We start from the raw sequence: 67,018 nt of genomic DNA, 5'->3' as shown, positions 1-67,018 counted from the left end.
TTCTCAGGCTTGGAAATGCCATTTTCTGCACAGAAATACTGACTAAAAATTGTCCTTTACCTTGTCTTAGAGAGATAAAATGATATCATCCAAACATGACTTGTGGCATGGATAAAGGAGGGAGAAATGCCACATGTGAAGGTATTATGCTGAATTAGATTTGGCTTCTTTCTACTGGGCGCTCAAAGGACTTATGCATTGAACAAAATGCTGAAAGAGGTCTTCTGTTGGGATGTCGGGACAGTAAATGTGACAGGAGTCAAGTTATGACCATGTTTGCTTTGTTCTATTGCTGCTGTTTTGACTCCCTCCATTCTTCAAAGCTGTTAGTGCAGAACTTGTTTTATTTGCTACCATAGGTGTAACTTACTGTCAGCACCTGCATTTAGGAATCATGCATCCAGAGTAATCTGAGTAAAATATGTATTGGTGCTAATATGCTGAAAAATGGGAAGAAACACAACATGATAGGCAACAGCAGGTCTGTAGGATCCAACACGCCAACATTTCAACAGTTCAAGCAATGCCACAAGCAGTAGTAGTTCCCTTTGCTGAGGTCCAGAGTGCAATGTCGTCCGTCCTGTTGCTTTGCTAGCTGTAGTTCTGACATCAGGATGTGTCTAAAAAAACAAAAAGAAATGCAATAGCATTGTTTTGGGCTGGATGAACTCTGAAGCGGAAGGCCAAGGTGATTAAGGCAAATAAACTCTGAGACTGTGTTTATTAGCCAGGAAGTGGTTATTACCAAATTGGCAGGAAATGCTCTGGAGGCCAATGTACCAAGTCCAGCATAGCTGTATGTATCAGTCATCTTTCCTCAGTGTTGTTGAAATCTTGGAATAACAATGGAAACGGCATTAACTTTTGTTTGAGAACAGACAATTTCATTTTCTTCAGCCACTGCTGCAACTAAATCCACCTTTATTTACAGAGAGGTTGTCTAGTTTCTCTACTCCAGATATTTTGGTGAAGACAGTGCTCATGAAACAGGACCGGCCACCACTGTTGCAGAGGGTGTTTGGAGAGATGGCAGCTGCACTGTATGATACTGTGAAAGGGCAAGAGCAAGCAGGGAGAGGCAGGATGCAGCACGAGGAGCACCAGAGGGATCCCTTCAGCAGCTGTCATTGCTGGAGGCAGCTTCTCATGAAATGCCATGACACTCTTCAGGGAGAAGTGGGATCCCAGGGGCAGGATGGGATCCCACCCTGGGATCCACGTTCTATTCATGAAGCAGTTTTGGCAAAATGTTCCCTCCCATGGTGGTAGCAGCCATGCAAGCTTCCCAGCTGATCAACGGCATCCTTGACTGGAGGAATCTCTGCTGGAAACCACAGCACAGCTCAGCATCCCTGACCTGTTTAACTCAGGACCGTATCCAGACACTGCTAGTAAACTACCTGGGCTACCTGAAGCTGCCTAAGAGAACACCAGCTGCCTATGTTTGAATCCCATCCTTCCTTCCTTTCCTCATGTTTTCTTTCCATGTAAGGCATTGCTGTACTTACTCCAGGGGTGCGATATATTTGCAATGGTGGAGAGAGGCGGAACAGCCGCTCTAGCACAACCAAAGGCAAAAGGAAAATTGTCTCCTCCTGTCTGAACTGAGCAATGCCCCTGTGCACACTCCTCCTCATCTGATGCAGGTGAGCTGCTCCCCAACATCAGTCTGTTCTAACTGTGACATGACCACAGATGGAAAAGGAGTTGGCTGGGGACAATCACCCCTAAACTGGTGTCCAAACGGGGAAAGAGCAGGGTAGGGCTGGCCCATCAAGCAGTAGTCCCCAGAGCAATGCAGTGATTCATCCAGTTTGTCTGGCATGAAGATAAGATGCTTGGGGAGGAGTGGCTGGAGAGTTGCTCGGTGGAAAAGGACCTGGGGGTGCTGGTTGACAGCCAGCTGAACATGAGCCGGCAGTGTGCCCACGTGGCCAAGAAGGCCAACAGCGTCCTGGCCTGTATCAGAAATAGTGTGGCCAGCAGGAGTAGGGAAGTGATTGTGCCCCTGTACTTGGCACTGGTGAGGCCGCACCTTGAATACTGTGTTCAGTGTTGGGCCTCTCACTACAAGAAGGACATTGAGGTGCTGGAGCGTGTCCAGAGAAGGGCAACGAAGCTGGTGAGGGGTCTGGAGCACAAGTCTTATGAGGAGCGGCTGAGGGAAGTGGGGTTGTTTAGTCTGGAGAAGAGGAGGCTGAGGGGAGACCTTATCGCTCTCTACAACTACCTGAAAGGGGGTTGTGGCGAGGTGGGTGTTGGTCTCTTCTCCCAACTAACTAGTGATAGGACAAGAGGAAATGGCCTCAAGTTGTGCCAGGGAAGGTTTAGATTGGATATTAGGATATTATTTAGCAGGATATTAGGAAAAATTTCTTCACCGAGAGGGTGGCCAGGCATTGGAACAGGCTGCCCAGGGAGGTGGTGGAGTCGCCGTCTCTGGAAATGTTCAAAAAACATGTGGATGTGGTGCTTCAGGACATGGTTTATGGGACATGGTGGCGCTGGATTAATGGTTGGACTTGATGATCTTGAAGGTCCTTTCCAACCTTAGTAATTCTGTGATTCCTTCCAGGTGTCTTTTTCCTTCTTTTTTTGTACTGGAACTATTCTTCAGATATTTTGCTGTTGCCAGTTATGTGAAGCAGAAGATTACCTTACAGTCAATTCTGTGAATGGATGCTTTTCTGAAAAGTGAGTATTAAAAAAACAGGTAAGTAAGTGCCACCTGTTAGACATCAATATTAATTAAGCTGTAAGTAATGATCCAGCCTACAGTGAAAACAAAATATGAGTGTATAATGTAGTTCAAATTCAAGGCTTTATTAGCATAAACTAAGAAATTAAAGTGTGCTGGTTTTGTCTGGGATAGAGTTAATTTTCTTCATAGCACCTAGTATGGGGCTGTGCTTTCGATTTGTGCTGAAACAGTGTTGATAACACAGGAATGTTTTCCTTATTGCTGAGCAGTGCTTACACAGAGTCAAGGCCTTTTCTCCTTCTCACACCACCCCACCAGCCAGGAGGCTGGGGGTGCACGGGAAGCTGGGAGGGGACACAGCTGGGACAGCTGATCCCAACTGACCAAAGGGATATTCCATACCATACGATGTCATGCTCAGCATATAAAGCTGGGGGAAGAAGAAGGAAGGGGGGTACTTCAGAATTCAGAGTTATGGCATTTGTCTTCCCAAGTCACCATTATGCATGATGGAGCCCTGCTTTCCTGGAGACGGCTGAACGCCTGCGTGCTGATGGGGGGTGGTGAATGAATTCCTTGTTTTGCTTTGCTTGTGTGTGCAACTTTTAAACAGTTTAAATGTGTTTAATGTGCATAACCTATTAAACTGTCTTTATCTCAACCCACAAGTCTTATCTTTTTTTCTGATTATCATCTCCCCCATCCCACCAGGGGGTAGCAAGCAAATGACTGTGTGGTGTTTAGCTGCCTGCTGGATTAAACCACAACCTAAAGCAAAAAAGAACTCTTCTTATTGTTTTTTTTAATATTTGGAAAATTCCAGAAAACAACCAGTTTACTGCTGTTTACAACATAGTGTAATTTTGTTTTAAGCACCTATTGAAGTGACAGTCATCTTGACTTGCTTCAAAGGAAGCCGAGCTGCACAAGTCCTTGCACGTTGGCCCAAATCACAGAATCACAGAATCACAGACTCACTAAGGTTGGAAAGGACCTTCAAGATCATCAAGTCCAACCATTAATCCAGTGCCACCATGTTCCCTAAACCATGTCTTGAAGAGCCACATCCACACGTTTTTTGAACACTTCCAGAGATGGCGACTCCACCACCTCCCTGGGCAGCCTGTTCCAATGCCTGACCACCCTCTCAGTGAAGAAATTTTTCCTAATATCCAATCTAAACCTGGTGCAACTTGAGGACATTTTCTCTCGTCCTATTGCTGGTTACTTGGGAGAAGAGATATATAAATAAATATATATATATAAAATATATATATATAAAAATACACAGCAGTGGAGCATCTTCATCACAGTTTCGAAGGTAGTTCAGGTCTGACACCACTATGTCCTCTTCCTCGATTGGCCGTGCACAGCCTGTGATACTCTGCTCCCACATGAAGATGGTAATCCAGTTTGCAGTCGCCTGTATTTAGCAGATTTGTTGTAGTCTTGTTTTAGCATTTCTGTGGAGTTGTCATAACTATGGTATTTACTTCAAAAAGTATTCTCAAACACCATTTTTAAAACTGTCAGGCAATTAAATTTAAAACCTGAGAATTTTCTAAAATCTACATGAAAAAGATAAAATCCATTTTTCCTTGCAGTCCAGCTCGGCCTGTTGCTGGGTCCTGACTGTTACTTGGCCGTGTTTGCAGGCCCTTGCCCGGTCTGCGTTTACTGGAAACAGTTATCACACAGACATCTTCATTTTTGTGTTCCTAAAACACTAGCAGTAACACAGAAAGGTCAGGGGAGACTCACATTATTCTTTTTAACCTAATGGCATCTCCTTATGGACTGTTTTAAAATGACTGTATGAGTGTCTTACCACAAGATGGCCCCTACCCACTGCAGCTTGCACACGTTTGACCGCTGCATGGCAGCGCGTGGAAGTGCTGATCGTTGGCTTCTGTTTCTTACATGGTCCAGGAATTATCATTATTATTACATGTTATTCTACAAAATGCTTTCCCAACCTATGAAGCCTGTGGGAAGTGGCTCCACAGTGACTACCCTAAACGCCAAGTACTCTCTGCCCAGTTCGTGAAGTGACAAACATCATGAACATCAATCCTTTACGCAGTTAACTTGGTTGTAGTTACGTGAAGACTGGATGATGTCTAAAGCGATCAGATTTAGGATGAGATTTTAGCACCGCATCAGCAAGTCCCTCAAAGGCAGTGGCTGGGCTGTTCTGTGAGGAGGTGGTCCAGAAGCACGCTGTCGAGCGGCAGGGACAAGGCCCACATGGGACGCTTGTCCTGAGAAATTAAAATACATTTCCAGAGCATCTTTCTTCTCCTTGGCTGCTGGAGTGGGAACATTTAGATCAGCAGTTATTAAGGTTAGTGCTTAGTCTAGCGAGATCATGGGGTGCCCTCAGCTCTCATTAGCGTCAGTGGTCGCTGAGGACATCCAGACCTCAGCCTTAAAGATTGCAGAGAGTAGATCAACAAAAAGGGACATCAGTGCTTGAACTTGTGGTCTCACTTATCTTCTATAGCCTAAAATTACATAGCCAGGTGCCATAAATAATTTTCAGAGTGAGCCAAGTATCTTATTAGAAGCTTATAATAAATACAGTCCTTTGTTGAGGGAGCGACCTGTGGCAGCCAAGTCTGATACAGAGAAAAAGAACAACACTTATGACACCGTATGGTACCTCTGGTCAGAGATCTGCACCTGTTCATGGACAGTAGACACCCAAAGCCCAGCTTCCTCACCTGTGAACGAAGAGGAAGCTGCTTTCGCTTGAGCATAGTCAATGGCCTCATGGCTGGAGGTGGGAGAGGGGCTCTTGTTGGATCTCTGCCTCTTCTGGAACCAGCAGTTTCTCCTACCCCTCTTGTGACAGCCCATCTCCAAGACTACTGGTTGTCATACCATGGAAGCTCTCTTGATTTCACGTTGAAGGAGTCTTACTGTGTACAAATAGCAATATTCAAGCTAGAGAGGGACCAACTCTATTTCCACTCAGTAAGACAGTCCTTTAAAAGATGAATACACACACTTACCAAAAATCTCTTGCAAAAATCCCTTATAAATTTGTACAGATTGTACAGTAATATCTGCCTTACATACAGGAGAAAGAAACTGAAAAATCTTGCTCTGAAAGCAGTGACTTCACTCTACATCCCACTCCAGTACCCTAATGAGCAAGACACATTTAGGCACCTTCTGCCTTAGAGATACCCAGAACATGTCTAACAAAATGGGCCTCGGTGGTCAGGTAAGCACTCCCTTGTCTAGGTTGAGAATCTCATTTTGTGCCAACCTGGCATCAGCTTGAAGAAGGACCCTCAGCAGCTTGTAAGGAGTGGGGCAAGGTTTGGTGTTGGAATTCAGGGACTCCATGGGATTTGGAATTAGGAGGGGCTTTTGTGATATCTCTACAGCAACCTGAGAGTGGCAAGAGCTCTCTAAATGATGGAAAGAAGCAACTAAGAAATCAGATGCATGTGAGCACCTTTTAGGAACTGAGTTTCATCTCCTTTCAAAGATGTGACACATGAGAAATCCATCTTTCAAGCCACTGCTCAGGAGCCTGTTAGGGAGAGCCGTGATGGAGAAGGGAAAATAATCCTAGTGACAAGCCTTTGCATCTCTTCTGCTTAACCTCGGTGATAAAAGTGAAGCCAAAGACAAAGGCAGACTGGAGGGATCATACAACAACACATTTTCTGAACCTGCGTCTCCCCTCTTTTCACTTTTTGTCCACTGACAGCAAGTGTGAAAGAGGAAGCAAAGCATGTCACCCGGGGACAGGCCTTTTCCCAAAACAGATTCCATGCTGGCCACCTCTTGCTGCTTCTCACGGGGGCTGATCAGCTATAGCTGCCCCGTGCAGGGACTCAAAGGGAAGTGCTTCACATTTGACTCATATCCCAGGATTTAAAAATAAACTAGAAGCTGATTTGCAAAGGCACAGGTGTTCTTTAATGTCTTTTCCCTGGGCTTTAAACATCCTTCTCTGCCTCTACATTTCTACTGCTTCTGTCCTGGGACGTTTACCAGTATCTGCTCTGGCAGATTCTGGTATCCCCCTTGTGACCACTTAACTGCTGTTATTCGCTTTAAAAATAAATACAGACCCTAGGGGAAAGAAACTTAATAGAAGCACAATGTGTTCATGTTAATATAGGTACATGTTAACTCTGGGCTTCCCAGTGCAAGAGAAAGCCATCTGAAAATCAGGCTACGGAGGCTGGATAAACCTATTCTCCTTGGTATTCTGTAAGCAATTAAAACTCATGCCAAGATATGAGTTTGTGATCCACAGTGTCCTGTAGCAGGGAGTTGTTCAGTGCCCCCAGGAACCGTGGAAGAACGGGGAGACGCAGAAACCCTCACTGACTGCAGAAGTCCTTCATAGGGAAGCCACTGTTAATTGTGAAGGAAGGCACAAACAGCATGTGGAATTTGGGGCATTAGGATATTGTGCTGTGTACAAAACCGTTCCACCACTGTGCTCCCAACGCTGAGATAATTCAGTATCTGTTGGTAGTGGAGTAGCTCGACAGAGATGAGCAGTAATTATCGTCCCCAAAAGAGGGCAGCAGTTAAACTTCTATGGCCTATTTCATGTTATATTAAAAAATGGTTTATAGCGATGACAAATGTTGTTTCAAGTAGCTCAATAACTGGGAACTGTGCCAGAGCCTGACAGTAGAAGCTGTTATTTTATTGATATTTCTCAAAAGGAAGTCAAGCCTGATTATGTATGTTGACACTCAGAAAATGCAAAGTAACATTTAAATTCATAATAAAGGGATGAGGAAGCTTTATGCAAGAGCGAGGACGTTAATCATTTAATTTAAGTCAGTCATTTAGCTGCAAAGTGAATTTCAATGTATTAGAAGAGAGCAGGAAAAAAGAGAGATCTGCAATCTGATTTGGAAAGTTGCCTTTGTGTCCCCTGAATTGCAGCTGCTGTCACCGGGGCTGGCTGCGCTGCACTGCACCACGACTCTTCCTTAGCAGGGAACCACAGAGTTACTTCTAGGCCCTCTGATCATCATTCTTTTCTTCTTGCTGTGTACAGCTCTGCTTCGTTTTCCCTGCTGGTTCTCAGCTGCTAGAAAAGAGGATTTTTCTTTACAGATGATAAACTGTTTTCCATCTTATTTATTGGTGCTTTTTTCTGCTGCTGAGACTTCCCCCCTCTGGCCAGGGGAGCCTCCAGCAGGTCCTGGCCATCCCAGAGCCACAGGCTCCTCCTGGTCGGAAAGGGCCCCGCAGGTCTCTAGTCCAACCTCCTGTGCTGAACTCAAACCAGGCAGCGTAAGGTCACCTCAAGGTGTCTTAGAGCTGAGGTAGTGCAGGAACCAAAGCAGGAATGTGCTGGAAGCAATTTACTCTGCTTTGGCAAAACCACTTATTAAATCAGCTGATTCCCGAACCAGCTGTTAAAAATCCCTCCAAGCAATCTCCACACCAAGCAATTACAATTTTTCAGTTTGCCACCAGGTTTCTCACCCTATGTAGGAGATTCTGAAATAGGCTCAGTTTAATAGAGACCAAACCCAAGAGTAAATCACTGCAGACACAGAGGCCCTTGCAATCACGGTCGCTCAGCAGACTGCCTCCAGTATGTTGCCTCCAACCTGCTTGAGGTTCTTCATTTTACTGTGACTTTCAGTAATTAGGCTTCAAGGTCACAACTGTATTAATACAGCCAACTGCAAGACTGTTAGGAACACGGAATTGGCTTTGGCTAGGGAGCTACATATGGCAGGGATTGCTCTTGGTTGTCATGACTATGTGGACTTCGTTTGCAATCAAGGAACACCAGGAGGCCCCTCTGTCAAACAGCAGCAGCCTGTGGGGACAGGGACGATGGAAGCCCCCCCCGAACATTGTTTCCTGCGGGCATCATGTGCCAATCTCAGCCTGACATCTGCCGGGCACTTGATGTGCTGTGCTCGCCTGTGACAGCGGGGACTTAAGCTTGGCTGTCATCCATGGATGGCTGCATGCCCCCCATACTGTGTCCTTCTGTAATGGTGAGGTGACAAATCTCCTGGGCCCATTGGTACCACGTGCCTTCAGGAGTGGTGCTCGGTCCCTGGCCCACTTCCGTCGGGGCAGGTATAGCCCAGACAGAAGTCATGCCCTTGCAACGTGCTCGCTCCTTCCAGCTGCCCGTGGCCTTAGGTCAGTATGCCTTAAACTTGCCAGCCCTGAAATGCTTTCACACCACAATGCCTTGTCGTCTATACTGCTTTTTACCTTCCCCTGGGAGGGCTGCAAAGCAGATCTGGGCCATGGTTCATTTTGAAAACAGCAATAACAAAATGTTCCTGCGTTGCTGCAAACACGCAGCCACTTGGGACACCGATTCCAGTGACCACCATTACCCCGAGCTGAATCACAGCAAAAAACCCCACTTACAAATCAGCCCACCGCAGCATTTCGATAAACTAAAGCAAACCGTGTGCGCAGCGGCGTCAATCCCTCAGCGACGGGCCTGGGTAAATAAGCTCTTGCTTGTCTCGTGTTGGCGCTTCACGCAGCCACGCTTCCCAGCGGTCGGCTCGGCCACGGGTATCGGCTGCTGCGGTGCGAGCCCAGCAGCTGGGCTGACCCCCCTCCCGGCAGGGTGCTGCCGCGGCGCTGCTGCGCGCGCGCGCCCGGGCTGTCCCCCCAGCACGAAGGACGGTGCAGACGCCGGCCCAGCGCGTCACAACCTCGGTACCGCTTCTGCCGCGACCCCCATTCCGAGCCCTGGTGGGGACATGGATTACGTTTAAAAAGAGGGCAAGATGACTGACGGCATCAGAGTTACGTGCGAGATGAGGTTGCCAATTAAATTAATTTTAATTCCAGATATTACTCAGATTTGTTTGACCTCTTTTGCTATTTTTAGAGCTAGTTTAAATTGGCAGGTCCTGTTATGTGGGAAATTGAATTAAAAAAAAAAAAATCCTTTAGGCCTAAATTGGAACACACAGTTGGAAATTTTCAAGAAATTATATTTCCAAAATCTGTTCTGGAAACATCAAAATGACCTAGTCACAGCAGTTCATTTTTATTTTTATAATTGTTATCTGTTATATACAATACAAGCCCTCGGCCCTTTTATTCCATTTTTTATTTTTTTGGAAATGAACTATTTTTATCATTTTTTTTGAAGTATGATTGTAAAGGCACCAGTAAGTTCCCCCCCAAAATACTTCCACTTTGTCAAACCAATATTTTCCTATGAGAAGCGTTTTCTTTGGGAAAAAAGCCCACTATGGATTCGAATTCGCCTCTTTCTGCCCAGTGACTTGGTCTTCAACGACACAGATAGAATTCCCTGAGGGAAACAGCCTGTCCCCACCCGATCCTTGGGCACGGAAAGATGGCTTTCTGCTGGGAGATAACTTGTGTTTAGATAATCCCTCCAGTATTAAGCATTTGGGGGGCAGAGCACTGACTTGTGTCGGTGTTACAGCCCTAGGGCACAGCCGGGACAAGGCACCCGTTGGGAAGCTGAACACAGCAAAGGCCTTCCTCCTCCCCGTGGTGACACACCACGCGCGGCCCGCAAGGCCTGCAGCAGCAGATCGCCGTCGCCCTGCCAGTGCTCTGCCAGTCGTCTGGCACTGCCATCCGCAAAATGGCGTCCGGCCTCTGGCATCACGCCATTCACCGCTGTGCTGCGTGGGGGCACATTTTCTGAAAAGGATCCCTTCTGGGTGAGGCTTGTGCTCCGGCTGTGCATGGCTCCGTTCGGCGGTGGGCAAAGGCTGGGGACGGAGCCGAGATGAGACGTGCACCACCTCGTCTCAACAGCTTCGTATCCTTCGCCCAGCCCTTTAGCCGTGCTTCTTTCAAGGTCTTTTGCCGGGACGCTGCCTCTCTCTGCACTCCTACAGCTACGGTACGATGCTCGGTGGCGACACGAGGCTTCTGTGCAGTGCCAGGATGCCAGGAAGGGCAACAGCCATGCAATCCCCACTGCCAGGCTTCCCTGAAGGGCTTGGGGAGCGGCAGATCTGGCTGGCGACAGCCATCACCTCCTGCTCCGCTCAGCCGCAGCCCCTCGTGCTAGAGGAGGACGTACCATCCCCGGAGGCTCTCGCTGGACAAAGCGCTGGCCGGCCAGAGCCAGCGCTGGCCGCAGCCCCACGCCGAGTGGGAGGTCGGCCTGCGGATCTCCAGAGGTCCCTTCCAGCCGGCATTTCTATGGTCCTATTGTTTATTCACCCCTGGCCTCATCCGAAGCAAATGCAGCTGTAAAGCCAGCCTAGATATCCGCTGCTGTTTCTGCCACTCCCCGCTCAGTTTTGGGTATCCGCGGTCTCCCCGGATTCCACCCAAGGGAGTTCCTCCTTTAGAAAAAAGTTCCTCCTTCTGTTGTTATGTTTCATCATAACATCAGGTAGAACCACACTCTGCACAGAGGCATTTGAAGCTGTTATCCTGTAAATCAGTCCCGAATTTTGACCTTTCTTGTCTGTTAGATTTCATGTCTAGAAAACCAAACCAAGAAACCTTTTACCAATCCCCCAATGTTGAGCTAAAACCAAGCACTGTAAATAGTTGGTGAACTGTGTATATATATATGTATATAGTCATTGGACAACCGAGCCTTTCGTAAGAATTTTCTCATGAACGTTTGCCCTTGTGATGAGGACCCAGTAGCAAAGTTAGACACATAAAAGTAAACGTGTGTTCCTTTCTTTCCTTTTTGATGGTTGTCTTATTCAGCACAATCAGGTATCTTTTTTGTCAAACTACCTACTCTGAAATTGTTGTCAGACCAAGGAAAGCCACAGGCAGTTATTAAGCCGAGCTTACTGTTGCTATTAAGGCCAAGAATGACCAACGCTATGGAAAGCAATTATCAAAAAGACACAATAACTCATCAGACCATAAGGCTACCACAACGAGAGGCTGAGCTACTGCCCCCCAGGAGTGGTGATTGAATTTTCAGGCTTTGCATTACTTAAAGAGATCCCATCAGACTTGCCAGGTTACTGCATGACCTGCAGATCCTTCTCCTTTCTAGCCCAGTTTCCCCTCTGGCCACAGAAAGCTATCAGTGCTCCCTTTGGAAAGGAGCAGAGTTGTGCAGCCAACTGTTGCCCTGAAAAAAGAAAAGGAAAAAAAACTCCACACCCGTAGCTGCCCAACAGCATAAAAGTATGAAAAAAAGAAAAGCTATTACTTATGACAAGTGTATTTACGGGGTGGCTGATGCAGCCTTCAGAAGCACAGCCAGGAGTTTAGGGGAAAAACGTACCGTGTGTGACGAGCACTTCATGGCACATGGCGAGCTCCTTTGTGGCACTTGGCTGGGCAAACCAGCAGCATCGCAGGGATCTGTTGCTCCGCTCTCCTTTAAAGCAGCCCAGGACGGAGGTGGTGTGGGAGCCGGGCGGCAATGCAGCCTCTTTCTTCCCCGTGCAGCGTGACCCAACGCTGCGGGTCTGGCTCGCTGCACGTCCACGTGCGCGGGCTCCTGCCTGCCCAGCAGGCTCTCCCAGGAGGGCGTGTGCTGCGTGCTCCCAAAAAGTGTAGGACAAAAGGGAGGTGCCGACAGAAACGTTCTCCTCAGCACACGCACCCCACGTGGTAACCGCTGCATGCTGCAGCAAGGCTGGGACATCTTTCAACTCTTTTTCCTTCCACGAAGCCGCCCCTCATGGTCTCACACGATCAGCTATTTCCCCTCACCCACCTGTACCCCTCCCACATTCATTCAGTTCCCCCTTTTCTTACCACAGCCAAGGGGGCCAAGTGCCTGGGGCTTTCCTGGCCCTTGGGGATCCCAGGACCAGGAGATGAGGTGTGCCTTACACCCTGCTATTTTTTGAGTCCCACTGAAGTTTAAGAAATCCTCAAGATGTCACAAGGCCTGCTTCATGAAGCCCATTTTCTTCACCATCTAAAAATTAACAGATGCAGACACAGGTATTTTTCACCTCGCCGAACTGAAGGCACCTTCCAAACCATGAGAGCTGACGAGTCAGGGCATCCGTCAGTCCACTTGAATTTAAATTGTCCACATCACCAGGCCCCGTTTCTTTTGCAGGGCTTGGAGCTACTGGTGCATGTGCAGGAGGTGACCACAGCTTTATGGATCAGATCCTCCGTTTATTTTGACAGGAATGAGCCCAGGACCCTGCACCGAGCGCCGCTCACTGCTCGTTTCACTGCTCAGAACAGAAACCAGAGGAAGGCACAACTTCCGTGTCCTTGCTGGAGCAGATTTCTTTGCCAGGAAAAACGTTTTTACACTTTTTTGGGGTGTGTTTTAATGGTTGCTATTTCTACATTATCTATTCCTGAGATTATTTCCTGTGGGAAAGATTTAATATTTTTTATTCCAATAATTTTAGTAACAGTTGCCATTTTCTGCCAATGTTTCTGCATTTTGGGATAGAACCAAATTGTATGTTCTAAATTCCTCTTCTCATTACAGTTTCTCTAGGAAAGCTTTAAGGCCGTTATTTCATACCTCTAAAATCACAGGGAAAAGAAGAGAATTTTCTTACATTTATGAGACTGATTTTCCATCAAGTTCCAGCCCATCGCCTGCTTCCTGCAGTTAACCTCCTGCTTCGATTTCCATTTAAAAGCCAATTAGCTTTCATGTTATTCCAGCTAGGTACCTGCCTCTAACTTTTACTGCTCGTTCCTTTGCATCCAACTAAGGAATAATTTGCTTATCAGGAATTGTTGCTGCTTCTTGGCAAATCTGGCTGCACTGAAGGACACAGGTATGAAAGGTGGCAGAGGCCCTTTCTGTTCCTGGGCCACTGGCACCCTTCCATTATAAAGCTTCCACTCTAGAAACAACAACTACTTACATTTTTGCAGCAATTATTTAGACCTTTGTACACACGATAAGTGGTATTACTGTCTTTGCTGAAACCCTCACCGAAATCAGCAGCAGGTTCAACCTTGATTAGCAAAGTTAGGATTGCATCTCACCCGTGCCCTTAACCAAGAACACAACTTCGGAATTAATAAACTTCTTTCTTACACTCAGTCAGCAATAAATACATCTGAGGGGTTTTTGGTTGTTTATTTTTAAAGGAAGATTTTTTAAAAAGCAAACATTGAATTGATATAACTTCTTAAAAGAAGGTATTAGATGCTTTTTGCAGGAACTTCAGCAGAACCGAGAATGCTTAGAGCCAGTCCCAATATATGGCATATTTTTTCTTCTCCAAATTTCGTAACATTTATTCCAAGTTTCTGTTTACCCCTGCAATGTCTAAGAAAGATGCAAGCCTTCTAGAGACAGCACCTGGTAAGTTGGAAAAATTTGTTTTCCAAAGCAGTTCTTTAGGTGAAATGGGAGCTGGCTCCTGTTCCCTGCAGCACAGATTTTAAATGAGCAATATATTCACTGTGGAAGCACTCGTTTCCTTCTGGGCCAGCTTCTCTTGTTCCGCTTTGTTGCAAAGATTCTGTGTTTTGCAGGTGAATTATTTGCATTATAGAAATACATCAGAGGCGACAGCCAGAGGGGACAAGCCCACCGGTTGTGGTCGCCCTGGCGGAGCCATTACTGCGGAGAAAGTGACGGTGCTGAATTTTATGCCACCTGCTGACCTGGTCCCAGGAAAGCAAGTTGCACCTGGGAATCCTGCCCCTTCTTCTCGAGGGCCATGAGGACAGAAGAAATGGTCTCAATGTACCCAAAGACCCCACTTCAAATGCTGCAGGAGAGGCGAGATTTGGAGCTCATGTTTATTACTCAAACCCTTCACTAACATTACAAAAACAAATCCATTAAAAATTCTGCCTTAAAATAGGCAGAAATTATCCTTTTCAAAAACACATAACGCATCTTAGATTTTGATTCAGATTTTTAATAAATTGTGCCAGTAGAAGCTTTCAAAGGCAATGATATATCAATAAATAACAGTTAAACTGAGTTCCTGAGAAAGAACCTACCACATGAAAGAATGTCAGATAGATGTAAATAACAAAAAATGGCATTACTATATAAAAAAGCAGTAATACTGAATCTTACATGAACTGTCACAACACAAGCACTGCATACCTCAGAACATTCCTTTCATACAAATGTAAACAAATACACAATCATTTTTGTTTAGTTTAGGCTGATGAATTTATATGTTGTTGCTTAGATATCTAAACAATGGATAGGATAGGATATGCTAAAACATTAAGGAATAATATGTGGAATAAAATACGGAAAAAATAATGAAGCTCCAGATTTAAAAATAAAATAAAGCAAAAACACATTAAAGGAGTGTTTTCCTCAAATGTTATTATGTCAATCACTTTAAATAGGACTGTTACACTAATCTGAATTAAGGATTTTTGTGTGTGTTTACTTATTTAGTTATATATAATATATATGCAAATATGTATGGCTTAATTATCTTTAGTATTCTGATATCACCTTGAATAATTCTCACTTATACATAGAAGAAAAATGCGCATTTTAACATAGTTAAGAATTGATATTTCAAAGTATGCCTATAATTTGACAGAAATGCAGGACTATGGTGCTCCATCACAGCAACATTTTTATCTATAGACAACAGGGCAGAACGACCTATGAGCAATGCCAACGTTTTCAGATGTCAGTGCCTAAAACATTAGGATCCTAAACGGATACACAGCCAGTCATGTCCAGGGATCTGACGTCTGGAAAAGCCGCGTACCTCCAGGTTCCGTAGACGCCTGTGGAGCTGCACACGCTCAACGTCAGCCTCATCGCAACGAGGATCTCAATGTGTTACGTTAGACATTCTGTTTTGAAGATGCTGAGCTACAGATGGTAGTACTGGTGCTCTGCATTACTGCTAGGATGAAACAGCGGACACTGTGCTGCATGCTACGTGAATAAGCCTGAGATAGACTGTTGCCACTAATCAGCTTTGTAATAATGGTCTTGCTATTGATCCGTTGTGGGGAAACGTGTGTGCCGATGATATGTGTTTACTGATCTATTACATCAGACCACAAAATCACTATTCAGTTAGAACCGTTGCAATCTCTTTTACAAAATTAATTTTGGATACAATCATAAGAGGAAACCACCCACACAATACATTACCAACACACGGTTTAAAATGGTCTAATTTTAGACCCTTAGTAAAAGTGGATCCACAGGACCTGCCTGTGAATGGCAAGAAAAGGCCATTTCAAATAGAAAAGCACTGCTCATGCAACATTCTTCACACACTAGACAACGAATTCACACCCAAATTGTCACTTGCTCACACTTTCTATTACACTCCAATAAGCAGAAGGAAATAAAGCAGCTTTAAGGTTATGTCACAATTTTGAAATGTGGAAAATACATATAATAAACAAAAATCACGGTGCGAATACATCAGTAAATTTAGAAAATTAAGAGCAGGTTTTTTTTTCATTTTTCTTCTTTTTTTCTTTCTTACATTATTGCACAGAGACCTTTCATCACATGTTCTTCAGCTTTTTGCATCTTCCTAAATGTGAAATAAGTGCTATGGATAAAATAAAAATGTAGAAAAGAAGAACAGCAGCATGATTTGTCAAAGTTAATCCCTATAATTTAGTAAGAAAAAAACCCCTGCTATAAACAAAATATAAGTGCTCTTTATTCATTTTAAAAAATAATGCTGACGGTTGCAGAAGTCTGTAAATGTTAATCTGAGTAGGGGGATGCTGACCTCAAATAAAAATAGGCCTAGAAATGACAGACTGCTGGCCTTGCGGATTTTGATGAAGACCAGGATTTCAAGTGTAATTATCAACAAAGCTATTTACAGTAAAACTGACCTGAACTTTCAAGAGTGCCATTTTCAGGACCTGGCCCTGCAAGATTCCGACTCCCCAGGCCGATTCCAGCCTCAGCTGAGTTACACCTGAACAAGCACTGCAGGATCAGCTCCTAAAGGATCAGTTAAAGGCCCTACTGGATTTGAGATAGTCTTATCTGGAGTTGTCTGTACAATAATTTACACATATACAGGCTGACAAGCTCCAGTCTGATCCACTATACCTTTGTCTTCTACATCAGATTTCTCAGACTGGCCAACTTCCATTCCAGAAGGTTTGGGATACCTGAAAGGATACCCGTTGTCATCGAAGAACCTTCGGAAAGTAAACTCGTAAAAAGCATGTTCTGTGTGTTTACTATTAGAAGAGGCTAGTGGATCCCATGTCCTGGTGCTGTCACCGCTAGCATCGTTCCAAGGGCTTTCTTCTTCAACCGGATCAAAATTTGAAGTGTCCATTGGATGGCTGATCTTTGGGACATAGGGAGCTGGCTGCCTACGGATATCGGTAGAGAAGTCCATGGAGTGAAAGAAAGAATGGGCCTTAATGTCATCTGCTCCATTTCTTCCAAGCCTGTCCTCAGCAGCACAGCAGAGCTTTGTGATGAGATCAGTTGCCTCAGGGCTCAGCTTGATCTGTGAAGGAATGTGCAGTGTGCTTTCCCAATTTATCACCTGGAGGTAAGAAGGGTATTAGACAACTTCTAATCCTGGAAACAAAATCCTTCTGATTGTCAGCTGTACAGAAGTATATGCATAACCAGTCAATTCACAGTCTGTATAGTTATTTTAGAGGTTCAAGAACCCAATGATTAGACTGCATCGGCTGTTAATAATTACTTTAATGAATCAAGAAACATTGTCAGACAGCAGATAAAAGGAGCAATTCCATTTAAGAAAAAGGCAAATTCCTTCCTGAATGCTCCCATAGTCCGATTTGAGAACATACTCAGTTTACACATGACTTCATGGAATGACTTCAAGGAATCAATTCATTTTGTCTCCAAAATGTAAACTAGGAAAAGTGGTCATAAGATACACCATTTCTAATAAACAACTACTCACTGTTTGACTTTGAAACACTTGCATTGCCAACTGTAAGGATTTGTCCCTGCATAGAACTATTTAAAAAATAGGCTTTTGTAATCACTGCTCCTTTCTCTAGTAAAACAATAGGGGATAGTCTGTGCGTGGAGGAGAAGAGAAGGAAAAATGTTAACATTTTGCTACCTCAGATTGGAATTTTGCTTCAACTTACCTTCAGTTGGGTTTCTGTGGGTGTAGGAGCCAGAAAAGGAGGCTGTCCCACTAACATCTCAAAGAGGATCACACCAACACTCCACCAGTCACAGAGCTGAGTGTATCCTGAAAGGCAAGTCAAAAGGTTGCCCTCCACCAACCAAGGAGAATGTGTACAGATACTTGCAATTAAGCAACAAAACATACAGACAGATTTCTGTCTTTTCTCAGACAAACAATTTGTGACCTAAAAACAAAGGACTCCAATCCACCTTGATCATAAAGTCGCTTCTCCTTGCTGACCTGAATTCTATGGCTGTCAGTAAAGATTTAATCCTGTTGTCTGGGCATCTTTCTGAATAAATTTAATTCTCAACATAAGCAAGTGGTGAAATCAAGAAATAAGTTTTTTTTTTTTCATGCCCTGTCCCAGAACTACATCACAGCACAAACTGGACCTCAAAAGAGTAACAAAAAGGTTTAGTGACTGATGTCCTCCCCTAGGTTCAGTAGAGGTGACACCATGAATTTGAAAAGTTGCTGAAAGACATAGCCTGGCTCTAGAGACAGAAGAAAGCCACAGATCACTTTCTGAGCAAGTTCCAAGCAGAGGAACAACTTCAATCATTTAATTGCTGTGACAAGACAAATAAGGTACAAGTTTGAGATCTCTGAAAAAGGAATGGAGGATTTGAACACTGATTTCAATGGTGGTTTGTGTCATTGGATAATGTAAGGTCCAGTGTGAAATCTCTCAACTTGAAGATTAGGCTTAGGATCTGACTTGGAGACAACGTTGAACATCTAATCTCCTTACTACAGTGACCATGTCTGTTCTGCATGGATGGCCACCAAATACTGTCTAAATTCCTTAAGCCAAGCTTTTGAATGCAGGGTGTCCACTGTAAATTCTGGAAGACTTTTTGTTGAGTTTCCCCAAGATTCTGGGAATCTGGAGGACATATTTCCACAAGTTTACACCAGTGATCCAGAACTGTCAGCTGGCTATATAAACTATGTAAACTTGCTAGCGGTCATAGTCATACCCCGTGAGTACAGATAATCTGATTTATACTTGAAAAATATCACTGCCAACATCATCTGACATGTTTATTAGCAGTCTCATTCAAAGGCCCCAGAGTGTAGATGTACACAGACACACAAAGCATGACCACCATCAATGTCAGCAGTGTGATGCCAAACAGTGGAACATGTAGAGAAATCTGTTGTCCTTAATCTGAGCTAAGTGTTTGTGGCCTTCAGAATGACAATCTTCAAAGCAGCAAGCTTATTTAAGGCAAAAAATTAAAAAAGTGTATCAAAGCATCGATGTTCACTTAAACAGGAGAAAAATACAGGTTATCTACCTTTACGAAGCAGGACTTCAGGAGCAATATAATTAGGGGTTCCAACTAACGAGTGGGCTAGACATCTCTGATGCTGCTTCTTAGCTCTCTGTTCCAATGTCTTCAGCCTATCTCCACATCTACAATTGGACACATCATCCCAAAGATCACTGGGCTCCATGCTGTCTTGTCTGATATGGCTCCCTTTCAAATGGGAGAGAAAGTTTACATTCACAGTCATAAAACACAACACACAAAGAGAAAAGTATTTGTCTAGATCTAGTTGTGCCATCTTCCACTCTCACTGAAGAACAGCATTTAAACTTTAAACCCACGGCACTTCCTTCTGCCCTGCCCTTCACAATTGGTTTTTCATAGCCAGCAAGATGTCTGTCTCAGTGTAAGGAAGGATGCTCCCATATGGGAGATACGGAACAATGGTATATTTAGATTAGCTAAATGCCAACAGACACCAATACTCCTCAATGGCACACACAGGAGGTGTGCGGACTACTTTAAATCTGTGATTAAATTATTTCACCACCAAAAGAGACCCTCCAAACAAGTATAAACTGAAAAACTGTTGCTACTGCAGTGGTCAGCCAGATTACTGATAGGAATTTAAACAGTATTGGAAACAAAGGACCGGAAACAAACTAACTGAATGAGTTAGTGCGAGACAGGAGCATCATATTGCCATTGACGCTTTGTCAATGTCCACACCACTTTCTTCTGTGTTGGCATTTATGCCAAGAGGTACCTGTTTGTTTCAAAATAAATAATGCAATAACATCACAAATAAAGCCTAAGAACACTACCTTTCTGATAGTATTTTGAATTGTGAGTCCACCTGAATCCAGTACACAGTCCAAAGTCAGTCAGTTTGATATGCCCATCAAGGTCTATCAGAATGTTGTCAGGCTTGATGTCTCGGTGAATAAATCCCATTTTGTGCACACTCTCTATCGCCAAAGTGAGCTCTGCAATATAAAATCTAGCCAGACGCTCTGGAAAGACCTCCATTCGAATCAGTAGACTCATCATATCCCCGCCAGGGATGTAGTCCATCACAAAGTACAAGTTCTCTTTATCTTGGAAGGAATAATAGAGTTTAACCACCCACTCATTGTCTGCCTCAGCAAGTATGTCCCTCTCCGCTTTGACATGAGCCACCTGGTTCCTGTTTAGCACATCTTTCTTTCGCAGAGTCTTCATGGCATACAGGGCATGGGTATCCACTTTGCAGGCCAGGCATACTTCTCCAAATGCACCAATACCCAGAGTCTTGATTTTCACAAACATAGATTTGTCCATTTTAGCTCTTTTAAGTCTGTTGTAGTTGGACTCCTTCTGGTAGAGAATTTTCCTCATTTGTTCCTGTTCTGCTTCACAAAGGCCAGCCTTTACAAAGGAAAGCAAACCACAAGAGCTAGTACTGTTACATTCATAGCAAGAGAACAATAAACTAGCATTCCCAAAACACATTTCTCAGAAAAATTAACCAAGAACCAGAAAAGATGCATTCATGAGAGATATACTCTCTTGTCTGTCTGTTGAGGTATTTCTGAAATACTGGCAAATTCACCGTGCCCTAACTTGTTATGGGAATTTGCCATATCTGAGATTGGTCTGCCTTCCTCATTTGACTGAATGAAGAGGCATGGGGCAATACTGTCAGAGAGGGGAACAGAACAAATCTGATTTGGGGATTTGGTTTACACCTTTCAAATGTGCACTTTTGCCACTGCATTCCACTATATGTATGCTCACTGCAGTACACCTTAACTTAAACCGAAACTTAAACCTACGTGCAGCAGTCCGCTTTGTTCATGAATGGTTCTCCAGGGCAACTCACATTAACAGTTCCTACCTTGAGTGCTGTTCAACTGTTGGGTTTTGACCTACACATTCCCAAGTGCCTTGGGAGCCTTCTTCTTTAGAAACTATTTTTCTTCCTCTGCCACATACATCCTCTGCTTTCGAAGTCTGTAAATCTCCTGACCACCTGTTCTATAAACTTCGCCCCTTTCCCTTCCAAAATACGTGCATATAACCCTCAGCTCTGGCCTCCCCTCAGCCACTGCAGCCCAGACCCTGGTGCTATTTCCCCTCTAACTGTATTATTTCCCCTCTGCACCTAAGCTGTAAAAAAGCTGGCTTGTCCACCTCCTGTCCCCAGAGAGCCTCCAACTAACTGCAAGCAACACTTCACATGGTGGCAGGTAGAGACCTCCTGAGAAAGGGAGAAGCAGCAGTATCCAACCAGACTTTCCTCACCCTTCAAGACAGAGCCTGCACACTGCCAAGACTGCCAACTTCAGTGCCTGTCCCTCTCCAAGAGCCACTGGTGGCCTCCACCAGCAGAAACCCCTGGGCTGATCCCCAGGATCCTCTGACAACTCATCCTCTGCAGCATGCCTCTTTCTTTCTGCATACCCCATTTCCAGAATCCTAAATTAGCTGGCAACCAAAGCATTCAGAAAGGAATCACAGAATCCCTAGGTTGGAAAGGACCTTCAAGATCATCAAGTCCAACCATTAATCCAGCGCCACCACGTCCCATAAACCATGTCCTGAAGTGCCACATCCACACGTTTTTTGAACACTTCCAGAGATGGCGACTCCACCACTTCCCTGGGCAGTCTGTTCCAATGCCTGACCACCCTCTCAGTGAAGAAATTTTTCCTAATATCCAATCAAGGAAGATTAGTGCCTGGTGGGAAGGGGCAATAGAGAGGAGGGTGGATGGAGTTGAAGCTGCCTGATTAGCAGGCTAGACACGCAAGCATAAGCCCATGGGGCCGCTGCTTAGATTGATTTAATTTCACATCTGTAGTCTATGTCTTTAAAGATGAATGTGGGCAGCCAGACTATGCAGTGAGATCCCCAGAGTATAAAAATGAATAAATAAAAATGAAATCTGTATGAATAAAGGATGGAGGTCTGCAGAAACTTGCAGAACAGGTAGGATGAATTGTCAGACTGAAGGCAACAGTCAAATCAAAACAAGTAATACTGTTTTTAAAATGTAAGGCAAATACCTCAATCCATAATAAAGCAAGTGTTTGTTGTTTTAAGGTAAAATAATTAGTGTGTTGTGTTCTTGGTTAATTCCAGAATAATATGATATCCAGATAGCCAAAATCTCCTGAGTTCATAGTATATTATTCCAGCCAGTGATGAGGTTGCTAGGGGAAGGAGTTGTTTTTGTTTATAGATGAATTATCTCTGAGTTATGAAGTGAGGGAAAGCTGAAGAGTCAGAAGAGAAGCACTAAGGCAATTAGCTGATGTCTTATTTCTTTAGAGTTCATTCCTTATCTCAAACTCAGGAAAATATCCACTAAATCCAAGCGATGCAACACAATCTGTACTTGCAGTGAGGACAAACTATTAACTGTCACTAAAACGACGACCTTTCAAGAGATTTTAGAAATACATTCATTTAATTTTAACCTCAACAAACAAACCACTGAGTTTCCTGGAGCAATGTGAGCATGAAATTAACCGACTCTGGAAATTGACTCTGCTAGGAAAGATCAGGTAGTTAATTATTAGCCATTATGTGTTAATAACAGCTTTCCTTAGCGTTTATCCTTACATACAAAAGTAGACTAGTCATATTCTAGTCGTGCCTGGGGAAAAAAAAACCTCTTCCACATTTAAAAATTAAAACCAAAACTGCCAGAGCAACCATCAGAACTTGGCAGCTTTGTTTGAAAGCCCTATGAGTGAATCAGCTTAGGTTTGAGAGCTACAATTAGGCATGAAAGAGGCACTCTCGTTCAAAAAGTGCACCTCCCTGAGGCCTGCTTCTAGAAAAAGTTCCAGCAAGGGTCCCAAGATCAGTCCAAGCTGGGCAAGATATGATTACTTGCACAGTATTATTACTTACATGTATTCAACAGACAATTCCCAGTCAAGTATTACGTATTCTTCTGAAAATATGGCACAGTGAATACACTGCCAAGTCGAACCATGGCTTTGGTGAATGACTGGCTACCATGGAACAAGGGAGGAAGAACTGGAGCAAAGAGAAAACTTTTTTCAGAGTTTTGCAAGAGTTGCCAAAATATTGCCAGGGTTATCTCAGCCTCAAACCTGGCTTCTGAGTTCTCCACTAAACCAAATACTTTCCTACTGGAGGGGGAGGGGGTTTGCTTCATTTTACTTTTCTAGTATGAAGATATATTCTTTCACATCTCAGGTTTTCAAACAGCCTCCCAGACCTGCCTCCAGGCTTCTAAGTGAAAATCGACTGGTATAGGGAGGTGTTGGATACCTACCACTTCCAGTGGAGTCTGCCTTTATAAATTTTTTGAATTATTTAAAATAGTAATAATCAATTTGACCCCATTAGCTTTTATTATAACAAAACAAGGAGAATTACTTTAGCCATTTCTTGCTCCAATTGTAATCTTCTGTTAATTTTCTGCTGGTAGGTCTTTATGACATTTTCTACATGTTGCTCCATATAGAACTTGAAGGCAAAAGGTGAGTAGCTCTTTATTCGGGATTCTCGCTTTTCCTCATCTTTGCCATTTTTTCGCACAGGCACCGGAGATGTCTGAATTTGCTTTTTATCCTTGCTTGGTTTTTCAGCTTTAGTGTTCTTGCTGCTTTTGTCATTTCGCTCACTGTTCTCTTCCACCTTATTGCACGTTGAATTGGGGACTACACGGAGGGTCTGCTCTACACCCATGCATAAGCAGTTGATATCAAACTGCTCAGAGCTACCAGGCAGTAACAAATGTTTCGGATACGGTGGTGGTGGACACCGCAGTTCCTGGTTACTATAATCCACATCTAGCTGATAGGCATTAGATGCTCCAACAGGTGGCACATGCTGCTCAATGATCTCCAAGCCATCCACAGCCGATGCCTGTGCAGGTAACCAACCAGGATGGGAAGGTCCCACTGCAGTCTGAGGCTCAGGTCTCATCACTCGCATGCTCTTCACTGGCTGGAGAATATGTGCAGATGTGACTGCTGTGATCGTATTTGGAGATGAAATGGAAGGATCAGGTTTTCCCGAAGGAACCTGTCTTATAGACACTGTCACTTGTGGCTGTTGCTGGTGGTTGTTAAAGGAGTTTGTTCTGCTTGGCACTGTGGCATCAGGTCTGAAGGATACATGTTGCCGTGGAGATGTTTCTATTCCTGGATTTTGTAAAGAATCTCGGCGTGACGGTGTTGCTGCCTGCCACTGCTGAACTTGAGGATTATTCATGTCATAGAGGTCCATGTTTAGGCTATTTCTAGATGGAGTTAATAGATTTTGTGGTGGACTGTCTGAAAAATCATTAGCAAAGGCTGGACCTCTGGATATCACATGCATTTGATGAGAAGAAGGACTTGTCTGTTTGTGATGAGAATGTGATATATACAGGCTTGCTGGTGCCTGCTGAAATGCATGACCAGAATTATTCTGAACAACCGCCCCTTTACTTGGGATATTGGCGTATCCTCCCTCCTGCTGCATCTTGTTTTGGAAGGATGGACTCCGCTGAACACCATACCCCATCGGCTCCCCCTGTACCATCATGTGCTGCCTACTGTAATGTTGGCTGTTGGAGCCATGGGATGCCTGCAGCTGCAAAGCTTGACTGCTGTGATTAGCCACTGGATAATTAATCACAGAAGATTCGATATTTGCAGGGTATGTTTTCTGCTGATGGCTTGTGGGTGTGCTGTGAGTGCCTACTCCAGAGGGCCGCTGTACAGGAGCATTCATAGCTGTAGACTGTGAAGCAGAGATTAAATAGTCCATGTATGGCCTTGGAACTTCAGTAAGCATATTTGCACCTTCTGCTCCAAAACTTGTCCCTTCATAGGCTGCATTACTGATCTGATGGTAGGACGGAAAAGATTCGTTTGATCCTTCGAAGCTTGGCCTGCGGGTTACATTATTTGGCACAATACCCTTTCCTTTATAAAAAGAACACAAAAGAATGTTAGGAAACAATTCAGATGAACCAATTACTTTGCATTACTCATCCATCTATACATACAGACATACACACACATGCACACACACACACTGCGTAGGGAGTATGTGTTATAAAAACACCTTCCAAAATCTAAATTAAGCACTCTGAACATTTAAAGTTATAGGTGCCAAGTATTACTACTGATAACAAGCTACTGGCCCACAACACTGCTCATGCCAGGAATCATCAGGGAGTTCTACCAAATCATGAAAATAGAAGCACAAATTCCTTAACTATGAAATCATCATATTACATTACAGCCTGGTTTTTAAAGCTGGACCAGTATTACCAGTCATTATTCACAGATAGGAGGAAGCTACAGAGCAGGGAGTTAAGTACAGCACCAACATGAGAAAAAAAGCTCCCGGAAGCACTGTCAACACAACTTAAAAGTCAACATTACTATAAGCTACTAAGTCATCCCATAGTCCACATCTTCTGTACAGTGAGCTCACTGCTCATGCTGGGGATTTGTTTACATCTCTCTGTTCCATCGTTCTCCTCAAAAATCCTTGTTTCCCTCTCCTTCATTTGCAACAAAGGCATCACGCAGTTTGTTCTGTATTCCTTCCTACGTGCTGGAGACAGAGTATCCCCTCATATTACTCAATCTTCCACCTGTTTGGAAGGCAAACCTTTCAGGGTGTCAACATGTTAATCTTAGCTTGAAGAATGTGCAGAGACAAGATAGCAGCATTCCTACGCTGCAAGTATCAATGGCACTTTTCATCAGTTCTTTGATCTGAGGACAAATTGCAGGTGTATAAAGCACTGGCTATGCTAAAAAGACAAGGGGAGACTGTGCTGTCACTTGCTCTTTTGTTCCCCCTCTGGTTCTTTAGTTTTCACAAATCACAGGACTTCACCTGTATATGCCTGAACAATTTCCTTTTAAAATCCTGACTTCACAAGGTCCACAAGAATAGTCATATTGCGCTAACAGGCTTGAGCATTGGATTGCAAGCTTTCCCAATTATCTGTATTACAGCAGAGCCCATCTGGGCCAGATGCAGCACATTGACTCCTCATCTGCAGAAGCTATGCTAAGGCACATGGAGGACAGGGAGGTGATTCGAGACAGCCAGCATGGCTTCACCAAAGACAAGTCCTGTCCGACCAACCTAGCAGCCTTCTAGGATGGAGTGACCACATCAGTGGACAAGGGAAGAGCTATCGATTTCATCTATCTGGACTTCTGTAAGGCCTTTGACATGGTCCCCCAACAACATCCTTCTCTCTAAATTGGAGAGATATGGATATGATGGGTGGACTGTTGGGTGGATGAGAAATTGGTTGGATGGTCACATCCAGAGGGCAGTGGTCAACAGCTCAACGTCCAGATGGAGATCGGTGGTGGTGACGAGTGGTGCCCGTCAGGAGTCTGTGTTGGGACCAGGACTGTTTAGTATCTTCATCAATGACATAGACAGTGGGATTGAGGGCACTCTTGGCAAGTCCGCAGACGACGCCAAGCTGAGTGGTGCATTGACATCTCAGAGGAGAAGAACTCGGGGTGTTGGTTGATGAGAAGCTCAACATGACCCGGCAGTGTGCACTTGCAGCCCAGAAGGCCAACCATATTGTAGGCTGCATCCAAAGCAGTGTGGTCAGGAGGTTGAGGGAGGTGATTTTGCCCCTCTACTCCGCTCTGGGGAGACTCCACTTGCAGTACTGCGTCCAGCTCTGGAGCCCTCAGCACAGAAAAGATATGGACCTGCTGGACTGCATCCAGAGGAGGGCCACAAAAATGGTCAGAGGGATGGAACAGCTCTCCTGTGAGGACAGGCTGAGACAGTTGGGCTTGTTCAGCCTGCAGAAGAGAAGGCTCTGGGGGAGACCTTATGCAGTCTTCCAGTACTTGAAGAGGGCTTAGAAGAAAGATGGGGGCAGACTGTTTCGCAGGGCCTGTTGCGATAAGACAAGGGGTAACAGTTTTAAACTGAAAGAGATTTAGACAGGATATACGGAAGAAATTTTTCCCAATGAGGGTGATGAACCACTGGCACAGGTTGCCCAGAGAGGTGATAGACACCCCATCCCTGGAAACATTCAAGGTCAGGTTGGCTGGGGCTCTGAGCAACCTGACCTAGTTGAAGATGTCCCTGCTCATTGCAGGGGGGTGGACTAGGTGACCTTTAAAGGTCCTTTCCAACCCAAACTCTTGTATGATTCTATGATACACACAAGCCCTGCTCTACACAGTCACATAAGGACGTACATGTTATTAAGACAGGTCCATGCACTATCTCTCCACACTGAAGAGGCTGCCCCCATACTAAATTACACTTTCATAAACAATGCAATGTTTTGAAATTGAATCAATCTGGACAAATAATCAGCCCCTTAAAGTGAAATCTATAATCGGCAACTCCTTTTCCTATGATAACACAAGGCCATGTTTACTGAGGTTGTACTTATAACAGCATTCCCTGATAGCTCATCTCTTGGGACACAGTGAGATGCACTGATGAGGCTGTTGCAATCCAAAGCATCCTAGGAAGTGGCTACTGTGGCCTGGAGGTGGGAGGCAGCCATAAGACCCAATTGTTATCTCTGTCAGTAGGATTCAGGCTGAGCCTCTGGGATAAACTGATTTTCTTTTTCCCTATCAGAGACCATGAAGGAAAGTAGCTGCAATAATTGTCCTCCTTTGGGACACATACTTCAGTTGTACAAGGAATCTTGCTGATGTGAAGAGAGATATGACATCCACCTCCTAGATTTCTATGGCAGTAAGTCTGTTCTGGTCTGACAGAGGAATATTTGGATTTGTGAAGATACCAAACGTGGTAGTTGCAGATTTTTTTTTTTTTTTTTTCACACATTCCTATCCAACACAGTAACTGTTATGACTGTCTCTTGCCTGTGAAAGTTTTAGATCAGAGTGTATTCTTAAGATTGATCAACTATACTCATGGGATCATCTGTTTTTATACATAGCGCTCTCTCCCACAGCAGTATCTGCTAAGTTTTAGTGGAGTCTTGCCAGTATGCTGAAGCTCTTGTTAGCTTTACTACTGAAGTTAAAGCAAGACAAAAATTATTAATTTGAAAATCTATTTCCATACATATGGAACTCAAAAAACAGAAGATGGAAATTCTCAAACTGCAAATGAAAAGCTCCCAAGTAGCATTACATGCTTCCTAATCAGCTAGAGGAGATCTGTGCTATCCTAGCACAAACAATACCATACCAAACAAATGAGTATGATTTTGTGGCACCTCAGGCAGGCAAGCATCAATTTAAGTTTTGCATTCTGTGTACCCTAAAAGTAAAGGCGGATCTTCAGCTTAAAAGGTTAAGTATTCAAAACAGCTGCATGCAATGGAATGTTAAGCAAGCAAAACTAAATGAAAATGAAAGACAACTGAGTAATTAAAATGGTAGCCTGGAAAGATTTTGTAACCCTTTCAGAGGAAATGTATGCTTTTTTACAACTGGTGTGTTCTTTCACTTTAAGGAATACAACCTTTTTAATATAAAGCAAAAAACAGTTCAGTAATTCTGTCAAAGTTATTTAAAATCCTGCTTAAGGCTCAGTTGAGGCCACATTTGTGCATGTATTAGGACTGAGCTCTCCAAATAGCAAACTGACCAGTACTACTTTGTCTGTCAGGTGGTCATCCTGCAGGGTAACATTCCACGAACTATTTTCTTAGGGTTTTCCAGAATTTACCCAAATAATAAAACAGGAAGTCTAAGACTGATAGAAAGGGCAGAACTATGCACCCTTTTTTAACACATCTGAAGAACCATTCCTGAGAGTGACCACCTGGAAAATGAGGTCCTTTCCCTTTTCCACCTTCCCTCTATGTGGCTACCCACAGGAAAGAAGTGGCTTTACTGAAGACCTCCTTCCTGCCTAGGGATTTCTCTTTGTAAACTGCATGGGCTTTCTCTTCCTCAGCTTTCCTTATCTCTGGACATGCCTCTCTATCAACTACCCCAGATCTAACACCCTTCCTAACACAGATTTTCAATTTTGCCACTGACACAAGAGAAGTTCCTTGTCCAACAAAATAGGCCCCTCACAATGGCTCTCCAATCTGCTCAACCCTTCGCCCACTAACCCCTCTGCAGCATGTAACACTGTGTGATTACACAGGTTCAGCCAGTCAGAGGAGGGTTATTTGTCTGCTTGGCCAGTTTTTGAAACTGAAAGAAAACAAAACTAACAAACTATCCAAATCAGAGCCTATCCTGATCACAGATCAAATGCATTCTGCAGTGCTGTAAGTGCTAATATCTGAATGGAAACAACTCTTGCAAGGCCTTTTGTCAGCTGTGGTCTGGTGTTAGCTGCTGAGGCATATGCAGGGCCCAAATCCTCACATTTGCTAATTTACATGAAACAGAGCTGAAGCAGACTAGCAGGGATGAGTGGAAAAGCTGTTATCCTGGCCCAAGCTCTTTCTGCAGTGTACTTACAAGGATGTTAACATGAGTGAATTCTTAGGAAGAGAGCTATCTCACAACTCCATGGCAATTATGTGCAAGCTTTTACTTTGTGGTAAACTTGAGATGATTGAGGTGATTTGCACTGAAGGATAAATAGCTTTGTGTTTAAGAAGGTGGACTACGAATGTGCTCTTGCAAAGCACTAGTTGTGTTCAGCTTCCAGCCCAGCTCACTTTGCAGGGCCGTGTTCATGTCCCCTACAAGAGTACTATTGAAACTGCCATGTCACTACTTCTCACCTGCAACGACCGTACTTTCAAAAAATAGCTTATTGCAAGAAAGTAAACACAATTTTTTTAAAAGTTCATGCTTACCTGGTGAGGTCTGCTTAATTACACGTACTATCTGTTCATTTCTAGGATCCAAGTAGCTCATCTTACTGATATACTCCAGAGCTGCTTCAATACTTCTGCTACCCGTCTGCTTCAGTGCTCGGACAGCCATCTCCTGTATAAAGCAAACAAGAATTGAATCATATTGAGACAAAACCCAAGCACTGTACTGCAGGCTAGAAAGCAGAAAGCATTCTTACATTTATAGAAGCATTTTATAATTCACACCAGATCACAGCTGCCTGAAGCCAAATGGACTCGTATTTTGAAAACATTTGCATGCCTTATACAACTCAAAAATTAAAAGAAGAAAATAACAAAAAACCACAACCTACCTGGACTCTGCCAATTAAAGAAGCATCAAACAGAAATGTGTACTTTAAGATTCCTTAAAATAAACTTTGAGTCAGATCTGGAAAGGCAGCATAGCTTGACATAGGATGGAATAGAACGAAATAATTAGCTTTTGATATTTGAGAGCATGTTTCTTAGTCACACCTGAACACAGTAAAAGCTTTAAGTTTTCACAAGATGCCACAAGAAACTAATTAGGCAGGAGCTGATTTCTGCTGAGCAAATCCTGGCCCAACTAGAGTCAATGGGAAAGACAGACTGCTGTTTTCAGTACAGCTGGGGCATCATTCACTATCTGTTTGGAAAATGATTAGGCACACCGAACTGCCATTTCACATTATTAGTCTTTTTAGCTGTATTTTATTGGGCACACATCCATCACTCAGAAGTTAATGCTGCTGCCAGACACACAACCTGAAAACTAAAACTGGGGCAAATATGAATATTGTAGTTAAACTACTCTAAACTACACAACAGCAAGTCACACTCTCCTGTAGTTTGTGCATACTTTTACTTACAGCTCAGGTATATAGAATACTTTTCAACAATGACTCTAGCCTCTGGTTGCAAAGTAAAATTCACAAATCCTCACAAGGCTACATAGTCTTTTCTGAAATGATTAAGAAACTGAAATCCAGAGCTTTAATGTTGAATTCAACTCACTGAACTTTACCCAACAAAAAGTTAGATACTTAGTCAACAGTAGTTGCTGAGGTCCTTTCTATACTCACCTCCAAAAGGCAATTCATAGAAAAGATATAACAGGAGATAAACTAACCTTTGGTGACAGAAGAGTAGAGGACTAATTTGAACTGGACTTATAGCTTTTAGATGTCTAAAGTTGGATGAAATTAATGTCACCACCAAGGACTTGCCTGCAAATGTCAGTATCCTATTATCTTGCCACTTTACTGCCATTTTTTAAGGGAATTCTGTCATCGCAACCTGCCCACTGAGCGCTGAATCAGATAGAGTTTGTGCCTTCTTGGACTGGCTCACCGACTGCAGATGTGATGGCTGGGTTGGCACAAGCACACCGCTCTCCCACGGGGCAGTTCTGCGCGCTGGCTAACAGCCAGGTAGCCGCAGCACGTATGCCCCTTTCCCGTATCATCTGGAGCAAAAAGCAACTTTGCTTGACTGAACATACTTGCTAATGGTTTACTTAGCAAGGGAGGAACACTCAGATGATGTTCCTAATTCACTATTTCACACTTAGCACAGAGCCACACGCTGGCACTTGGCATTTTGCTTCGCTTAGCTCAGTCCCCTCCTACTCCCCCCAAAATGGCAGCATTTTCTCCATTACTCAGAGGTTCTGCTTGGGGAATAGCTATAGCAAGTTTGAATATTTTTCATGCAATTTATGACTTATAATTCATAGAAAGGCAGTAGTTGGTTTCACATTTCCTATAGCTGAAATATTTCACTGGCATCAACACATTACTAAGGGCAATTTTAAATCAACAGAGAACTATTATGTATGAAGGAAAGAATTTCCCACAATGTTTTTTTCCTCTCTTTCTTTTTTCTTCTTCTGGATACATTTCTAAAGTATTAACAAATTCACATCCTAGCGCTCAGCATTCTCATCATCCAGGGACTCTGGGCTTTACAGCCCTGTTCCACATGGCTGCTAACACACTCTGCCCATTTACACCAGCTGGATCTAGCCTTAGATCACAAGTCTTAAAGTTTCCTAAGTCAAATGTGCTCCATACACACATTTGGGCTGGCTTGGATGTTGGGATTTTTTTTGGTTTTGTCTGCAATGGAGTACCAAGAGAATAAATTCTTGGTAAACAATTATCTCAATGATTAATAAAACAGCCCATATAATCAATTTCTCACTCTCTTAGCTGTGTTGGCTGTATACAATTCAAAGAGGGTATAATAGGTTAGGCTTTTATCACCAGCATAGTGATATAAACTCTGAAAACAATCCTTTTCCCCCCTGTCCTCCCCATACTGTGGCACTACCGTTCTCCTCTTTTGCCTATGTCAGAAAAGCAGAGTAAAGATGACACTGGTCCACTCAGAGCTGCATGTTCTACCTTCAGCAGGTATGTTAGAGGATTCATATTTAAACTTTAGTGGGGATAATGGGAAGGGTAAAGTCCAACATTCACTATGGACTGTAGAATAACCTACCAGGGCCAGCAACAGCTTGGGACCGGCAGATGTGTCACTGGCAATCTCACCCCCGCAAGCCCACAGTGCAGCAGCCGCCCTGTGCTCCAGCTCACCATCTCTCATCTTTCATTAGGTCAGCTCCCACCCTTCAAAGGGTTTCCTCATTACATACCCTGTTTGCTTAGCATTTTACATTACTGCTGGAAAAAATGAAGTAAGTTTTTTTGTGGTTCAAAAGAACACCTGCGATTCCCCTGTACACCATCCCATAGCTTTGGCCCTTTCCCCTGTAGCTAATCACGAGACACTAATAACCCCAGTTTTCTGATGCTGGTTCTCAAAAGCCTCACATCATCTCCAAGCAAATGGAGAGTGACCAACAAAAATTCAACATTCCACATACAAAAGGAAAGTGTTTTTCTCAGATGCAGATCACATAAAATTCTCCACGCAGCAGACAAAGCCCTCTGGGGGCATGTGATACTCCAGGAGAGTGGAGGGCAACAAGAAGCTCCGGTACTGTTATAGCTGGCTTTTGGCCTCCTCTGCATTGTTTTTCCCACCTCCATCCTCCATGCCCACAGCTCTCTCCTCTCTGGCAGCCACATGAAGAGGGCTCTGCTCATTGCAGCACCTTTTCAGTAGGGATGGGGGACAAGCTGATGCATGGCTGAGGCTCACAGAGGGTGAGCTGGCTAATGGGGCATGGTGGCCCTCTCCTCCCTATGCGCAACAGTGATGAGCTCTGTTGAGCGAGGGAGCGTGGCTGGGACAAGGCAGCGAAGGGCTGGCCTCCAGGAGCCTGCTGCAGGGGAAGCTGGCTCTCTGCTGGTGGCAGGGGCCAGAGCCCCCGGCTGCATTTGCTGGAAATCAAGGTAAGACCTGTTCTGAAGGATGGGAAGAAGGGCAGAAGATGGATTAAGCAGTGTCAGTAATTACTCTTGTTGGAGAGCACAGGCTTAGGTGAGATGGAAGGCGTTTGAGAACCAGCAGAATAGCTCAAGAGGAAGGAAAGATATCAATGCCAAAATCTTGCAAACTGATACTGTAGACAGTAGAAGGGCTGACGAAACAAGAGGACAGACACTGAGCAAAGATACGAGTGCACAGCTACACTGACACAGATAGAGCTGTCTTGAGTATATGCCACTTTAAGGTAAGTATGTTTTAGAAAAAGAAGGAAAAAACAGACCAGAAATGACACATGAAAAAAAATCGCATTCGGAGCTGTATCCAACGCCAAAACATTCAAGTAGGCACAGGATCAAATCCAGCTCCCACTGAGGTCAACAACGATTTCCATTAACTGCAAAGTACACTGCATCAGGCCCTCTGCTTTGGAGCGTTTCCCTTTCACCCGGCCAAACGCTGTCAGCCGCAGTATGGTTTGAGAAACCTGGCCGCTGGCTGCGTTCTACTAACCCCACAGCCAGCTGTCAGGCTGCAAGGAGAAACACAAGCCACTGGCAGCGCGCACAGAAACCACAAGGGAACAGAGCAGTCCCGGCCTCAACTCATTCTTCGCATTCTGTGTATTCCCTTCCGAGGATTCAAACATCTCTCCGTGCAGGGCTTTTATGCACCTTTTTGCTTCCACGCATCACTAGCTGTTGAAAAATTAAACCAGTAAAAGTAAAGGTGAAAAGCTACAAGAGGAAAATTTGCTTTTACAATTAAAGCTAATAATTTTGTAATTAATGCTACAGCTGCAATATTAAAATGAGGTTTCAGTGGTCAGCTGTGGTTCTGGACAGATCTAATGGAAAACCAAAGTCAGGCCACGAACAACAAAGCAGATTGAGGCAACTCTGCAGGATCCCAAGTTTGTGGGTTCATAGAGAAAAATGGGGAAGGGGGTGTTTCCCAGGTAGTTCCTACAGTGGGCTACCCAAACCAGACAGATGCATGGTCAACATGCTCTCCATTATTTCTGCTGGTAAGAAGGCAGCTTTCCAAGAGATTTCAAGATTTTGCTAGAAGGAAGGCCACCTTTGAGCTCAGATGCTCAACAGGGAAAATCCTTGTTTGATGGTAAACAGATATCTGGATGTGTGTATATACAGACTTCATCTCTTTCTGTGCTCTGTAAGCAATGTGAAAGGCTTTCCCCATTTTACCCTCCCGCCTGGCTGTACTCCACCAGCACTGGCAGAGGCTCGCGTTCTTGCTGTACTACAGGGTTGTCCAGCAACATTTTTCATTCAGAAAGCTCTCGTTGCCAAGATGTATTTATCATCCAAGTGAAGATTGCACAAGAGGTTACAATAAGTAAGACTTTTTCCCAAGAACATTGTGTCTGAAGGAGACAATAGGTCCTCCAAGATTTGGCAAGGGTAATTAATTGCTAACAGTAACAAAAATTAATTACTTGCTTTCCATTCACAAAGAAGGATGGGCAACAGATGCAGGAAACAGATACAGGTTCTCTGCGGAAGGGGAAAAAACTAAAGCTCTTGCCAGAAGAGATGATCCAGAATTGATTACGAAGCTTTCTGTGATAGCCCACCATTGTAGGAATTTTCATTCATGATTTTAAACATGCAAAACCTAAGAAATGCAGGAAACAATGTGTACAACATGCTCTGTCAGGATTCCTACAGCCCCACAGAACAGAGAACCTTATTTTGTAATATTCTCTATGTGTAATTATTCTCTAGTTGGACGCTTCATCCAATTTTGTACTCTACTTTTGTTTTACCCATTTTCAGGTTGCTAACAGGGGCTAAATTTTGCCCACAAATTCCCATGCCTACCTATAATCCTGATTACAATATTCTAGCCACATAATTAAGCTACCCTGAGAAACATTAGCGCTTTTCAATTTTAGTGTATCAAAAATCAGGAGGAAATCAGCACTGGCAGAGGCCTACTGAGCGCCCACTTGTTTGCTGCAGGATCACTTAGTCCATTCATACACCACGTAACCCATTCTGAAAGTAATGGAGATCTGCCCCAAGGCTAGGTAAGACTTTTTTGCGCCCACTGCCTCTGTTACAAAGCTCCCTCAAAGCTATAATGCATTGGTGGCGATAAACCTCCCTCTTACTTTCAGCCTATATTACGCAGGGTCAATTTACTCCCTCTGCCTTTAGTTTTGATTATCTTTTAACTTCAGAAGCTCTGCTGTTATCTACAGAGAGTAAACCCCCTTCATCCTGAAGGATGCTTGCAGCTTGGCCTCCTGGGCTAAACAAACCACATTCTTTTAGTTTTCTCTTGTACAACGGGCTATTCATTTTCTTTATTGCTGTAGTAGCCCATCTATCACAGAATCATAGAATGGTTTGGGTTGGAAGGGACCTTTACAGGTCATCTAGTCCAATCTCCCTGCAAGGAGCAGGGACATCTTCAACTAGAGCAGGTTCCTCAGAGCCCTGTTCAACCTGACCTTGAATGTTTCCAGGGATGGGGCATCTACCACCTCTCTGGGCAACCTGTGCCAGTGGTTCACCACCCTCACTGGGAAAAATTTCTTCCGTATATCCTGTCTAAATCCACCCTCTTTCAGTTTAAAACTGTTACCCCTTGTCTTATCGCAACAGGCCCTGCAAAACAGTCTGTTCCCGTCTTTCTTCTAAGCCCTCTTCAAGTACTGGAAGGCTGCATAAGGTCTCCCCCAGAGCCTTCTCTTCTGCAGGCTGAACAAGCCCAACTGTCTCAGCCTGTCCTCACAGGAGAGCTGTTCCATCCCTCTGACCATTTTTGTGGCCCTCCTCTGGATGCAGTCCAGCAGGTCCATATCTTTTCTGTGCTGAGGGCTCCAGAGCTGGACGCAGTGCTGCAAGTGGAGTCTCCCCAGAGCGGAGTAGAGGGGCAGAATCACCTCCCTCGACCTGCCAGCCACACTGCTTTGGATGCAGCCTACAATATGGTTGGCCTTCTGGGCTGCAAGTGCACACTGCCGGGTCATGTTGAGCTCATCAACCCACACCGCCAAGCCCTTCTCGGCAGGGCTGCTAGCAATCCCTTCATCCCCCAGCCTCTATTTGTGCTTGGTATTGCCCTGACCCATGTGCAGGACCTTGCAACATGGCCTCGTTGAACTTCATGAGGTTCACACAGGCCCACCTCTCAAGCCTATCAAGGTCCCTCTGGATGGCATCCCTTCCCTCCAGTGTGTCCACTGCACCACTCAGCTTGGTATCATCTGAAAACTTGCTGAGGGTGCACTCGATCCCACTGTACATGTCACCGAAAAAGATGTTAAACAAGAACAAGAAAGATCAAACTGGGACATGGTTTTGATACGAGCTGCACACACCATTCTTGATGACATGCAAGCAGTGGTGGAAATGTTATCCTTGTGATAAAGTAATTCCTTTTCTTTGTTGACTTCAGCAGAGGAAGTTTGGGTTTTTAGCTTTAACCCCAGCCTTTAGTGCTTGCTTGCAGCATTTCTACCCGTTTTGTTCCTGAGTTTATTTTCAGTTCCAGTAGCACTCTGGCCATTAAGGTCATCCATTATTTTGTTCGTATGCTCCAGCCCTGCTTTGCACTGACTGTGCGTTCCCACTTCATGTTGTGAGAGTGCTTCCTTTTTTTTTAATACCAGACTTAGTAATGGAAAAAGTATGCAGAAGGGACACCCTGTAGTAAATAAAGTTGAGAAAGAATATGGTACAGAAAAAATATGGATAGATGATGAAATGTAAGACTCACTAAGTTAAATCACACCGACATGAAAAAAATAACTGAACTGTAAATTAGGAATGGGGAATTACAGGTAAGGAACAACTTTAACCAGAAGGTTTTTATATAACACTTCCAAGGGCTATTTGAAGAACTAACAAAGGAAGTATGCAAAAAGATAGAGGGAGGATTTTGGAAATGATACAATGCTCTAGTATTGCATCAGAAGAAAAACAAATAAAAATAAAACTAACATGACATTCACTGCTATGCCACCACTCATTCTGCTTGCCTTAAGAATTCTTTTAGTCTTGATTTAGACAGTCACCTACGGGGGGTAGGTGTCTTTACTATTCTGTGTTTGCGCAGCATCCAGTACAGTGGGATCCTGTTGCTGTTGTGTTTATGACAGTATGACAACTTATTATTAAATAAAAGTAAGCTAATTAAGTCCAGCACAAAATATTCAACTTGCAGTAGGAGACAAAAAGATGTTGGAGGGCTAAAGTGTCAATTCTCCTGCGTCCCAGGATAGAAACCCTCATATTGCTACCACCACAAACCAGTGCTGAAATAAGATTACCTTAATCCTCTAAGCCACAGGACAAGGCATGTTTCCTGTAGCTATGGAAGGAATGCGACAAAATAAAACATAAGTAACTAGTGATTGAGAAGCATCTTTTGATCATCAAGATTATACCTGTTCAAAAGATTTCCAGTATCTTTTCAGATTTAAAACTGCTCTGGGTGATTTAAAAACAAACAAATGAACTAGACAAATGAAACCAACATTTGAAATTTATCACGTTAGCTTTTGTATTTTACCAGCTCTAGAGTTAATACAAAGTTCTTTCACAAGTATCGCAAAAAAATAAAAATGAAAGGGTCATCATGACACTTCTCTAGTGTTTTTTCCCCAGCTGCTTCTCCTTAAGCTCATGACTAATCAACGCTATTTAAGTTCCTCCAAGAGAAAATAGTCTGTAGACTTAGTAGAAGGGTACTTATAAAGAACAGCCACTGTAACACCTTTACCAACTTGGAAAGGGTAAGAGAGAAAAAAACAAGAGTTGAGAACAGTAACTGGAAATGTGACACGCAGGTGTCTCAAAAGGCACCAGTTACATCAAAATACTTTTTTAACACTATGCAATTTGTATCAAGTATCAGCATATAACTTCTTTTTTGATTTTTTTTTAATTTTAACTGAACTCATATAGTACCTTTCTGCATCGCAGCTCCTTGTAAGACACACTGTGTTTGGCCACGGGTGATTCAAGGAGGACACTTACCATTTTACATTATAGTCCTTGTGTTCCACGAGTTGTTCAAATATGGCTCTTTGCATGAAAAGGAGAGATAGAAACTTCAGGCTATAAGCCAATCCAAGGTCCCAAAGTTAAGACATTTGGAAATAAACCAAGCATGGCTGTTCAACATACTTCCAAACAAATGCTTGTAAAATGAAGGGAGTATTTATAACAAGGCATCTCCAGACAAAGAGCATGTATGTAAACACTTCAAGAAGCTCTGCTGAACTATTCAAGAGATGCAATCTGTTTAAAGAACAAACACACGTGCACTTCAATGTCAATTTGCAAATCCAATCAGAACGTTTCATCAGGCAAACCCCTGATGATGTCCCAGAGAGTATGCGTGTGTACGTACAGACGTGCATGTAGATATTACATAATGTGTGCATGTCTGTATATGTGATTTTGTTGAAATTAATCTAATTTCAAGTAAGCCTTGCAAGCCCTTTTTTAATACCTAAAGGTATTAAAGGTATTAAAAAAAGACAAGACACCTTCTTTCATGAAGAAATAAGGCTCTTATTTGTGTCACCAGTCAGAAAAGACAAGTAATTTCATTATATATACACACACACACATTTATTATAGCATTTCTGAAAGCACATCAGGTACTCTGGAAGGGATTTGGAAAGGGAAAGCCTGCAGGAAACTGGAAGAGCTCCTGCCCCAGTCAAAAAACCTGCATGCTGCATGAAGCTGAAGCGTCATGAAAGAACAATTACAAACAGGCAAGGGAAGAGTGGCCACAGCATTAACAACAATAATGGAAAGGGAGTGAGAATAATCAAAAGCCATCATTAATACTTTTTTTTTTTTTTCTTTCTTCCAAGCCACCCGGGAAGCAAGAACAGAGCTAAGCTGCTCTGTCCCAACCAGGACACAGGCATGAGAGGAAGGGGAGCAGAGTGCAGAGACCCCCACCACAGAGACAGCTTAACAGATAGACCTGAGGGGCAGTGACAAAGAGCCTGTTCTCCCTGTCACCCCTGGCCTTGGAAAAAGCACATCTGTGGCTGAAGAGCTGGTGGTAGAAGCCTAGTTTCATTAGATATTTGGTGGAGAGCGTGACACTGTTAGCACCCAAAATACGTGGTGACTTGCTGCCTACCTCAGAGGCTCTAGCACCCCTTTCTGAAGGCACTCACTCTTTCCCCCAACTTTCAAGGGCACACAGGCTCCTGATTTAGCAACCAAACTTGGCCATAGTAATAGGCAGCAGTAATATCTCCCCAAGTACAGAAAGTCCCCATTCTGGAAAACACACACTTTGCTTCAGATCCCATATCAGAACAGAGGTGTAAGGAGTGAGCACACAGAGCATTCAGTTTTGAACACTGTAGTACTACAGGACTATCTATATACCACAATTCACAGGCCAGGTTTGCATTAACGCTAAAATAAAGGAGAGGGGCAAGTGCGTATCTGTACATCTTCACTGCTCGAGGTATCTCCTAGCTGTACAAAATCCCTTCCACTGTGAGGGCACCCAAAGCCTTCTGCACTGCGCTGAGCCCTGCACTAACACAAGGGAAGAATCCTATTCTGAAAAGGACTTCTAATTTAAAACAGAACAAACAATTGTATATACAGCTGTAACTGTATCTCATTAATCTAAGTCTGCTCATTGGAGAGCTATTTAAACTATTCAGAGTTCAGTCTAACCAAATGACCCATGGCGGGTGCATCAACAGACAGAAAGTTGTACAAATCTCTCCTAATCTTCCCACTGGAGCAGACGGAACTCAAACCAGCAGCACTATTATGTGCTAATACAGAAATCTTATGCTGAGGCCAAACCATGTTATATAAACAACATTTATAAATTACTGCATTGGCAGGTTTTTGTTACACAGCAGTATGGAAGAGCTTTGCTTACTTCATGCATGTGTGAATGCACACACACACACATCAAGTGTGTATATAGCTCCTTTCCAAAGGTGCTACTTTACTTCCCTGAAATCCCCTCACTCTGGAGACAGGAACAGGGAACTTCCCACTCTCTGGACACGCTCCACAGCAGATTCAGCCTCAGGTCCAGCTCACTCCTGTTGCTCCTGACTGGCAGCCACTGTGGTGACCTGCACTCTGTCACACAGTGCCTTAGCCACAAGCCTTGCATTATTAACCAAGTGAGGCTTAAAAGTTTCTCCTGTTCCCACAAGTCAAGCCAAGCCAAGCCAAGCCACGGCACTATTTATGAATACTTTTAATATTACAAAGGTAACATAACATCCTGCAATAGCTTTTGAATTCTGAAGAAAAGGAAACAGAGGGCAATTAGAAAATAAATTCAAGTTTAAGCAAATGAGTTGTCCTAACCCAAGAAGCACCATCACCTTCCTGTAATGGTCACTGAAAACGTCCTCCACGTACCTGTTCATATTTTTTAATAACTAGAGGTGTTAGCAAACATGCCATACCCTTTTCACACCAAGCCCAACACTGGGCCAACTCTGAGCCTTACAACCGTGACTCAAAGAACAACAGTTTCTCATCTGGTACTCCAAATCAAATCCTTTGCACAGGGCACAGAAGTCCAAGCCAGTGGACTTGTTACCAAGCCTCTGTGTTTTGATTCAAGTTGCTAAAGTTTTGTATGCAACACCTCCCAGCTCCCTGTCACCTACTTCCTTTAACCTAACAGTAAAGCAGTCGAGCTGATGCAAAGAGCAGCGAATCCTTTCAGCAGCAGCACTGAGTAGCAGGGTTTGCTAAAAGCTATTTGAAGACACTATCAGGGGTTACAGCCTTTAGAACTAGGAGGAAGATACGCATGGGGCAAGAGTGGTAATGGCAATAGGGTAAAAATTGGCTTAGACAGATGTACTCTTCGCTAGGTAAAGAACTGGCTGGATGGCCAAGCTCAGAGAGTTGTGGTGAATGGTGTTAAATCCGGCTGGTGGCCGGTCACAAGCGGTGTTCCCCAGGGCTCGGTTCTGGGGCTGGTCTTGTTTAATATCTTTATTGATGATCTGGATGAGGGGATCGAGTGTTCCCTCAGTAAGTTTGCAGATGACACCAAGTTGGGTGGGAGTGTTGACCTACTGGAGGGTAGGAGGGCTCTGCAGAGGGATTTGGACAGGCTGGATCAAGAGGCAGAGGTCAACTGTATGAGGTTTAATAAGGCCAAGTGCCGGGTCCTGCACTTCGGTCACAACAACCCCATGGAACGCTACAGGCTTGGCGAGGAGTGGCTGGAGAGCTGCCCGGCGGAAAAGGACCTGGGGGTGCTGGTTGACAGCCGGCTGAACATGAGCCGGCAGTGTGCCCAGGTGGCCAAGAGGGCCAACAGCGTCCTGGCCTGCATCAGAAATAGTGTGGCCAGCAGGAGTAGGGAAGTGATTGTACCCCTGTACTCGGCCCCGGTGAGGCCGCACCTTGAATACTGTGTTCAGTTTTGGGCCCCTCCCTACAAGAAGGACATTGAGGTGCTGGAGCGTGTCCAGAGAAGGGCAACGAAGCTGGTGAGGGTCTGGAGAACAAGTCTTACGAGGAGTGGCTGAGGGAACTGGAGTTGTTCAGTCTGGAGAAGAGGAGGCTGAGGGGAGACCTTCTCGCTCTCTACAACTACCTGAAAGGAGGTTGTGGTGAGGTGGGTGTTGGTCTCTTCTTCCAACTAACTAGTGATAGGATGAGAGGAAATGGCCTCAAGTTGCACCAGAGGAGTATTACATTGGATATTAGGAAAAATTTCCTTACAGAGAGAGTGGTCAAGCATAGGAACAGGCTGTCCAGGGAGGTGGTGGAGTCACCATCACTGGAAGTGTTCAAAAAACGTGTAGACGTGGCACTTCAGGATATGGTTTAGTGGGCTTGGTGGTGTTGGGTTGACGGCTGGACTTGATGATCTTAAAGGTCTTTTCTAACCTTAATGATTCTGTGATTCTGTAATCTTCAAATACTCAGTCACCATTTGGTTTGAAACCTACTCTGTATTGGTATGATTTACATACAGAAAGCAATAATGGATCCAGAAACTCAATTTAAAGACAGAATTCAGCTTGAAAAGACAAGAAGAACAGGAAGCATTTTCCTATTACTTCTTCGTAAGGTATACTGAAACCACCAGGAGAGCAGGAGAGGTGCTGTGCATTTCATTTCATGCAATCAGAAAGTTTTCCCACCCAAGAGAATGGACAGACTTCAGCCAAACTTATTCCTCCTTACTCCACTTCTGCCCTTGTCTGACCCAGCCTAATGAAACATGCGAACTTGGTCAACAGTGTTGACATTAATACCAATACAAGTATTAAAGGCCAGTTTGAAGATATTCATAAACACTGCAGCACCCAGCAGAAAAACAATATACATTCCTGGGAAAAAAAAATCTTAGAAGGTTGGTTTCAGGAATTTATTGATTCCACTTAAATCTCACAAACTCTCAACACATATACAACACAGTAAAGAGCCTTGCATGGAAGGCATCTTCAAAGCTGAGGTAAAATTGGACCCAACCTTGAGGAAAAGGTGCACTACACTGCAGAACAGCACTGTTGTTTTTAGAAAGGCGCTCCAGTAGTGTACTGGAGTACAGTATGAACAGTATGTACAGTATGTACAACTGAAATGAAAAATTAATTTCCAGTTGTGTACTGGGATCCTCATGCATTAAATCCTGTCATGAATAAAAAATGGCATCTTCTACTCTATTCTCTGGAGGCCCAAGTGAGTGTCTCTATGCTCAAGGCAGGAAATCTTAAAAAATAAAACCAAAAAACAACCTACTCCTGATATCTTAAATGACCAATGTATTAAGATGGCAGTTCCAGCAAAAGCAACACCTTGCTGTGCGAAGGCCAGCTGCCATTTAAAAAGCGCTACATAAATTCTTTTAAGCAATCTCTTGGAATCAGGTTCTCTCAGGTTCCTTCTCTCAGGTGGGATGTTTTGCAGTCTTAGTCTTTTACACTTCTTAGTAAACAGGGCACATTTGCTGCAAGAGCAGCAGGACATCCGTGCTCTCCTCCAGACCCGCTTTTCACATACTGAGCTGTCAGAATCATAGCATGACTCCCTCCTACTAGCGCCCACATCCCCGCTTCAAGCAGTTTCTTACTCTATCAGGGCAAGTAAATCAAGCTGGATAGAATAGCAGTTCAGTGAATGTTTCATGATGAGCTTATTCCTCTTCATTAGCAGCAAGTGATGTGTTTGCTAATTTTATTGCTCACGCGTTAGCCAAAAATGCAATTGGCTGGCATTACATTTACAATAATGCTATTTGTGTAACAAAGCATTTATTTTCAGTGGCCAGAGACACTGAGTGCTTCCCATTGCTCCTCCTTCCTACTATAAAGATAGATACATATTGAGTTATGTATAAAAGAGGATTTTTACAAATATTCATAGAGCTTGCAAACGATTTCTTAGCCAAACAAGGGACTTGTAAACTGGGTATTCAGATTCAGCAAGATGAGTTATGAGGTTTGTTGTCCAGGAATAAAGCCCCAAAGCACAGGAAAGAATTATGTCGAGAACTGGAAGAGCTTTTTGTGCTGCCGAAGTCAGCTGTTTCCCAGAAAGTCACATAGTGCTGAAAATTTGCAATACTTTAGTACTGCTTGTTGCACTTCTCCATACCCAACTCTACAAATTGAATTTTGCATCTATCCCTGTTAACAGTGCCTCTGTCATTTTTACCAAGTGCTGCCTACGTAAGGCATTAGAAGTTTTCTTACATTTCATAAGGCTTTAGCATTTAAAGGATGATACTACTCTCCCCTCCTTTTCTCGTAACTTTATATTGGTTTTTTTTTTAGTTTTAAACCACTAGAACTTTCAAGTATTGTTTTAAAACCTCATCTCCAAGGCAAGAAAAATTCAAGTAAAGACAGTAAAATTAAGTTGCTCATTCATATTCAACGTCAAATACTAACATAATTTTCCAAACAAGGTTCAAACATATTCCCAATATGGCCTTTAGAAGTTTAGGAGAGTTTTATTCTCCTTAATTTTTCTTTGAGGAGTACCTTAATAGAACTGTAAAACCTCCAGGGTATCTGGTTGGAATGCATTACCATTGAACTGTTCCCTCCTTTGAGAATTTATACCACAATGGGACCCCAACTGACATCAAGCAGTAATGCATAGTCAAAAAGAAAAAAAAAATAAAGCTGAGAAATATAGCTCCATTGTGAGACAAATGAAAGCTACCTCCCTCTCAGCCTCACAGCACAGTCCAATGCAGCACATCTCACGTGACTGAAGAAACATCTGGGTTTTATCTTGATATTCCTAATATTTTTCAGTACAGACACACAGACACACTTGCAGAATGCAAGTATGCTGGGCAAGACAACTTGGTGTATTTATTGTTCAAAGAGTAGGAAGATGTAGAACTTTTAAATGCAATATTATTTTTAAAAAATGTGTTAGCACTTTTGAATTTTATTTATTAATTGTAATGCTATCTTTCTTTTTTTACATTCTCATTAAAAAATATAAAAAAGGCATTCAGCTTTTAACATTTTAAAATCAATACGCTCAACCTTGTAATACAATATACTCAGCAGCACTAGGGATCTCATTAGACATTTTCCAGAAGTCTCCACGCAGTGCTTAGTTTCATTAACTCTATCAAATACACATGTATAACTGCAGGTCCAAAAGTAAGAATTGCTAAACACCACTGACTGCCACTTAATGATTTTTAAGACTACAAAAATACCCCTTTGTACTAAACACTTTATACAACTGCTAGTCTCTGCAGCTTTCTGCAGTTGCAAGATAAAACTCTCAACTCTATCAATGCTAGAGGCAAAAAAGAAAAAGATAAAGAAAAAAACTCCAGCTGGATAAAATATCTTAAGGTCAGGCTTTTTACATGTAAAGCAGCCGCAGCAAAATTATTCACATTCTTAGCACATAGCTGACCGGGACAAGATTCCACGGAGAGGCAAACAATTCCCCCAAGAGAGCAGCTGCATCTTCCTCAGCTCAAGTGCTACTAGGGGGAGGGAGAAATGCCCACCAGGGTCCCCAAAACTGCCCAAGAGCAGGAAGAAAGACTGCTTCTGCTCCATGGTAATGCCTCACACGACTGCGCCTTTTCTGTGCTCAGTGAGAACAGAGAAGTGTAAAAATAAATAAATATTTAAAAAAATAAAGCCAATTGGTAACATACACTTTGACTGATGTTCTAGAGGAACCTTGTAAGCAGACACCCAAGCCTGGTTAAACATAGAAGAGTAGGGGGGAAATATTAGATAATATTGAACAGAACAACTGAAAGAAAGAGAGTCATCTGGCTTTGCTTTTATTGCATAGTTCTTTTCAGAAGTTACCTTTTGAAAGTATAAACCCATTTCTTTCTAGATTTCCACAGTATCTCTCTTAAATTGTCCTTTTTCCATCTGGTATTTCCTTAGCAGTATCTTTACTCAGTTCACCTCGATGCTATTTCTGTTGGCTGCCAGCCAAGTGGCACACTTTAATAGTCAGGACACACAGTACTGAAGAAGCATCTTTCTTGCTCCACTCCATTTACATGCAAAGGCTGTGATATGTGTTTTAGGTGGTTGTAAGAAAAGAAATCCTCTTGCAAGACCTTCCACAATGCCATCCCCTTAACAATAGTATCTCCTCATGAACCTGCCATTAGCCATCAATGAAATCAGCCGCAGCAACATGAAAAATAACAATCTCACTTACTTTCAGCATTCATAACTTAGTATTCACATACTACCTTCCAGCAGAAAACTATTCCCACCTTGTCCCTGGCTGCCTGTCACTGTTCCCTGTGCCCGAGGTATCACCTGCTTCCTTCTTGCCTGACCACCCTGCAGTATGCTTACCACCACAGACAGCTGGGTTAGCACAGCCCTATGATTTAACTGTTGAAGCTAACTCGGCTGATTTTGACCCAAGTGAGCTAGTGTTAACTCCAGCAGCAGCTCAGCTGAGGCAGTAAGACCTGGGTGAAAGGAGGAGTAAGAAGAGACAGCACTGAGCAGATGGCTGTCTCTGGAGCACAGCTAGAAGGAGGAAAGCATGTGAGCATAGGCTGAGCGTTTTCTCAGTATTTCCTCTGACGGTGGTTGACAGCCAAGGCAGCTGCCACCACTCTCAGCTTCTCTGCTCCTTTCTGTGCCCCCTGCTGTACCCCCCAATTGTGCTTGTGTCCCTCCCACAATCCCCAAAAAGTTATTTTTAACTTGGATCAGTTCCCTGATCAGTCACTGCTCAGCTCCACAAACACTGTGCTGGCACAGCTTGCGGAATGAAACGGGGAGGAACGAGTGGGAAGATGGGCAGCTCTGGCAGCACCACTGAAAGCTGCTCTCCTGGAGGCTCCTCTCCTTCCTTCACACCAACCTAGGAACTTCCCAGGTGAATGGAGTATGCTTGTGATATCTCAGACCACAAGGTTTTTCTTGTTTTTTTTCCTCTATGCTGCCTTAAGAAAGTTTTTAATTGCAGTATTTCGTGTGTTGGTGTCATATTAGGTTTAACAAGCTAATCTCTCTCTTACTTGTGCAGTTATCACCTAATATTTCAAGGCAACAACAGGACTTTTTTCAGAAATACGTTTTATCATCTTAAAAAGATATAGCCAAGGGGAAACAGTCTTACATGACAGGCTATAAATCAACATGCTAGACAAGTAATTTTAAACCACAGGAGGAAGAAAAAAAAAAATTTCACTGTATCAAGCCAATAAAAATGCTGTAATACTGACTCTAGAAGATACTGGACCTATTCCATAACAACTATATTTCTTAGGAAAATACAGTATTTTTAACTCTAAAGAAGTCTGAACTTGATTAGACTGAAACAAAGGAGAGGGAGGAAAGCCGAGCAGAGGACATGACTCCCCTCATACTTCCTCCACAGTTGAAGTCTGAGAAGGAAGCTTGAGAAAGCTCACGCAGATAAAGAAACCATTCGCTTGACCAAGTCACTCAGTGTTGACACATTTGCCTACTAGCTCCCAGTAATCCTGGCAATGGATCAACATTCCTCACCTGCCTCCTTCAAGCCTTTACTCAAACTCTTAGGAGATTGATGTTTTCCAATGCTCTCAACCCATGTCACTTGATAAGAGAACAAATGGCAATTATTTTTCAGGCGTTATAATAATTATTCTTGTTATTGTTATTATTATTATTACTACTACTGCTACAGCACATGCTCAGTTGCATGAATGCTACTCAGAGACAGCAATGTTTCTTCTGTTATATTTAAGGATGCAAAATATTAAGAAACCAGTAAGAGACAAGTAATCCCTTTTCTTCCTTGAGAAAACTATTCTTAAAAGTGAGGTCTACAGCAAAAATCATGCTGGGCAAAATTCTTCTCAAGGATTTCCGATGCAGAAAGAAACCTGGCCAGTGCTTTGATGGGATAACACTAGCAGTAACAAGCACAACACTACATGGCCTGGAAGGGAGGCTTCATAATACAGCATCCCAGAAACTAAGATTTAACAATGTGCAGTAGTGCACTGGTGAACATCTCAGTTTCTGGATGAAGTAAAAAAATATAGTTTCTATGCACCTGTTCTTCAAAGCTGCCAAAGGTAAGGATATGTGTCCAGTTAGGCAATCAAGTACCAAGTTCCTAAATTTCCCCTAGAAGAATTGGGTGGAGACAGTACTCCTACTGGTTTCTAACCTCTGTGTGTGTGTTGCCAAGTACTGTTAAACAGATGTCATTGCATCACACTGCACTGAAGGTTCATGAGAAGATCTGTGTTCATATTCTTTGAGCATGCTAAACCCAAAACAAAGCTAAGCCTCCATGGTAATGATACATAGATGGTCTCTGTATTTTGATGATAGAGTTCACACTACACCAGCAAACTCTGAGAGGTTGTCTGGGAGTACAGAATCATAGAATCATTAACGTTGGAGAAGACCTCTAAGATCATCAAGTCCAACCATCAACCCAACACCACCAGGCCCATCAAACCATGTCCCGAAGTGCCACATCTACACGTTTTTTGAATACCTCCAGTGATGGTGACTCACCACTTCGCTGGGCAGCCTGTTCCAACGCCTGATCACTCTTTCAGTAAAGAAATTTTTCCTAATATCCAATCTAAATCTGCCTTGGTGCAACTTGAGGCCATTTCATCTCATCCTATTGCTAGTTACTTGGGAGAAGAGACCAACACCCACCTCACTACAACCTAATTTCTACAGTTGCAGAGAAACACTCTTTCCTCACTTCTACTGTGTGTGCATCTTACTTGCGCTCCAGTCTGTGTGCACACTGCATTGGATAATGCTGTGAGATGCAGAATTACAGATGCAATGATTCCTGAACAGCAGTGTTCAAGAAGACACTCTGCGTCCAAGGTCAACATTCACTTCCTGCAACAAGCACTGCAACTGTCTATTCCTTTTCTCCAAGGCATCTATCAGCTCTTAAAATTGTTGACATTATGTTGAATTTTTTTTAATCAAGCTTTTCAGTATCTGCAACCATCTTCAGAGACTAACCACAGAGGCCAATGATAATCAAGCTCAGAAGTATGTGTATAAATATACACATGTATAGAAGTATGTGTGAAAACCTGAATTTAGGCAATTTTTTTCCACAACTGAAATTTGTAGGATCTATGTTCCAGAACATGCAATATCTGAGATGTTGGAACTATATGAAATACTCCCATGCAAAAAACTCAATGATATAGTCATAGCAGTTCCCTATGCAGCCCATTATATGAATGACTATAATGGTTCTTGCATATCAGTGAAATAGCCAGTTTTCAACTTTCAGGACATCTCTGCAAAAGGGTAGAGCTAAGAATCTAGAGTAGAAGTACCCTAACCTGTAATAATCTGACAGCCTACATCTTAAATGGGATCTGTATCCTAAATGCCAAATGAGCTTTCAATGAGTATTGCAATGTTCCCATCTAGGCAATCTATCTGCCAAGCAACTTCTGCATTCTTTCTCACCTGAAGCATACAGGCTGGGACATCCCACCAGGTGACCACAGATTTATTCCTCCTCTGAACATTTCCCCATATTTTCAATACAACCTCAACCTCTCCTCTTGAAGAGCATTAAGTAAGCAGACAATAAGAATGACAGAGATATCTGTGAGAACAATAAAAGCACTAAATATCATTGTCCTTTCATCTCCTCTGTGTTGCAACTCTCCTACATCCCTACCCTAGAAACATCAGTTCAGGCTGTAATGTCTTCTGGGTAGAGACCCCATTTTTTGCAATGATGTTGGACCACACAGCTTTACTGCAATGCCAATATAACAGTGGCTTTGTATATAATTATCGCTGTAATGGAGCAATGCAAATGTGAAACCCAAGGTGAACAGTAAAACTCTTGTTAGCAATTTACACTGTAACACAAGCCATAGCCTACCAAGCTTTTCCCAATTTTTAACACGCAGGTAATAGGCCAAAGATCCTGTTCTGCCAGGAAAGGTACCATCATGTTTTCTTATAGCATCGTTACAAATGCTTGGAAAACTTTGAGGACACCAATATCATAATTTAGAGAGAAAAAAGAAAAAAGGAAGATACTAGGTACACTTCAAATTACAGGAATATCTCAATCAGTTATGAATTATCACATATAGTTGGGTTTAACAGTCCGTGTCATCTCAAATCCATGCTACCGATATTCAATGGATTTGAACAGGTTTCCATTTAAGGCCAAAATCTCTGCCAAAACCTAAGTCTAAGTAAATGAACTTAGCATGTGTGTGTACTGGTGGAACAGGAGGACTCTTTTACTGCTCAAAATAAGCAGCAAAGCTCTGGCCTGATGAAATCAATAGGAATTTTACTGTCGATTTCAATAAGGACAGAATTTCAGCCCAAGAATATTCATCTTCCAGCATGCTGGGGCTGGGGATATGGTCCCAGTCTAGATATGCACAGTTGATTTGCAATCCCAAACACACTACTCTTCCCAGCCTTCTCATCTCACCACCATCTGCACAGCAGTGCTCAGAGAACAGAGCCAAGTTCTACCAGAAACTCAGATTGTGCAGGCTCTTCATCTTTTGTCTTCTGACCCAAGCATCCAAGGGACCCTCTGTTGTTGCAGGTGGGGTCTGAGGAAGGAGAACACACTTACTCAGTAGCTGATGAAATAAAAGGCCTCTCCACCCCAGCACTTCCTGCAATGCTCCATACACTAAAGTCATATACCACTACAAGCTGGATCACAGCTCAGTGCATTCCACTGCACTTTGTCATGCTTCCCTGACCAATACTATGCCAAAAATGACTAGCTTTAACAGTTCTCTGGTGAATAAAAGAGCTTTTGCAACTCTGAAACAGAGCTGAGTTTTTAATTCATGTTAAATCTGCTTTTCTGGTCTGGAGGAACATTTTTAATGCTGCCTGTAATTCCTCTTCTGTGCTTTTTTCTTCTTCTGTAGTGACTTTTGTGAAGATAAAGGGAAAATTCAAGCTGACTAGTTTTTAAAAGCCTTAAAGAGACCTCTAAAATATTCCTGAAGGAAGTAAAAATATGAACTAGCAAAATACGAAGATTAAAAAGATCCACATCATGTCTCCTGGTCTGCATCAAAAGCAGCGTAGCCAGCAAGACAAGGGAGCTGATTCTGCCCCTCTACTCCGCTCTGGGGAGACCCCGTCTGCAGCACTGTGTCCAGCTTTGGAGCCCTCAGCACAGGAAAGAACATGGACCTGCTGGAGCGGGTCCAGAGGAGGGCCACAAAAATGATCAGAGGGATGGAACACCTCTCCTGTGAGGACAGGCTGAGACAGTTGGGCTTGTTCAGCCTGGAGGAGAGAAGGCTCGGGGAGACCTTATGCAGCCTTCCAGTACTTGAAGGGGGCTTATAAGAAAGATGGGGACAGACTTTTTAGCAGGGCCTGTTGCGATAGGACAAGGGGTAATGATTTTAAACTAAAAGAGGGCAGATTTCGACTACATATACGGAAGAAATTTTTCCCAATGAGGGTGGTGAAACACTGGCACAGGTTGCCCAGAGAGGTGGTAGATGCCCCCATCCCTGGAAACATTCAAGGTCAGGTTGAACAGGGCTCTGAGGAACCTGCTCTAGTTGAAGATGTCCCTGCCCATTGGAGGGGGGTTGGATGACCTTTAAAGGTCCCTTCCAACCCAAACTATTCTGTGATACTGTGTTCGTATAAATCCAGAAATGTACGGCAATGAGCCAGAAGATTCACAAGACAACTACCACAGAGAACAAAATCCAAAGTACAGCTGGACTATCTAAACAGCACAGATCAGCATTATCCAAGATTTGCACGTTTATTGTTTATTCACTCAGTACTCAACTGAGCACAGTCTTGTGGAATAATACAGACTGCTCCTACAAACATCCCTTCTACTTAGATACTCTAAGCACTTGTAGGTACAGACTATGCCCTAAGAAACTTTCCTTTGTAATCTTCTATTCAAAACCCATGCCTACAATTACCACAAGAACATGGTTTTGAGAAAACTGCAGAACTAACCTAAGTACTTAACAGAATTAAGTGCTCATTATGTCAGTGCTTGGCTCCCCTCCATAGCAGAAGAATACCAGCATGTTGCATGTGCACCCAAAAAAGGGATCCCACTTCTTTCCATGCCAGTTAGCTTTGCTCAGCACATCAAGAACTGTTGCTGGTTCCAGCCCATTTTTGGAACAGAGGGTTTCACTATCCAAACCCATCTCCAGGCTGACCTGGAAATATGCCTGTCCTGATTGCTGCTTGCGTATGGAAATAATAAAGCTATTTTTACATTAAAGGCAAATCCCTTATTTTCACAAAAGCAAGAACAGCCACTGCAATAAGCATATAGAATAGAGGAGGGTGTTACCTACAAGTACAAAAAGCAGTTAAGCCTTGTAAGCAGAGCATGTGGGCAGGATGAGGGGTTAAGTATGACTTTAGACAGCAAGCACACAAAAAACACTGCAAAGAGAGAAGTAGGGAGGAGGAAAGCAAGGCAACCTGGAGCTTTTAAATTGAACATGCTGGGAAGGTGGAGAAGATGCCTGTCCTCCTGTGCAGTGCCTGCTGGCTAGAGCAAGCAGGAGGCACTCACTGTTGAGGGCACTGCTGGGAACCCCATGCTGCTTTCCCTGGTATGCAGGGAGCAGTTCTGGCTCAGGCTGCCATGTCTTCCACACCGCAGAGCTGAAGAAAAGGACCTTCCTAATGCCTGAGCATGAGCCCTCGCTGCTTACAAGCTGGCTTCAGTCATGCAGGTGGCTTGGGGGCTGAGAGACCAAAACAGCACTTCAGCGTGCATGATTAGGATTTTCATCCTCAAAAACTGCATCCAGTTTTCAAGGCAGATACTTCATTAGCACTAATGTTCCTCCAGTTAAAACAACCAGTTTGCTACTAATGGCTGAACTCAGCACTACCAGCTCTGTGACCCAATTGCTCTCCCCGTCAAGTAAATGCCAAACATCATCCTCTCTGCTCACACATACAATTCCTGCTTTTTAGCAGGGGCTTCATCCTTGTTATGCATCACATCTGCCCTTAGGATTGTCACTTATCACTTTCCTGTCAGAGTTTAAACCCTCAGCAGTAATACATCCTCTGTTCCATTAGTTGCCATGATCTAAGAGTCAGAAAAGAAAAAAAAAAAAAAAAAAGGAGGGGGAAGGGGGTGGGGGGGAGAGGAGAGGACAGAAATTAGTTCCATTGAGCCTTTTCCCAGACTGGGAAACTACAGAACTACTATGTGAATGTGGCAAAACAAATCAGATCTATGGTAGAGTGGCAGCATTTTCCCCAAAATTCATGGGGTCAAAAATTTGTATGCAAGGATGGTTGATGGTACCCTGCTAGTTTGGCTCAGGGTTGTCTAGTGCTGGGCAATGGTCCTATTGCAAGGTAATGAGAGAGCAGAAGAGAAGGAAGTTTTATGCACAGCTGAAAGCAAAATAACTGGTCTCCCCTAGATGTTGTGCTAATTCTATGGCGGCTGCTGTTTGGCCCCTGTAGGGCAGGGTGATGACTCGGTTCATACTCCAGCAGACAGTGGTGAGCTCAGGAGCACAAACCCTCCTCCATGAGGTGACAGGAAGAAAATATTTTTTTTTCAGGAACACAAGGAATCCTATTAAACATATAGTGCTGCTACTTGCCCAAAATAGTGTTCCTAGGGATGCTGAACACATAGCAGGACGTTCTGACCTTCCCAGGAATCTGGGAGAAGGCAGCTCTGCCACAGATCATGCTGCAGCTCAGACTCTCTTTGCCTCCTGAGCAGATGTGTTCCAGGCTCAGGAGGCAACAACTTCTCTCTGGCAGTAAATCTGAGCACCCACTTCTGTGTAAGTGTAGGGCAGGACCTGCAACAGCAAGTTCTCAACCTCCAGCAGTTTTTAACGCTTACGAACCACAGGGAAGTTCCTGGAGAAGTGGAACTCACTTGTTACAGGAGGTTTTATAGCACCAAAGTGGTACTGAAAAATACTTTTTCTAGATTACTTTCATGTGGCTAAAACCCCTGAAGGTTCAATTCCCAGTAAACAGAGAGATAGGGGTGGAGGGAGGCACACCAACGCAAATGAAAATTCTTGTGGCTTGCTTTTGAATTTGCTGGCACTTCCCAGTGAGGTCCTACTTTTTAGTATGGGGAGCTGCCATGTGCCCTGGCAAAGACTGATGACTTTTCCCCACTTGTAACTCCTTCTAGGCTCTAGGACTTCGATTTGCACTATTGAGCACTGCACCAACATCTTCTCCCCACCATGTGCATGACCACAACACCATGTACATGTTTCACAGATTCTTTTTAACACACCTTCAAGAAAGCACTCAATGAACTTAGAGTTTGCATTAGAAAACATAATATAAAGATTTTCAGAAGGGGAGGGATGGCCAAGGTGCAAGAAATGATGACAGGAAGCAGATGGAAGTGAGTTTCCAGCACAGCAACTGCTGGAGCACTTGAAAGAATTCCTGCACACAGCCAGCTGGTCACTGTCATATCTGGGCAGCACACATTACACAGGCAATTGGGGGATCATCTAAAAGCACAATCAAGGAACTGTGCCGGACAATCATAAAAAACAGGCTTCAGCAAGGTGGAATGCACATCTCTGGAGAAAATTATTCAGCACTTGTTTGGAGCCAGGACAAAAATAGCCCAATATGGAGTAGATTTGTCTTGATTCAAAGATCTCTGTCACATGACCACAACTTTTTATACTTTTAACTGGGACAGCCAGAGATTTTTGTTGTTGTTGCTGTTTTGTAAACCAGACACTTGGCACATATTAATATTTCCAAGGTTGCAGATACATTGATTAAATTAGATTTTATGCACCTTTATCAGGCTGACATCTGGCAGGAAGGTGGAATGAACACAGTGACAGTAGCAAAGCTGGAAGAGAAGTAAAAATGGGACAGGTGGCTAGTTTAAGCTAGTTTATGAAGTCCTGACACTGAATGGAAGAAAGATGCAGAAATGAAAATATATGGGGTATGCTGTCAAAGTCACGTTATAATTGCATGTATAATTCTTTAGGATGTCACATCAAATCTAAAAAATAAGGTTGAAGTCTATAGAAGAGTTCCTTCTTAGTAGTTTGCAATTATTAAAAAGATTAATTGATTTAGGGTATTCAGAGGCACATGGAGAAAAGCATATAGGTGATATTGAATATTCACCATTCAAACCAACGAAGCAGAAAAAACAATGCAATAGGACAACAGGTAAAGTAAGCTATAGATCTGAATAGCCTTGAAGATAATTCAGAGTTGACACAGTGGAAGAACAAAATGAACAGGGGGAGAAGGAAGCTGTCTCGGAGTCTGCGCTGACATTTTCTTCTGTTTTGAAATAACCCACATCCAATGGATTCATAAATGGTGGATAAAATCCAAACCTAACCATATAAAGACTTAGACAGGAGTAAGTTTACACTGCTAGCTGTCCTAGTGAAGTCAATCTTTTGAAGGGCAAGAAATGACCTATATTATCACCTAGTATCAGAAGTCGTCTTTCTAGCATTTTATTATGCGAGTAGTAATACACTGCATCTTTGCATGCTTCAGCTGAAATTAGTAATTTACAAATCATGCATTGGAGTAACAATGGGTATAGAAAACAGTTGCAAAATTCTTGGTCATTCAAGCAATCTACATTTAAATCTCAACATTTTTCCATTCACACTGCATTTATATTTCTCTAAATCCGTAGAAGACAACACGTGTTGCATTAACAGTTTCACATACGCACACATACACTGATAACAACTAAAAACAAAGCAGCACAGAACATAGGTATTTTCACAGGCTGTCCCTGCAATAGCCATCACCTGACTCACAAAGTTACGGGTACACAGCATTCTTTCGTTTCAGCCTTCTGAAAATTAACTGTCCTAGAAATAATGGGTTTTTTAAAAAGTATTTTCATATCCTCTCCTGTTCTCTTCATCCTTCGCCTCCCTGGGGAAATATTTTTAATTGCTTGGATTCAGTTAAAATGAAGAGCACAAGTTTCTCATCAAGAAAAATCCATCTCTCACACTGCAGGGAAGCAGAACACAGCCTTAGACATTAGACTCTTGTTTACTTAGACTGAAAAAGAGATCTTCAGTGCAGTACCAAATCCCAGGATCGAGTGCTTCACAAACAGCTGGTACCACACGAACACTGCAGTCATCATAATACATGTATACACACATGCATCTCTTGGGTGAAACCTGGTTTCTCGTGGACTGCCAGTGCCAGTCCAGTTGGCAGGACAAGACCATTAGAACAAAACCAATTTTGCTGTGCTGCAACCATAGCTGGGTGACCTCATCAAGATCAGAGATAACAGAACCACCTCAGCAGAAGCCACATGGTATCAGGGAAAACACAGGAGCTGCCAAGTAACATGAAGTCAAAAATATTCCAACAGCAACAGTATTTTGGGTGACCAGCAGCAGATGTGTAGAGCAGGCAGACAGCAAGAGTTTGACTGGTTGAATTTCACCAGGCTTTTATTTAAGCATCTTCTGAAGATGGGAAAGTGGGATCCCTCTCAAGTTTGGACAATACAAGCCTGCTGCTAGTATGGTAGGGTAACACCAAAGGCCACAATGACATAGCGACTTCAGCCTCTATTTTGGTAATCAGAGGCATTTTTAAATTGAATTTTACCTTTTTCCTAAAAGCTAGGAAATGATAAAAAGACCACCTAGAAATAAGGACCAGCATTTTCTACTTTAAGCCTCAGTTCCAAGCAACATAAAAATGGCAGATCTAAGCTATACTCACAATTATGTTATGAACATAAGCAGCAAGAGTGAAAAGAGTAGAATGTATTTCACATGCTGTACACATGACTTATGTAAGGATAAGGCCCAAATTAACACAAACATCTGTAGCTTTAAGCCAACAGACAGCGTGCCTGTCCTGCCTAGATTTTACTAGTGTGAACTGTGTTTGTTCTAGCAGTACTTGACTGTAAAGTATCTACTCTAGAGTAGCTATATCCATAGTAAGGCAGCTTGCAAGCCAGCCAGAATTCTTTCCTAAGTCAAATAAAGGAAAACCTGGACCTGCCTAGCTGTTCATTAGGAGAGATTTTTTTTTTAAAAAAGGCAATGGTGGGGAACTAATGGACATACCCAACAAATGAGAAAAACAGCAGTTGCCATCACCAAGAAAATTCGACTTGAAGGTCTCCACGTCTCTCCTCACCTATTTTAGACAGCATTGCATACATGCATTTGCAAGTCACAGAAACAGTACTCAATTGAGGAGCAAAGATTATATATACTGGATCCTGACTTCTAGTAGGTTGCGGGGATACACAGACAACACACATGGGACATGGACATTATATAGGAGTCACCACCACAGGCAGCTGCTGAGTAGGATTTGAACGCTGTGCCCAAGGGAGCACCAACAAGCTGTGGTGGTCTGCTCAAGAGTGACATGATCAACCTCACAACCAAAAAGCACTTCTGCTGCATTTTATAGCACATAACCATTCACCTTCAGAGCAACAGCAGTGTGGTCCTCAGTCCCCACCTCCTGGGCATGACCATGCTGGTCACTGTTTCTCCTTCCAACAGTGGTCTGGCAAGAATTCAGCCAGCATCTTGAATATTTCCATCAAACAGGCATACAGTTGTAACACTACCATGCTTTCAGAAAATGCAGTCATAGTAACTTCATTCTGCCCTTGGGTAAATATGACAGTATCTGGCAATGATATTTTATAAATAAAATCTAAGAAAAAGTAGTTTAGTTCCCTTCAGTTTATCAGATTACATTATGCAGTTGAATGCCTGGCTACACTCTTGTAATTTAAATTACTATGAACGCATGTACCTGGTGACGCTATTAGTATTTCTACACAGGGTACAGGTGACATTCCCCATTTTTTTTTCTTCCTGCTAACTTAGTTTCAGTTCTGCTGATCAACTAATTTCAAAATGTCTGCCAAATAATTTTTCCTGTGGGTAGAGCAAGAAAAAAAGTGACAAAAAAGGACTGCCATTGTAAGTTACTCTATGTATATTTGGCCCTGCTGGGGGTGTGTGGGAGTGTGTGTGTGTTTAATAAAAAAATCACTCCACACAAGTATGTCAAATACCTGTATATCGCATAAGAACTAGTCATGGACTTTTGTTTGCATCCTATTGATACTCAATTAGCAGCTTTAACATTAGCTTTTATTTAGTTTAGCAACTATCAGAAAAGCATTCCTAAATTGAATTAAATGTGTTCTAAATGCACATCTTGGATTACCTCTAAAGACTGTAGCATGCAAAAGCCTTGCATCCAGTCCTTCTAGTGAAAACTCTGTAAGTTTAAAAGCGTGATTCCATTTTTTGAGAACGTAAGAAGAAAACAAACACAACCAAAATTTTATGTCTCAGCATAAAATCAAGTTGGTTTCTCTCAGATACAAGCTGAAATGAACAGTAGAGATTTAGACTGAGAACAAAGAATGCAAAAGGAACAGTTACACCCTACTACTATTGTGATGTCGATTTCCTGTTATACTAATGGCAATCTTTACTTTTGGTCACAATGGCTTTTTTATTCAGAGACTGAAGTTAATGCTTATGCAGAATTCTTAGTGACTGTGATGAAGCCATTTCCTTTTTTGTTAAAAGAAAAAAAATCCATAGCTCAACCTTCTCCTGGCAATTAAATTCTAGTAAGTACAATTTAAGTATCCAATGCAAGTTAATCCTAAACCCTGCTACAGCAATATATAATTTTAGACTTGTATATTAACTCAAAAGCTTCCAGAATTATTATCTGACATGAGGAATAGGGAAGCATTAATTTAACATAACTCAAGATTCACAGTTATCTACAGTTGAAGTCTGGCATCGGATTCCCGTTCTGTCATTTCAAACATAATTCTACTACCAAATTGCAATTTATTCTATAGTTTGCCAAAGAAGAAAAGAGACTAACAAGAATAAAGGGAAGAGTTTAAAACATACTGCAGTCTTGTTCAGTGCCATATTACTGCCCAGCTGCCAAGAAGCCAAATCTTGTCATGTAAAAGAGCATAGGCAAGAGTATTTCCACCACCGCAAAAATGCAAGGGAAAAGACAAAATTCTTTTTCTCCCTTCTGAAGGTCAAGAGAATACTCTAAGCCACATTTACACAGAACAAAGCCAAGAGTACCTTCCCAAATGTATTGCAGGAACTGCGTCATGACACAGAGGATTTAAGTATATTCACTAAGACGGTGTCATGAAGAAGTGACAGCAACATAGGAAGACTGGAGGCAAAAGAAATGGGATGGAAGAGAAAGGTGTCGGCAGGTATCAGCTCAAGAGCAATCCTCGCGTCTCGCTTTCAGCCCCTGGAAAGCTATGACTGACCTTTTCTGAAGCAGCTAAAAACTGAAATGACTTAAGGGGCTAACTTCAGGCATACTGGTGGGAAAACACATTCCCCTTCATGCTGTGATGGAATAACACTGGATGATACTGAAAACGTCTCAGAAATGAGAAAAAGGTTGACACCAAAAAGGAAGGTTAGAAAGAAAAAAGTATTGGAAAAAGTTATGAAACAAGCTCGCAACACATCTAGCAAAGAGAAGACAGACCGAACAACTTACCTTCAAATGAGGGAGGCAAACGAGCACACAAGAGACTGTTGGCCTGAATTAACAAATCTACTTCAGTTGCTAAAATAAAAACCTTCTTCTGTATTCAGCAGTGACTGTCCTCATTTGAAAGCCCTTTTTTTTCCTTGTAACCCAAGAATACTTATTTCCTCCTGACCTGCAACATAGCTTGTAATGACTCTTTCCACCTTTAACATATGTCCTACAAAATAACCTAGACAATCTTATAACAGCTCATTCTTCAGTTATTTTTCATTAACAAAACAATCAGGACCCAAAACACCCAGCAGATGACTAAGATGTTCATCCTGGAGGTTTTGGTAAATATCTGGGCAAACAGAACTCTATCACAGGTAAAGTTTAACTCAAGGAGAAGACAAAATTTTGCTATGGGACAGGCCACTGTTATGAAATTAACTCCCCCATTTGCTCGGGGCTATTACAAAATTTGCTGCCCTTCACCTTGAAGGTAAACTGTCTTTTTAGACTTTTCCTTTTAACAAATACATTGCAACAGATACTCTACTACAAGCAAAACTCCAGCCATGCATTGTCTGTTACCAAAACAAAACTTTGCATTGTATCTGCTCCCTCTCATCGGTCCAACGACAGGATGAAAAGTCATACTGCTCAGTAACACACTGCTAGATGACACATGGATTGTATGTGAACAAGCATGACCTAAACCCCTATATAGACAAAAACAGAATACTAATTCCACACGCAAAGCATAAAAAGGACTTCCTGACCCAGCTCTATTTGGCATAGCTGAATTTCCCTCACTTAAAAGAAGGGCAAATATTTGTCCAAATTGAAACAAATACTGTATTCCCCATTCTCAAAGTCTCCCAAAATCAAGCAGTAGTTCCCAAATCAGGGTAGAATCTCTGCAAAATGGGTTAAATAAAAAAAATCCATGGTGAAGAGATCAAATGAATGCTAGAATGCCAGAAGGGGGAATAAAAAAAACCCAAAAAACTACAACAACAAAATCCCCACCCCACTTCTACAAAGCAAATTCCATTAACTCAGTGTAACAAATGACAAGATGGTCAGCTTGATATTCTTAGATGCATTACAGTACACACAGAAACCATTCCAGTTCCTTGAAACATACTATAATTAGTGTCCAAAGGACAAATCTTCCCCTTCGGAATGTTCTGATATTGGCACAGGTAGGGTGTACATGTTTTATTACAGAGATATTTACAAAAGCCTCTGGAAAAAAAGAAGCATAAGAACTTCCCCGCTTCACATATTCACAGTTGTACAGTGTATAGTACATGATGCATGTTACTGGAGGTACATAGCCTGTAAAAAATCCTGAAACATCATTTTTTCTTAAAAATAGCTGCCCAGACAACTATGTCTAGAAATCTTCACCCAGAAAAGGCACCCTTGCTCAAAGAAAAGAGGTTTGCTTGGGCAGGGAGGGAAGTGACAAGCATGTAATGTTCCACAGTTCAGCTAGAACTGCTGCAGCCCACTCTAAATTACAATGTCAGTGGCTGTTTATGCTCTAAGGAAGTACAGTAAGTACAGTACAGCCCATTCAGGTTGCTGGAATGTCACTGATCATATGCTCAATTGCATCTATTCATTAGAAAAATTCAATCCACAACAGCAGCTGCATTTACCACCACACCCCAAACACCATCCAGTTGCCCCAGGTGATTCCAGCGGTTTACTAGCCTGCAGGACAACCACTCCATGCTCTTGTCCCTCTGCAGTGACTGCAAGTTAGACTTCCAAGCCCAAGGAGTTTTATTTACTAAAGAACAGTAGCATTAGCATTCCTTTTGCCTTCAAGTTTTTACAACAAAAAAGGTCCAGTCTTTTGCAGTCATGTTCTACACATTTCAAAATGATTTATGCTGCACTAATTATTTTTGACTGAAACTTGCTAAATAATTACTGTTGAAAAGGTAACTTAAGCAAACAACAGGCAAGTTACTCCATTTGTTTGAGAAGAACTATGACTAATTAGGTGTGTAATTTTGTTTTGTGTCTCTTTAAAAGAATGTATAATCCCGGCTTCTTCCAGGTCAATAGCAAAGCTCCCATTAGATTTTGGGGGCCAGATTTCACTACAAAATCATAAGCTACACAATGGCTGAGAAGTAATCTTTGTGAAAGAACACGGGTCATTCCAAAGGACACTGGCAACTTCCTAATCAATTAAAAAAAATTGAGGTATTCACATGTATACCTCTGATGACTGTAACTGAAAAAGAACTTTGTATTTACTTCATGAATTACACTGCATTTTATATACTTGTTAAGTTTACCAACCAGTTTATAACCAATCTCCTGTCTGTGTGGGTCTTTCATAGAGCAAGAACAAAGTAATAAAATGTTATGATGTTTCCTTCTTATTTAATTAAACCAATTTCAACTTCTTCTTAAAACTTAGAGTCACTCAGGCAGAATAGGGAGCTACAAACCCTTCCTTTACATTACCTAATAGGCAACATCTCTTGTAGTATGCAAAATGGTGGTTGTTAAAATCTAACACGCTAGATGAGCAGAGCTAATAAGAGTAATAAATAGAAGTATCCTCTCCCCAGCCTCTAAAATTTATACTCCTTCCTGCTCAATTGTGACTACTCCCCTTCACCCAAAAATATTCTAAAAATCCCTATTGTGGCCCTATAAACAGACTGAAGAAGAATCCCAATCCTTGCACGGTGTCCACCAGAACAGGTTACCCACAAAGATTACTTTCCAGTGTTCCATCTAGAACACCAAAAAGCATCACCCCAATCTGAAAATGGAGTTCACTTAAGATCGAACTGAATAATGTTGAAGCCATCTCTTCATTCTTCACAGCTTCCTAGAACGCCCATAATTAGAGCTTCTTATGACCAACTGCCAACTTCAGGACACTTGCAGTCATTAAATAGCTGATTAGTGCACCATGAAGTAGGATCAGGAGGTGTAAGATCTTGTACTTTGCAAGCTTGCTGTAGGGGAAGGCTCAAGTAGACCATTAGCTATTCATAAAATACTGAAATCCTTATCCTGTAAACATTTGCCTCTGGCATTTAAGACAGGGGGAGGGGGGCTTCAATGCCCATTTACCAACCTCATGGTAGCATTCAGTCCAGAGGCAAATAAAACCATCCCCAAAGAAACTGAAGCAGTCTTCACCACTCTGTTAAATCAGAGATCTGTTCATAGAATGGTTTGGGTTGGAAGGGACCTTTACAGGTCATCTAGACCAAGCCCCCTGCAATGAGCAGGGACATCTTCAACTAGAGCAGGGTGCTCAGAGCCCCGTCCAACCTGACCTTGGATGTTTCCAGGGATGGGGCATCTACCACCTCTCTGAGCAACCTGTGCCAGTGTTTCACCACCCTCATTGAAAAAAATTTCTTTTTCTAAAAGGTCCCTTTCAACCCAAAGATTCTATGATCTCCAGAAGCTCCACTCATTCACAACCCTCCAGGACAGTCAACCTTTGTATGGTCTGGACCCACATTAGGAAACCCAGCAATTTTTGCCACAAGACTCCAGTTTTGAAACCCCTATCTGGACTCTAGCCAAATGTGATCCTGCTTATGCTTAGGTTTGAACGTCAAGCACACCTAAGTGACAGGCTCAATAATGCTGTCTCCAGGCAACAAATCACAGATAGGGAGAAAAGCTAAATGTGAGGATGGAAGGATCATGGCCAGTGAGGAAAAAAATAAAAACAACCCCCACCAACCAAAAATGTGCAGACAAATTTGAGGTAGCAAAAATCTCCACATCAGAGTCAGAACTGGGCTCATTCTCACTGCTCTGTCAGAATACCATTGTATAAACACTGAAGTAAAAAAATAGCTACAGATACGAAAAACTTTACATATATAGTGCATTAGACTGCCTTTAATACCAAGACATTTTAACAGGTGCTCAGGTATTTCTGTTTTATACATTGGCTTAACATTTCTATGCTGTAGTGCAGCTCAAAATACTTTCCAAGATTTCAGTCCAACAAGCCTGTTCTGTGTGTGAACAATTTGTCTATGTAACCTACCAAATGCACATTTCCAATCCAGAATCCAGCTGTGCTCATTTAACCTTGGCTCATACGCACAGGGAGTGTTCTCATCCTAAACAGCTAGGGAAATGTACAGGGTAGGGTTCTAAAAAACACTGTGTTTTCATGGCACACTTAAGATCCGAGAAAATCCTTGGTTTCCACAGTTAAATAGTTCAGTACAGCATCTTGGTTCACTGGACTAGGAAGCGTTCAGTTGTACTGCAGCACTTCTCATTGGATCTGCAATCTACTCTTGCTCAGATTATCTCACATAGCATAAACTCTTTGGAATAGAAACAGCACTAATAATGCCTATATAGCACCAGAGAAACGCAGACTGTTTATAATAATGCCCGATGTTAGTTTTGTTACACAGATTCAGAATATGGTCTAGGAGAGCCAAGAGACACACACTCTGCCATAAGTGAATGAGAGGTTAAGTTTTGAAACCAAGGAAATGCTACTGAAAGCACTTCGGTTTTAAATCTTTCCAATTTATATCAAGGACTGTAAATGGAAATGTTTCAGCTTACCAACAACTGTCATTCAATCACACAGGAAAAAAGTTGTTTCTACAACAATCAGAATCTGAACCCAAAATGGGACTTCATCCCTAAAAAGCAAAATTTTGAACTACTCCTGGACAGAGGCTAAAGTCAATACCAAGACTGGATGCAACATGCAAGATAAATGCAGCTCAACACAAAAAGACATTGTTCTCTACACCAGGTGAGTGGTCTTTGAATTAAGAATGCATTCCAGTATCAATCTTGGAATGACAAAAGCAAGAATCTCAGTGCCAAGTCCCTTATCTGAGACAGGGCTCCTACCTCTTGATAGAAGCAAAGGTGGTGAGGAAGAAAAGGTGTGCACCCAACCACTGCTGCTTGCTGAACATCCAGACCATTCCACCTGCTTCTGGCAAACAGCAGGTGAGCTGCTTCAAAGACCATATACTGGTTCTGTCATTTCTTCTAGTTGCTTCTGACAGTGAACTGAGCTTAGATGTGCTAGACAAAATTGCACCCTATTACTCATAGCTAAGGCTTGTTCCAATATTGAGGGGAAAAAAGAAGAGGAAAATAAAGGGGGGAAAAATAGAAAAAAGACAAACTATCCTGTTCAGCCTTAGACATCAATTGGGAGAAATCATAAGAGAATCCTAGAGGTCACCATGACCGTCTTTAACATGACTTAACCCTGTACTAGGCAAGTCTCTCAACAGCAAGTCCATCTACTCTGCTTGCCATACAGCAACACGACTGCCAAAAGAATTGGTGCATTTTGTCAACCAGCAAGCTTGATAACATCCGTGAAAATCCTTCCCTCAGTCCTGAGTATAAACTCATTTTGAAGACAGTGACAATCCCCCCTCCAAACTCATACGTACCTGATCGCAACCTGCATTCACCAGTTCCTGGAGCATCTGCCTATTTACTTCAACAGCTGCTGTAGTGCTCGACTCATTAGCAAATGGCAGCAAAGAATATCTAATTTCTCGCAGAGCTTTCTGATACGGTCCAAACTTAGGCGTTTGTCTCATCTGCTGCTGCCTTGCAGCATCCTTCCCTATCAAAATCTTAGGGTCCAGGGAACTTTCACTGCCTGGTCCAATAGGTAGTCCCTGACCTGAAGATTTGGATGGTTGCTTTAAACCTTCTCGAATCTCTTGTAACCTTTGTCTGCTGTTCCCAGAATATGTCGTAGCAGGAAAAGTCTTTGGCCTCATTGTTAATCCAGTTTTCTCTGAGCATAAATACAGCTTTACTTTTATTTTTTTAAAAATTACTTTATTTTGAAAAAGTGTCGCTTGATGGTATCAATTTCTTGCAAACTTAATCCTTCGAAGAGAAAAAGAAAAGGCAAAATTCTCAAGAAATTTCTGCCAACGTTTTACTTCAGCTCACGATCTTCATGTTTCCTACAGAAAATGAAAATCCTTGGAATCATCATTTTGCTGACTGACAGTGTCTGAAACAAAAGAAAATAGAAAGTACATGCAATTAAGTTGATATTGTAAATGCCTCTGAAGGGACAGCATGACAATCAAGTGAAAGTCAATCAGTTTAACCTATTAAGCTGTCACAGCTGGATTCGATTTAATGATTTTCACTTTATCTATTTTCAAGGATAGGATTCCAAAAGGCTTTCTCAACATAATCAATAAATAATCAATTTTTCTTTAAAGTTTAATTTTAAAAATAAATGAAAATAAAACCCTTGAAAACTACAACATTTAACAATTTTACAGTACCTAACTGTGGCAAGTTTCCCACCCAATTGCATAACCAAATCCTGGACAAGTCTATTCTATTTCATAATTAGGGAAGAGTATGCTCATGAAATGTTTTTCCCCCCACTGAAGGTTTTGTTTGTTTTATACTAGTAGAGCTCAGTTTCAGAAGTTTATGAAAAGATTTATAATGGAAATATTGATGACTCTAACCATAGTAACTTCTAGTATCTCAATAACAAAGTGAGTAACAGAAAGACAAGATATTTTGCCTTTCCACATTAATATCTTAGCACAGCCTGAAGGTAAGAATTCTCCCCAGAACTGGATGGAGAAGGGGGGAAAAGAAAAGGAGGAAGGGTATATGATATTCCATTAGCTGTGCCTTATAGGGAAGCAAGGGAAAAGAGGGGTAGATGGAGCTACTCAGTAACAGCAGAAGAGGTCGAATCAGCTCAGTTAGCAACCCAACACAGAAAAAAGAAAAGACTTTGAGACATCTTTATGCACCTCTTCTGACATGCAGCAGAGAACAACTATGCAGCGCAGCTGAGCTACTGTGCAAATTGTGATCTCTGTGTTGTAACTCTGTGGAGTTACAATAAGAATCCTACCTTAACTAAGCCTTCATGGCATCACCATAGTAGAAACATTAAATAATGGTGCATTTGGAAGAGGATTAAGAAGATAGCTTAATCAGAAATGTCATCTCGCTATTGATGCTGCTTACGCAAGTTTGCTTCTGCTGCTGCTATGAGCCCGTGCAAAGTGACTCCGGAATGGTACTCGAGTCACTCTGTTGGGAAGGTTAGGATTTTGTTCAGATGTCTTCAAAGAGCAAATACAGAAGATGGTAACACACTGTACGTTCCCCTCAGTCACTCAGAAGTCAACTGGATTGATTTTTTTATATCTTTTTTTTAAGTCACTTCACTTCTGATCATAGCACATTCATCATTGGAAGAAGTTTCTCCGGAAACTATTGTTCTTTATTTTCACATGCTCATACTAAAACTCAACTCATTGTGACAGCTCTTCCTGTGATAGCTACAGTATTTCCCAATAAAACAACCATTTCCATATATTTACCATCATTTCTCACCGCCAAGTGAAGAGCTTAGTATTGTGAAGGCCAGGAGAGTCTGGACACACTCACCTCTGAAGCCCATCACCAATTCCTCACAAGCACAGAGACCACTTAAAGATTTCCTCTACAACCAAGGACTGAAAGGCAACAGTAAAGTCACATCCCTGACTCTTTTATGATGGTGTACCAGTTTGAAATGCAGAAGCACAGATTAATCCCTTGAGATATGGTCTACATGTTATTTCTTACAACGCATGCCATATACTCCTCTAACAGGAAATTTCTGTACAGTCTAACATCAGTCCAGATCCACATCTTGGATGAAAGGTGATAGAGCTCTACTCTGAAAGCTCTAGGATCAAACTACTTGAGAAAACACAATGAAGGGCATGCATGTCAACCTCTTTTGCTGAGATTTAAATG

The 67,018-nt window shown here is 42.7% G+C and overlaps 1 protein-coding gene across 1 annotated transcript; it reads right to left on the bottom strand.

Annotated features, from left to right (window-relative positions):
* Positions 1–16,617: 16,617 nt before the first annotated feature.
* Positions 16,618–65,004, bottom strand: LATS2 (large tumor suppressor kinase 2; the record flags this gene model as incomplete). The annotated part of the gene is made up of 7 exons (XM_082004239.1): positions 16,618–17,112; positions 17,696–17,802; positions 19,044–19,226; positions 19,841–20,423; positions 23,412–24,949; positions 29,785–29,917; positions 64,666–65,004. 7 exons carry the CDS (start codon positions 65,002–65,004, stop codon positions 16,618–16,620), a joined length of 3,378 nt encoding a protein of 1,125 aa, XP_081860365.1.
* Between the last annotated feature and the right edge of the window lie 2,014 nt (positions 65,005–67,018).

The sequence above is a fragment of the Phaethon aethereus genome (genome assembly GCF_964289735.1).
Source record: "Phaethon aethereus genome assembly, chromosome: 1".
NCBI classification, from domain to species: domain Eukaryota; kingdom Metazoa; phylum Chordata; class Aves; order Phaethontiformes; family Phaethontidae; genus Phaethon; species Phaethon aethereus.
This window is presented reverse-complemented; position numbering and strand designations above follow the sequence as displayed.